General features: G+C 43.2%; 1 protein-coding gene across 1 annotated transcript; it reads right to left on the bottom strand.

The window, feature by feature from the left end:
• Positions 1-5,712: 5,712 nt before the first annotated feature.
• Atp1b3 (ATPase Na+/K+ transporting subunit beta 3) lies at positions 5,713-38,588 on the bottom strand. The gene is made up of 7 exons (XM_028758983.1): positions 38,203-38,588; positions 19,890-20,018; positions 17,169-17,276; positions 13,773-13,957; positions 12,204-12,254; positions 8,367-8,453; positions 5,713-6,728 (listed from the first exon to the last, which is right to left on the bottom strand). The coding sequence occupies exons 1-7, from the start codon at positions 38,309-38,311 to the stop codon at positions 6,558-6,560; spliced, it is 840 nt and encodes a 279-aa protein (XP_028614816.1). The 5' UTR covers positions 38,312-38,588; the 3' UTR covers positions 5,713-6,557.
• Between the last annotated feature and the right edge of the window lie 31,494 nt (positions 38,589-70,082).

The raw sequence follows: 70,082 nt of genomic DNA on the forward strand, positions 1-70,082 counted from the left end.
GGAGGAAAAAGAAATCCTTTAACATACCTGTTTACAAAATTCTAGATGATTCAATCCTAAACAGGTAAAGGCTAGATCAGTAGGTGCTCTTTGTAAAGTTGTCTTCTCCAGCACTTTCCCAGGGACTTGAGCAGGAGAGGAACAAGTGGACACAGAGACTATGTTAGGGTCTCCCAGAGGTCCAGTCTCTTGCAAGGGGAAGCTCTGTATGGATGTGATCCATACAGAGCCAAGGTGGCCACCTGAAGTTCCTCTCCTGTCACTAAAGCAGCTTGCTCTCCTTATGATAAAAGCAAGTGTGGTTTGAAAAGGATGCCCCCTATAGTCTTGGCCAAGCCAGGTGGGCTTCTGCTCTGGCAGGGTAGAGAATGTATGTGAACAGTTCTTGTGTTCAGTACCTTCTGTGCAGACATCTCAGAAGTCTCAAGTTCCAAGTCTTTGGAACTAAAGATCTGGGTCTTAGATGGCAGACATTTATGGGCTCTAGGTGCCCAAGTAAGAGGCTTTTAGCTGTGTGCTGCTGGTAGCCTCACACTCAGAAGCCTGTGAACTCCTTGGCTCCAAGTAGCAGCAAGGAACAGCAACAGAGAGTGAGACAGTAGTCCACTCCTGAGCCTCAGGGGTCTGAACTCCCAGGAACCTCTCCAGGCCTGCAGTCTCTTGCTCATCCCCTTTGGCAGTCCTGGCTGTATCCTCTCTCGTCTCCTATTCTTCACTGCTACCTTAGCTCTTCCCTGCTTCTGTCCCCAAGCCACTCGGGGACACTACGGCTGTCCCTAGGCAACTTACTGCCTTTCTGAAGTTCCTCTCCTGTCACTAAAGCAGCTTGCTCTCCTTATGATAAAAGCAAGTGTGGTTTGAAAAGGATGCCCCCTATAGTCTTGGACATTAGGACTCTTGGTGCCCAGTTGGTGGCGCTGTTTGGGAAGCTTTGAAGGTGTGACCTTGTTGGAGGAAGTAGTCATTGGAGGCGGGCTTTGAGAGCCATCCCTACTTCTGCTTCCTGCTTGAGGTTCCAGATGTGAACTCCAGCTGCCATACCTACCACTTCTCTGCTGTGAAGGACTCTTCACCCTCTGGAACCTTAAATCCAGATAAACCCTTCCTTCTGTATTCCTTGGTCATGGTGTTTTATCACAACAATAGAAATATACACAGGGCTGGAGAGATGACTCAGAAGTTAAGGGCATTTGTTCCTCTTACGGAGGACCCAGATTCAGCTCCCAGTACATGGTGGCTCACAAACATCTCCAACCCCAGCTCTAAGAGCTCTGACATTCTCTCCTGACCAAGCTCACGAATGGTACACATACATAAAAATTAAACTCCTATTACTATCATAAAATAGCCTGGGTATATATGATAGTAATCACTGGGCGCTAAACATGGAACCCGATTTCATAGACAATATTGCTTAGGAACAGGTTACTAGCCAAAGCCACATACTTCTGTCAAAGGACAGAAAGATTCCAACCTGAGTACATGATTCCAGATATGCCCAGTAATAAATTTGAGCAGCCCCAGGCTCCTCTAGGACTGCCCTTGGACCTGGAAAAAGTATAGTGTTTTACACATAGCTTGGATTACAGGCTAACCCAAGTCAGAGGGATGTCTTCCATCTGTCAGTTGGTGGTAGAGTTCAGGCGCATTATGTCTTTCTCCCAAGGGCCATTCTCTGCCTCCCAAGACTCTCAGGACAATCTGTCCAGACTGATGGTGTCCTACTTCCATTCCACACTCCTACTACAGGTAGACAGAGAATTCTGTCTCTGAACAAATCCAGAACTAGTTGGCTGTTCTCCAGGAACAAACACAATCTGAGAGGACTTTCGATGGAATGTCCTTTATGAATTCCCTCTTAAACATCAGCTCAGACCTCTCTTGACTTCAAATAAATTTTGATTGTCTTTAAAACGTAAGCCCATCTTGTCACTTCAACAGCAGCCTAAATCTAGACCATGCACGGACTGTGGCTCCTCCTGGTATCCAAACGTTTCTGTGAGGGTCTAGCTAGTAAAAACTTGTAGCCTCTGTCTTTGGCCCCACTTGCCTCTCTGGGCAACAAACAAACACTCCGTCTCAGCAGCAAAACAGCAGGGTAGTCTTCAGTTTGCAGAAGATGCTCTCAGCAAATGCGCAGCCTCAAAAGGAGGCGCAGCATTAGAGAGCATATTTGTAAGTGTGCTGTGTGTGTCACACTGTGTGCTCTACTTACTCTCAATGGTGGGATTCATTTTGTAGATAACTGTAGCTCAGCAGTTAAGCAATTTTCCCAAGATTTCTAAGCAACCAGATGTTAATAGTTCTCTATTTTTGTTCAAAATGGAAGCTGACACATGCCGTTTGTCTTGTGATCTGACTCTGAGATGGCCTCCAGGGAGATGTCACCTTCAGTGCCAGGCATCCCTGCAAGGCTTGGATCTTACAGGAGGCAAACCAAACAGCTGAAGGAAACTACTTCGAATCCTAGTAGAGCCTTCTGGATAGGACAAAGAACACAGGTGCCAGTCTGCAGAAAACTGCTCCAAGAAACAGGATAAGTCTGGAAGCCCAAGTATTCAAAGGGGGACAACTGCAGTAATTTTGTAACCAAAATAAAACTTTCCAGCTCCTAGTCCCAAAGAGAAAACAGCTTGAAACACTTTTTAACAGTACCCCCATTTTTCTTTCATTAGGAATATTACACACTGGTTCAAAATACCATGATTCGGTCAACTAACGGACACCAAACTTTCTCCATCTACTATACAGTCAGGCTAAGTGCTGGGCTATCACCAAGGTACAAGTTCACTGCTTCATCCCTTTGGTCCAGTCACTCAAACTGTGGTCTGAGTGAACAGCCTGTAGAGGAGGCTACTGGATACACAATCAGACCATGCCAGGGAGCGAAATGCACAGAAAACTTTGTGTATATCCTAAGGTGTGAGGAAAACAGAGTAGATGCCAATTGATCCATGGCTCCTTCCATTCCTGGTCCAACTCATTACCCACAGGTACACAGACCCAGCTCCTCCTTGCTCTGCCTCTCAACAAAACATTTCCACAGTAGTTCCAGGGGACATTTGGAATGACCTATTCCTGAGCACCACCTCTATGCCTCTTACACAGAACTGCCCTCTGTGTAACTGAGCTAACTCCTAGGCTCTCCCTTGTTCCCTTTGGGTTTATGGACTCGAATAGACTGTGTCCTATCACTCAGTATGCTTCAAGTTGAGCAGGCACGCCTAATTTCAGCAGATGGAAAAACAAAAAACAATTGAACCAGAAGAGTTGAGGTCAGCTGAAGTGCCATGTCAGGACTGGACCAAGTCCAAAAACTGAACCAGGAAGAAAACCAGTAAGACTTAGGGACTTAGGATCTATGTCCAAACTCCAAAAAATCCACCCCTCTATGGGTTACAAATCTACTCTGCTTTTAACTTTCTAAACATTATTAGATGTTTTGCCTGAATATATGGCTATCCATCACTTATGTGCATGGTGTCTGAGACCCGAAGAGGGTTTAGGATCCCCTGGCAGTGGAGTTGTGAACCTTGTAGATGCTGCTGAGAATTAAACCCCAGTGCTCTTGACTGCTTGACCAGTCTCTCCACTCATTCTGCTCATTAGCAGAGTGATTGTATCCCCAGGTACTAGGGACTGAATCGTGTCTCATACATAATTGGCAAGCCCTGACCTAACATTCCCAGACCTTAAGCTTTTTTTTTTTTTTTTTTTGGTTTTTCGAGACAGGGTTTCTCTGTATAGCCCGGGCTGTCCTGGAACTCACTCTGTAGACCAGGCTGGCCTCGAACTCAGAAATCCGCCTGCCTCTGCCTCCCGAGTGCTGGGATTAAAGGCGTGCGCCACCACCGCCCGGCGACCTTAAGCTTTTTATTCGTCCATATTTAATCAGATAGTTAGTGGAAATGGCACATGAGCCAAAGCTGACAGCTCAGGATCTGGTCTACAGGTATAGCACAGCTCAGTTACAGACCTGCAGTTCCTCTTGCACTACAGGAGTCTTTCTGGAGACTCAATAGACCAGGACAGCCAGGATCTCACAGAACTGTTTCCCAGATGGGTGTCTGGTATATGTGCCAAGCTACATACAAATCATCCACCCTTACATTCTTTTTCTTTTTTGGTTTTTTTGAGACAAGAGTTTTTTGTGTAGCCCTGACTGTCCTGGAACTCACTCTGTAGACCAGGCTGGCCTCAAACTCAGAAATCCTCCTGCCTCTGCCTCCCAAATTCTAGGATTAAAGGCGTGTGCCACCACTGCCCGGCCATCCTTACATTCTTAATATGAATTGGGAAGCTGAGGCAGGATGTGGTGGTTTGAATAATAGCCCCATAGGCTCATATATACAAATGCTTAGTCACCAGGGCATGGCACTGAGGATTAGGTGTGATCTTGTTAGAGGAAATTTGTCACTGAGGGTGGGCTTTGATGTTTCAACAGCCCATGCTAATCCCAGTTATTTCCTTCTGCCTGTCTGCAGGTCAGGATGTGGTTACTGTTTCAGTGCTGCCTGCATGCGTTCCACCCAAGCACCTCTGTAACTATAAGCAAACTCCCAATTAAATGTTTTCTCTGTAGTAGTTGCCTTGATCATGGTGTCTCTTCCCAGCAATAGAACAGTGACTTAGTTCAAGGTCATGTGAAACCACCTGGCAAGATCAAAAGACATAAAAAAGCAAAGGAAAAGGCCAAATCCATGAATGATTAAGTTTGGCAATTGATGAAAAGGTGGAGTGTCCACCTCCAAAGCACAGAAGTCCCACCTGGTTTGCAAGGCCACCTAATTTCTTGGCTTTCCCAAATAGCCAACCTGAGATAGTTGGGTATTTGCAAAACCAGGCCTGGTTTGTAGACCACTGAAAGCCTCAGAATGTGGCTCTACATCAACTGAGATAAAAACAGCTCTTAAAAAGATAAATGAAGCTGGGCAGTGGTGGCACACACCTTTAATCCCAGCACTTGGGAGGCAGAGGCAGGCAGATTTCTGAGTTCGAGGCCAGCCTGGTCTACAGAGTGAGTTCCAGGATAGTCAGGGCTATACAGAGAAACCCTGTCTCAAAAAAACAAAACAAAAGATAAATGAAGCGGCTCGAGAGATGACTCTGTGGTTAAGAGCACTGGCTGCTCTTACAGAGGTCCTGAGTTCAATTCCCAGCACCCACGTGGGGGCTCCTATCCATCTGTAAGATTCAATGCCCTTTTCTGGGGTGTCTGAAGACAGCGACAGTGTACTCACATACATGAAATAAATCTTTTAAAAGATAATAAATGAAATAAAAAGATAAATGAGGCTGGAAGAGACAGCACAGTGGTTAAGAGCACTACATCCAGAGGATGTAGGCTTAACTCCAAGCACTTACATGGCAGCTCACAACTGCCCTCAATCACGGGGATTCAACACTCGTCTCTGGCCTCCACATTCACCAGGTGCTCCAGAGGTTCACATACGTGCATGCTATCAAACCAAACCAACCGACCCAAAAACTTTTACATACACACACACACACACACACATACACACATACATATACACATACACACACACAGTGTGTTGTGAGTGTGTAAATGACACCCACAGGTCAAATAGGAGACACTTTTCTCAGGACAGAAAGAGTTCCCCTGAGATCACAAGGACACCAGTGCAGGGCACCTGTCAAGATGTGCAGAAGACTCCATCGTGTGTTCCAAGCTTTAAATCAGTTTGAAGGTTTTGTATTTCACAATTTGCTTTTATTAGGGTCCATAGTCTACTAAATAAAAGCACTTAAGACATTTTGAAAAACTATACAATTTATGTCTTGGGAATTTAATTTCATTCAAAAAACAAAACAAAAAATCCATGCACATTCACCTAATTTAAACGCTGTTTCATTCATGTGTCTAAGATATCTAAATGTGGAAGATTTGATTCCAACATTCAAAGTCACCCCAATAGTATTGTTAAATATGTATTACAACAGAAAGTTTGTCCTCTCAGTAAAATTAGATACAGTCTAACTCAGCATGTAAACAAACAGTCTGGAGCATACAGCCAGGCACCCACTCACACATACACAGAAGCAGAGTCAGTACTTCCAGATCCACTTTATTTTCCTTTCCCCTCCTCACATACAGAACTTCTCACACATTTCTTGCAGCTAAAGTCACCCGATGTTGGCAAGGTACCATTTTATCCCTAAACTTTGTTGGCATCAAAATATGACAGTTACCAGTGTTAAATCCATAAACTATTTACACAGCACAGCACGTGAAGCTTTAGACGTTTGGCAATTACACACAGAAGAAGACGAGACCCCCACTCTGCATGTTTGGGATCAGGAGCTCACTGGTCCCTGTCTGGCGATCATACTTGGTTGGGTTCAGGGGCAGCAGAGGCAGCAGGCAGTTACTTCAGAGGACACTGAACACTATGGTCTGAAGCATGTTATGATGTCACCCAAGTGTGTACCACACCACTTCCTCCTCCAAGGTGGCCTCATAATCCTAGAATGGCAGGTCCAGCTGATACAAAATGGAGACAACACAACATTTATTCTGTGGAGACATCCTATTCCTAGGCACGTGCTGTGACTTTGAACGAAACTCGTCCCAAGAACTTGTCACGTTCATTCTTGTTTTTTAGGTTCCTGGTTCCATCAATTTTGCACTCAACTGTTGCTTCTTTCGTGGTAATGCCAGAGTCAAATTTGACCTGGACAGCAACTAGGGGCTGTAGATATCCAACCTAGCAAATGAACAAACAAACATTAGTTACAATTCTTTGGTAACTTCACCTGCACTCAGGAAGTTGGTTTCAACTTTCCTTTTTTTTGCAACAGTCTTAATTTGTAGCCTAGACTGATTTAACATTTTTCAAACCTCTGGCCTTAGCTTCCTTCCAGGTGTCAGGGTTAATAAACACGCTCCGCCACACCTGATCTATGAGTCTTTGGGCTTAGCCTATTATTTTATGTTGCTTACCTTCCTTCTTGCTATGGCTCTTCCCTTAGCACTGCTTTGAGGGGTATCCTGTTTGATAACTCATCCTCTGGATGCCCTGATTCCTGGCAATTCTCCGTTTCTTTCCCAGTTGTTTAATGTTTCTACTGTCCTAGCAGGGTAGGACTACTTGAAAGTTACAGCACTTCTGTATTCTGATCCTAACATACTGATTAATGTATTACACTTCATGTATTAATGTTCCACATATGCTTACAGACAATGTCCATTTGCCATGGGCTTGGTTACATATTATCATATTTGACTCTATTTCACTTACACATACCTTTACATAGGATAATCAGGATATGTGCAGCAATCACTGTGGCCAGCACAGAGGAACAAGCCTACTGATAACTGATTCTGTCAACAACAAATGCTGAAGCTTTCCAGAAAAGCTGACAGTTTATATCCTCCTCACATACTTCCTGATGAACAACAAAGTGTAACTTTACAGCAGGAAGCTTGGCTGACCATCCTAAGAGACAATGGTCAACACAAGACAATAGAATCAATCAGTAAAGCCCTTCCTATAGGATTTTGAGAACACACTCACTCGCCTCCAAAAATATACAAATAAAATTTAATTATGAGAAAATATTCCAAGAACAAAAAACTGTGCCATATATACAAACTCCTGTCAAATCCTCTTCCCCCCAAAGTCCCAGACTCATTCTGAAGCTTAAAGAAGCAGAGGGAGCTGAGGAATCACTCCAGACAACAGACTGCTGAGCTGCCTCAGCCACACACACGGAAGACACTTCTTATTCTGCTGTGAAGGATAGATACTGCTGGGACAACTGGACAGATTTCAAGAATGTCTAGACCAGATAAGTGGACAGTGCAGTGTTATTAACATCTACTGATGACACAAGCACTGGGCATTAGTACCCTCGTTTCTAGGAAATACATACTGCAAGCTTTAGAATAAAGGTTATCATCAGGGGCTAGCTTACACAAAGAAAAATACATACATGGGTAAGATACAGTATCTGGAAATGTGCTTTCAGAAAATACACTATTCTAGTCATTTTGAGTTGGAAAATTTTCAAAATAAGCTTAATATGAGAAAACTTTATAAAATGAGATATGCATGTGCATCACACACTTTTCAAAAGTTTAAAATCACAAAATACTACTGTGCCTAAATTATGAGATTTTACATCTGACCTGTGAAGAGTACATACTACTTTCCAAAAAGCAAAACCAGTGTTCTGAAAGTAGCCGTTCTTTTGGTCTGGATGAGCACTCCACTATGCTGTCATTGTGGTGTCTCCATTCACTGCCCCACTTGTTATAAACCCAAGCCAACAGACAGTGAGCACCTACCGTACACGGGCTATCTCAATACAGGCAGTGTCCTAAGAGATGACTAAATACTTACGTGCCGTTTTTTCCCATAATATGGAAAATACTTTAAGTCTATTAATCCATATTCAGGATAAGTTGCTATATTTGTTATGTTTTCATCCTAGAGTTAAAAGCAAAAGAAATCCTTTTTAGGCCAGGGTAAAGATTTTTCAAAAATATGTTACAACTACTGACAGTTATCAGTTACGATGACACTGCAGAGACTGAGATGACGCTTCAGCCTCATGAACTACAACTGTTTCTAAGAACTGTCTGTTGTTGCTGTTCCAACAGGTCTCACGGTGGAGCTAAGCTAGCCTTGTCTTAAAGCTGTGGTAACCTGCCCATATCAGTCTCCCAAGTGCTAGGATTCCAGGCATGTACTATCACACCTGGCTGATCATCTTGATTACAAATATTACATAATTAAAAGTTTCTATAAACTATTCTGGTTCTTCTTTCATTTCTGGATACATCCTATGAGTCTCTTCTCAGTCACATCTGGTTTCACTGCCTATGAACTATTATTTGCTCTGTATCTGTGCAAAGCCAGCTGTTTGGCCAATGAAAGCAAAAATACACCAGTAAGTGTGGACTGAGGCTTTCCCAAGATGAATGAAACAATGTGCTTCCAGGCTGAAAAGTAATGGTGCCCACAAGCTGCACATTAAGAAAGCAGCACTCAGACTCAGAGGTAGGTAGAGGTTACTTTTCAGAATGGTAAAAACTGTAGTCAGGATAAACTATGATGCAACAAACGGAAAAACCATTCATAGTACCCAAGCATAAGTAGAAAAAAAGCACCAAAACCCTACATATGCCAATCACTAGTATCTGCATAGAAACATTCCGTACATGGGAGCTCTGGAGGTCCCTAGCACTGCAACCAACACAGATCCTAAGAAGCCAGCCCACACTGATGAGCACCACTAAACACAGGGGAGAGGTCTCGGCACGGTGGGGGAAAGGCAGGTGTTAGATCCTGATGAACTAACGGACATCTGTGTGGTGCTGGAGATTCAAGCCCAGCACACAGAAGATATGGCAAAATCAGCCTACCTAACAGCAGCCTGGCTTGCTCTGTTTTCTTTATGTCATGGCTGGGAGGCCATGTCTGTGAGACACAATTACCACACTCATAAGGGGCAGACAGGGACATCAGGCACACGGATGGTACTGTTCAGTTCTGCTGCTGTTTGTTTTTTCTGAGACAGCGTCTGGCTATGTACGTAGTTCTGGCTGGATTATAGACCTTTATCACCATGTAGCAAAACAACCAAATAATAACAATAACGAGACAAGAAAACCCAAGTTCTAATGATCCAGATGAAATGATATGGAAAAGCAGTAAAAAATAACTAAAAATCAATGACTACATTCAAGAATGGCCACCCCCATAGGCCTAAAATCAACAATAGGCCTGTCATACATGTATACTAACACCAAGTCTTGGGTCTCTGTGGAAAAACATTGAAACAGATGGCTATAAGCTAATGTAAACAGGCAGCTTTTGTGGAAAATTACCAGCCTGAGTAGTCATAGACCTTGTAAATAGGTAGCCTTGGCAAACAATACCAACTTAGATAAGGACAAGTGAATCATAGGCAGAGTCATAGTGACCTGTCCCCTGAACCTTCACCCAGCCGATACCATGTTCTGAAAGATATCTGTACTCCCCCTGAACACCCACACTCCAGTGTCATCCCCTTCCCCACATCCTGCCTTTTTGTGTTTATAACCCGTGTGAATGAGTAAAAATTACGATTTGAAAAATTAATTAATTAATTAAAAAAAAAAAAGAATGCCCCCCCCCCCCAAAAAGCGATGTTCCTAACAGGGTGTTGTTCAGGGCCGGTGCCACTCACCAGCCAACACTATGTGCTATGCTCAGCAGTATAAATGGTTCAACCTTTAGCACTTAGAACACTTAAAATTGGGCTGGAGAGACGGCTCAGTGGTTAAGAGCACTGACTGCTCTTTCAAAGGTCCTGAGTTCAATTCCCAGCAACCACATGGTGGCTCATAACCATTTGTAAAGGGGTCTGATGCCCTCTTCTGGTGTGTCTGGAAACAGCTACAGTGTACTCATATAATATAAATAATCCTTATAATAAAAAAAATCCTTAAAAAAATTAAAAAAAAAAAACACTTAAAATTTTACATTTTGCCGGGCGATGGTGGCTCACGCCTTTAATCCCAGCACTTGGGAGGCAGAGGCAGGCGGATTTTTGAGTTCGAGAGTTCGAGGCTAGCATGGTCTACAGAGTGAGTTCCAGGACAGCCAGGGCTACACAGAGAAACCCTGTCTCAAAAAACCAAGGCCCCCCCCCAAAAAAAATTTTACATTTTACATGAAGAACAAAAGCCACATTGATGAATGTTTTTCTATATTAATATATTAATTGTTCACTGAACCTACCTACTGCTCATTTTACTTTAAATATGATGCTAATGTGACTTAAAAAGTAATAGTATGCTTTCATGTTAAGGGCTGAAAAGTGTATGTGAACCAGATTTTTAGAATAATTGATCAAGAAACATCTACCTACTGGGCAAATGAGATGGCCCAGTGAGTAAAGCCACTTGTCCCCGAGACCCACACAGTAAAGAAAATCTCATGTCCGTAACCTCACACATGTGCTATTATTATACATGTATACACACACACACACACACACACACACACACACACACACACACACACACGTGCATAAATACAAACAACAAAGACCCTTCTGGTTACATGTGACATGTATTTTGTTGTATTTTAAATCAACCCCCTTGAGATAAGATCTCACTATGTAGCTCTGGATGTCCTGAACTCACTATGTAAACTATGCTAGCCCCAAACTGATTTGCCTGCCTTGATCTCCCAAGTACTGGGATTAAAGGCAAGCACCTCCATGCCCTGCTTAAAGTAGAATCTTAACTGTGTAGCTCAGTCTAGCTTCAAATACTTAATCCTCCTGCCTCATCTTCCTGAGTACAGACATTACAGGCTCAACAGCTAAGATTCTGGTTTTCTATTTAAGTCTCTTGGAAAAGTGAGTGCGGCAAGAGGAGGTAAGTGCCTCACTCACCTCTACTGTGCACACGTACACACCCACCTAGGAGGGAAGCTACATACTCTAAACACTGGAGAACACTCTAACAATTAAAAGCTGCTCCAAGGCTGCAGCTCACGGGAGCACAAATCCTAAACCCTCCCAAAGACCCATCGAGGCAGAAAGGAACAGGGAGCAAGAAACCCAAGTGTTTGTGAGGCGTGACGTTTGCAGTTTCTGCCCAAGTAAGAAACATAATTATGATATCTCCTCAACTTTAAAAATAAGTTCAACGCAACATTTTAGGCAGCTCACTCTGCATCCCAACTGGGGGTAAATTAGTATCTAGCACAACAACAAATTTAGAGACATGTCTTTTAGGAATTCTTACCCATCACTTGCACATTTCTCTTAATTGTTTTTGCAGCATGGAAAGCAAACAGAAGCTATAGGATGAAATGCACAGCACTCTGGGGGAAAGGGATGGGAAAGAGGAAGAACACCTCTATCTTAAGGAAAAACAGCATAGTTCATTAATTCTCAAGTGACACTGATAATAAGTGCAAACAACTTTTACACTCGACATAAAAAAAAAATCCTGATATACAACAGGACGCCTAGGGTTATAATACTAATTTCATTACAAAACTATAGAAAACATACATCCTAAAATTGATGAAATGCAGTGTATGTGAAGCAAATATGTACAAAACAAACAGAATGTCCTTTTTAAATGCTCTATTAGGAAAGACAAGATCACTCTAAAAAGCCTAATGATATTTTAAGTATTTAAGAAACATGAAAGGTTTAAGTGATTGAATACTAACCTTTGTCACACATGTTATTTGTGGAGTTCCATCTGGGATTAACTCGATTATCTAAGGTTAAAAAACATTGATCAGTCAGTCAGTCAGCACATAAGAATGCAATGGAACCTTCTCTTCTGTTGCTGGGAATCAGGGCTCAGCAGCTGAGAGTAACACTATTGTGTATATTTAATTCAGTCACACTTGCCACATTTAAAACAAACAACCCTTAAATTACATAATGTCATTAAGTCTGCTCCTGCTTACAGCCCAGTCTAGCCTTGGGGACAGTCCAGCCTCTGTCTATCAAATGCAGGGGTCACAGGTATGCACCACCACTCCCATCTATAATAAAATATTTGTTATGAAAATATATTCACAGCTCTCTCCCCCTAAAGTTATGTGCTGAGAAGAATCCTAACTTATGTTCCCCCACATTCGTTTTCTTATGGTGGTAGGACCAAAGCCAGGGCCTTGACCACACTAGCTCAACACTAAATCTGAGCTGTCACCTCAGCCTTTGCACCTACTGTCATGTTTGTGGTCACCTGTCTATTTAAAACTTACTCTCATTTATTTATGAGTGTGTGGAGGGGATGTATGTAGAGGACAAACTGATCAACTTGGTTCTCTTCTCCCAGCACAGGGGTCCTGGGATCAAACTCAGCTCAGGCTGATAGCCAGAGCTTTTACCACTGGCCCTATCTTCTAAGTTTTTTCTTTTTGTTGTTGTTTTGCATTCTGAATCCAAATACAGTTCTGAGTCCAAGTTTCCTGGATTACAGAGGTCAGGTCTCCAACAATGAAGTTGCTGAACTTTATAGATGCCTATAGGTATAGAGCTGAAACCTATAGATGCCTACAGGTACAGAGCTGAAGCCTACAGAGTGCTGTGGACAGCAGCCCCTGTCTCCCACTTGTATAACAGCTCTCGGTACACACGGATGAAAACCCCGCCAGCCAGGTCTGATGCTGGCCTGTCTCATCCCGTCTTATCCCACACACACAAAGCCTCTGCCTATAAAGCAAGCATAGTATCCAATTCCCATCATGTAAAGGCCCATTTCTAATAAAATCAAAAGGTGGTCCTCTGAATAGAGTACATTTTTGGCAATTATAGCAGATTCAGTGAGGACAGATCTTGCGGGCCAGTGTAACTGAAGACATCCCCCATTAAAATGAATGTATGAGCTCACCTTAAAACACAGATCAAGTTCCACATTCCTTCTGGCTTACTTTTGGCCTTAATTCTTAGTTATGTCTTGTTAAAACATCCCATTAGCTTTGGCAATAACTACAACACTGTAGTATGCTCATTAGTATGTGGGTTTATTTCTATTCCCAGTACTTAATTACATATAACATCATATGCTCTAGTATTATTTACAAAATTATATAATCTACAATTAAACTGTGAGTCTTTTGTCATATTCATTTTCCTCAAGCATTAAGTAGCACTGCTGGTCTTTAAAGTTACCTCATTGAAATGACACTTAAGGAATCAACACAAGCCAAACAATGTAACAGCAGCTGCACCATACATGCAGATTGTTAGAAACACGCAGCAGCGGAGGTAAAGTAAGTACGTACTCTGTTCATTTTCACAAGAATACAAGGCTGTCCTTTGGAATAGCCAAAATCAGCATCATTCACACCACTACATTCTTCAAGCAAGGAAACTGGAAACTGACATGCACGATAATCTGGACCCTTCTGATGAAAAAGTTCTCCATCAGGACAATCTGTGAGATTCTTCTGTTCTTCCAAAGAATATGCTAAAAAGGAAACATGTACCAGATCAGCCAAGAAAAGATACCAAACACAGCAAGAAACAAGTCAAATCATTCACAGAACAAGTATTTTTCAAAGATAAAACAGCAATGTAAATTACTGGGTAACAGCGCTTTAAGGCATCCTGCTTCCATGAGTGCCCGGCACAAGCCACAACTACAGGACTATCAGAAAACACTGTATGTGCCCAATAACAAGGATGTGCAGGGTGGACCCTGCCCGGGGGGGGCTCACAGTCTAGTAGGAACAGCGTGGGTTGAATACTGCCAGTCATGGAAAGAAACAGCACCTTAACAGTTATGACAAGGGATCTGGCTGACCTGAAAGCTGAGGAAATGTGTGAGTCATGGTGGCTGCTAGGATAACAGGGGGCAGGCTCTGAACCACGTACATCTTCTAAAAACTGTGTTAGGAACTGAGGAGAAGGGTTGCCAAAACTACCAGGATAATCCACTAAAGAATTCACACCTGTCAAAGTGGTCATGTGACTGCACTTATAGTGTCTATGCTAGAGAGAAGAGTAAAGGGACAGAGGAAGTGGGACAGACTCTTGGTGTAGCACAGATAAGAGGCCAGCTGAGAACGGTGTGTTAGCAGATAGAGGTGAAGAGATACAGGTAAACAAAAGTAACATGGTTAGAAACCAGAAAGGCTCTGTGCCAGCTATACTATGGGCACTCAGTGGCACCAAGGAAAGGTGGTGTGAAGGGCCAGTCCCTCCCTCCATGACCTGCTCTAGTGTGCCCAGCCCTTCTCCCTCCCATGCATTGACTTTAGATATTCTGTGGCTCCTTCCCACCTCCCTCAATCTTTCAAGGGTTTGGTTCACTGAGGCATCTCAGAGCACTCTAAAAACCAACAACCTAGCCAGGGCAGTGGTGGCATACACCTTTAATCCCAGCACTCAGAGCCAGGGGCAGGTGGATTTCTGAGGCTAGCCTAGTCTACAGAGTGAGTTCCAGAACAGGGAAACTTTCCCTGCTCTGTCTCCGCTGTGTTTCCCACCTCAGCAACTCTGCCCTAACATACTACTAGATTACAAGTTCTGAAAGACAGATCTGTCCACTGCTAGATGACAAATGCCTGTCCCAACTGCACTCTATGACCCTGAGGGAGAATGGCTCAGCTAAAAGGAATACGGTAAGAAATTACTGCCTTCATTGCAGGCTCTTACCATCATATTCTTAAAACACAGAAAATGTGTTCATAAAATGTTTGAAATTATTTAATAAACACATTAACTATTAAGGCAAAGAGATTTAAGAAGACAGATGAAGACATCGTGGGATAGATGAAGAGGATTTTTTTTCAAGATAGGGAGACATTACAGACTTGTCTAAGCTGACAGGAATTCAATAAAGGGAGTAGACCCAGGATGATGTTTCTGAGACAGAGAAGGGTCAGAGCCAGAGCGCAGTCATGCAAGTGGTCTCACGTGAAGAATAAGACCAGCAACATGGTGGTGTGTTTACTAGCAAGGAAGGGACTATGAATGTCTATCATCTCTTATGTATTTATTTAGTCATTCATTCATTTTTTTAAAAAGATTTATTTATTTTATGTATATGAATGAGTACACTGCAGCTGTCTTCAGACACACCAGAAAAGGGCATCAGATCCTATTACAGATGGTTGTGAGCCACCATGTGGTTGCTGGGAATTGAACGCAGGTCCTATGGAAGAACAACCAGTGCTCTTAACCACTGAGCCATCTCTCCAGCCCCCTCATTCATTCATTTTTGAAGACCGAGTCTCATATTGCCCAAGGTGGCCTTGAATTTATTGTTTAACTGAAGATGATCTTGAAGACTTTGGACTTTTGATCCTCCTACCTCCACACTTCCCAAGTGCTGAGGTTTTAAGGAGGTACCATGTCAGATTTAGTGGAGAAAGAGGTGGAACTGTGGGTACCTGCATGCTAGGCAAGCACTCTCATTAACTCAGCTACAGCTATAGCTTCCTTTCAGAGTTTGAAGAGAGATGCTGTGTTATATGAAGGTGACTTATAGGGAGAAGGAAAAAGGTCAGAGGCTTGAGCAAAGGCTAGACCATACCTTTAGGGTCATCAGAGAAAGGCAATGGGTCACCAGACAGTAGCACATGCCCACTCAGGGAGGTGGTGTTTACTGCCACCCAGTCCTGTCTTCACCCTGTGGCTGCTCTAAGCAGGATCAGAAGAGGAGGGAGCCTAATCCAGGAATTATGAGGTTTTATCCGAAGCAGGGCTCTGCCACAAGTAATTGGCAGACTTAAAGACAAGGAATTTTAAGAGTGCTGTAAAAGTAAAAATAGTCGGGCAGTGGTGGCGCACGCCTTTAATCCCAGCACTTGGGAGACAGAGGCAGGCGGATTTCTGAGTTTGAGAGTTCGAGGCCAGCCTGGTCTACAGAGTGAGTTCCAGGACAGCCAGGGCTACACAGAGAAACCCTGTCTCAAAAAAACAACAAAAACAAAACAAACAAACAAAGTAAAAATGAAGTGAAAAATCATGTTAATAAACTAGATGAGGAAGAATGCTGAGGAAAGAGGCTGAGGCGGTTAGTAAACCATCAGCAAAAAGCAAGAGGCACTAGCCCAGAATACTGGATGAAAGCTGAACAAGCAAGCTAGACAGCTAGACAGCTAGACTGACCGGCCGTGGTGCTGGGAAAGCTTGTTCAGTGGCTTTGGCATCTAGAGAACAAGTGTGGTACAATATGGCTGGGAAGGGGACAAGGTGATCAAAGTAAGTAAACCCAAGCCTTTAGCACTCATTTGACCGTTAGCATCATTCCTAGGAATGGTTAACCCAGATACAACGTGGAGGACGTGGCCATAGTTCTTGGTAAAGTACTGCATACTGGTGACTCTTAAGCAAGACGAATACATTAAAAAAATTGACATAGGCCAACTTCAGAAATGGTAACTATGCTATCCCCACTTAGGGACTATCCTGGATATAAAACTCCCAAATGCGCTGTGGCCCAGGCAGTGGCACTTGAGGCATCGTGCTCCATTCCCAGCACCCCAGCAGAGGGCTGACACCCAGAGGCACAGATTTTGGCTTTATTCTAACAACTGAGTTTACTTGCAGATCTTCCCAGCTGTCTGTGTTTGAAAGGGGAAAAACAAAAGGGTAACAAACTCTAAAACTGCTGCTTCCGAAGGCAGTCACGGCACTGGGCTCTCCTCCCTCTCCGAGGACTGCACACTTACGCTTTAGGAAACGCCTCAGGTCTTCAATGAACTTTATATACGTATCTCGCTTAGACATGCTGTATGTATATTCCAAGGCAGTCTGTGGTTTGGGAAAAACCATAAGTCCTAAAAGCAGACAGAGAGAGTTATTGACAGTAGGAAATCCTCCTCATTCCTTACTTTTATTCCTAAAGGGCTGTGTGTTCACAGATATGTTACAGTTATCAACACCTCTCTATTTGGATCCAATTAGGAAAGACATCTAAAAGAACTCTTTAAGACTTCTTAGTATCAAGTTAGAAACAACCTCTAAATTTGATAATTTTCAGTTAACTATAGCCACCACTCCTTACTCTGAACTCTGTGTATGTGTCACACAGTGAATTTGGAGCTGGTGTCTTTTCTACTGAGCTGGCTGGCCAGCAAGCCTGTGACCTTCCTGCCTAGCCCTCCTCACTGGAGTTACAGGCAGAAGCGGCACTGCGTGGCTTTTCCTCAGATACGAGGATCTGAATGCAAGTCCTGCCTTTTACAGAGTTCTCTGACCACTAAGCTATCTCTCTGCCTCTTATGTGAACTTTCTAAATTCAAGTTTCTATCAAATAATATTTTAGGGTGTGCTTTTTTTGTTTTTATTGTTGTTTTTATATGCTTGCTGCTACAGACTAAGCAACAAAACAAAATTTAAAAAAACCTGAGCATACCAAAATGTTTTAAGTCTGAGCCACCAGACAAGAGACCACCTGCTCAGTCTAAGCGCTTTTTCATTCACAATACAACTGTACAGAAACATACAAAACATACTCAACTGTTTCCAACTGAAGAGTTTCATTCCATTATGAATCCTATAATAAACACTCTTTCTTTAATAAGCACTGCTCCAACACCCACGTATGTTTCTTATATACCAATTGAAATTACAATCAGTAACAATTTCATATCAGGAGTTGATACCCATGTATACAGAGCAAAGAAAAAGCAAACATACTTGTCTACAAAGAATAATCTGGCTTCTAACTTTGTTTTTTGTTTTTTTTTTTGGTTTTTCGAGACAGGGTTTCTCTGTGTAGCCCGGGCTGTCCTGGAACTCACTCTGTAGACCAGGCTGGCCTTGAACTCAGAAATCCTCCTGCCTCTGCCTCCCAAGTGCTGGGATTAAAGGCGTGCGCCACCACCGCCCGGCTGGCTTCTAACTTTAATGTAAACATTTCTCATAGCTAAAAACTTTATAATACACATATGTGTATATGTTTACATATTTACTTATTTATACTGCAAAACTACAATTGTATAGAACTTAGTTTTGAACATGCTTTATGTTTATACATGGTTATGTATATATTATGGTTTATACAATTACAGACAGCTTAGCATTTCTGAAGTAGATCAGACTATAGTTGATAATAACAAACTCATGTATAACTTAGATGGCAAGAAAATGAACTTTGAATTACTGTACGCAGAGGGCAAAAAAGGTATATTAGGTATAAACAAAAGAAACAAGAAAAAGAAAAAAGAAACAATTAAAATGGCTCTGAGAAGAGGTGGCGGGGAAGTCGTTGTGGACTGGCTGGTAACTTAGCTCAGAAGTCCATGCAGGCATCAAGCCGAGTATCGGCTGGGGTTTCTTAGCCTCGGCGTAAAGAGTCTGAGCTGGATAATTCTGTGGGAAGGCCTGCCCTGCTCAGCGGCATCGCTGGCTTACACTGGCAGCAGTGACTCTCTAGTTCTAATAATTAACAATGACTGCAGACATTTGCCAGGCGGCCCCTGAAAGCTTATCAGAAGTGGAGGAGAGCTCAATGCTCTAGAGAGCAGCCTCCACTCTCCCCAGCTGCTGGCCACTCATTCTCCTTGCCACCCAGACTCTACTCCTCAGACAGCCTCTTCCCTGCTCTATTACTGCCTCTAGAACACTTGTCTACACGTGAGGAACTCCATGCACACTCTTACTCTCTAAATGTCTCCAAGACCAAGTGCTCACTCCCTCAGAACCTCTCTTATTTTTTGGAATTTTTCACTTTTCCTAGTAAATATCTAGTCTGCTGAAAACACTAGGACCAAGCTAAGGACTTAGCCTGGTGCTGGAGCACCTGCTTAGTATTAGCACTGCAGGGGGCCTGGGTTTGATTTCAAGTATCACCAAATAAGCACTGCCAGTACCTTGAGGCCAAGACCATGTCCAACTACTGAGGCAGAGCTGGCATTCAGATTGCCTTAAGAAAGTAAAATCACGCATAGAAAATGCACCCAACATTTCACATAAAAGTTTTTTGCTAAAAGTATATTCTCTAGAAGAGCAGATTTTTTTATGCCAACAGAACACACTGATTTTATTCTCTAATGATGTAATATTTTTTACCACTTTCATACCAACCAATTAAAACCACAAGGCATCTATTTTATAGACTAACAGTGTAACTCAAACCAGAGCCGACGCTTCCTATGTAACTCACTGACGGCAGAGTGAAAGTGCTACACAGCACTCGTGAGACCATCCCAACTCTTTATTACGGTTCCAACGTTCACTTCTGCTTATTCCTCTCAAAGGATCCAAAACTTACCAGTAAATGATTTAAAGGTCTTTAAGCTAGCATGTAAATATGAAACAAGTCATTGGCATTACCCAACTCTAAAGTTTAATTTTCTTCATCTGCTGTGATATAAAACTGCTTTGTGGTAAAGACAAACAGTAACCCCAAGTTAGTTTAAAAGCTATGATAACTTCAACACAATTACCTGGACTAGGAATCTGGTCTCGGTATTTCGGAACTTCATCATTCAGAGTCTGGAGCATGGCCCACATTGTGAATGTGAAGAGCGCAGCCAAGAATCCATAAAAAACTAGGTAGAAGAGCAAGATCAGACCTGCAGAAGAGATGACCAGAGTGAGATGTGGACATAGACACAGACTGTTGGTAAAGACCAAACCAACCGTTCACTGCAAGGCTATGAGCCCACGCTTTGCCATGCACAGCCAAGGACCCTCTGAGGGTCCGTGAAGTTGCCTAAGAGAAGGTTGTTCTGGCAGGCAGCTCCTACCCATCCCATGAGGCCTCCTCTCATCTTGTCCTTCCAGCAAAGTTTTCACTACTCATACTCCCCCTCAAAGTTTGAGCTTTAAATATCCAGCACATGGGGGAGTGTTTCATTCAAGAACAACTTCATACACTCAAAACTAAGATGATTTTAGGTGGGAAAGCCTCCCTGGACATATTTACACGTTTCTTTAAGTAGCAAGCTTTTAAAAAAAAAAAAAAAATCCTCTACTATACCTGTATTTCAGACAATTTATACACATTAAAGTTGTTGTTGTTTTAGCTTTTTTTTTCTAAGCTTTTTTGAGACAAGGTTTTGATATGTAGCTTTTAAAGGGTGCGCTGATTTAAAGAATAACTAAGAAATGTGCAGAAGGAAAAAAAATCATCAAGATGATAGTCAATAAAAATTTTAAAACACTGATTAAGTAGAAGGGCTCATGCAAACATGCAAAAAGGACCAAAGCAGAAGCAAGCACTGAGCTCCAGGGCAGAGCTCCACAGCCAAGCACAAAGCACCCGTGGCAGGCAGACTTCAACACCCAGACTTAATCCCTCCCCTAGAACTGGAAAACACTTAGGTCTATCCCAAGCCAATGATTTGTTTTGGGAACACCAAAAATAAACAGTATTTTTTCCCTCATCACCTACATTCAAAGTTCTAACATCGGAAATGACTATTCTCAAAATTACACATCAGAATATAGTTGAAGTCTTTTATTTATAGTTAAATGTTTTACTACGTGACGGGGTGACGGGGATGCTAAGGAATATTCAACCCCATTGAGTTAACATCTTTCCAGGATAAGTAGGAGTAACATCTTTATTCCTATTTAGGTCCCGTCCTAACAGAGACAGGCCGAGACTCCTAAGAGGACTCCCACAGAAACAAATTCAAAGGGCTTATAAATTTCCAGATTAAAAAATAAATTTGAACATACTTATTCATCTACACCCCAACAAGTTGATACCCAACTTTCTTCTAATTATCAAAGAATAAGATCCCAAAACAGATTATGCCCAAAGCTAGATTAATTTTCTCAACGGCAGGCCAGGAATCCTCCAAAGAAGGACAGTCTGACCAATTCCACGTTAATTTAAACTAGATCCTACCCTTTACCCAGTTACCAGGAGATACAGAGTAAGAAGACAGAAGGAAGAGAGACAGATGTCAACCTTCAGGTAGTGTCACTTCCCACCACCCTCTGCGGTCTTGCTGCAGAAAAAGAAAAAAGAAAAAGAAAGAAAAAAGAAAAACAACCAATCTCACGAGTGTGCCATGTGCTACAGTGGGAAAAGAAGAGACGGCAGATCGATATTCAGACCTAAGGTGCTCTCATGGAATGATAAAACCACTAAAACCACCTGTAGAGCTGAACAGAGTCAAATACTTAGCCTAAGGAGTGTCTGTATTCTAGTACACATACTGACAAAAACAAAAGACTTCTGCCAGAGAAGCCTGCTGGTGAATATGTATGAAAACTGAAGGCACTGGAAGAAAGGTGCTTAAAAATCATCTTGAAATGTTCTCACATTTTCAAATGTCCAGGGAAAATAGTATGCATGAAACTTACCAATATGAACAAACTATCCAAATAAGTGTTAAAACGTCACATCAAGAGATTAATGAGGGCTGGGATGCAGCTCAGGTGGCAGAGTGCTTGTCTACCATGCACAAAGCCCTGGGTTCTATCTATCCCAGCACCATGAAAACTGGCTCCTGCTTGTAACTCAAGGTAGTTAGAACCAACCTAAGATACATGAGACTGTCTTAAAACATACCCCACCGTACTCTGCACTAGTCAAGAAATGCTTATTTGCCAAAACCCAAACCTTAGAAAGCACTTAAAAATTAAAGTTAACCTCTTATAAATACTATCGAAGACTACTCAGCAAGGGTCCTGACACTCAATGTAACCACCTCCTCTTCTCTGAAGAAAATGGCAGAAGATAAAAAACGTGAAGTTGTAACTTGCTCTTCGTGCCTCAGGACAGACGTGTAGTTAAGTCAGTGGCTCAGTTAAGTCTACAGATGGGCTACATTCAATGAGTGGGCTCTACTTAGAGCATCCAAATCAGTTAATAGGCACTGTGTGGAACCTTTGCAGAGTGCTGTCTGCTTGGTCATGTAACATAGCAGGGAATGAACTATAATATCACACTACAGATAAGCATTCGCTGGTTTAAAAATCCTTCAAGAGATTTAAGTCATTATCCAACAGCAGAAACTGACACTGTTGAACATAAAGGTGACAGATCTGTAAAACTAGCACCTGGAAGACTGAGGCAGGGTTACAAGTGGATACTACCCCAGAACACAGAGCAAACCCCCACCCCCAAAAGCACAATCAAACCATCACCAACAAAAACCAACAACCAAAAGAAACATGGACTTAAAAGTTCTGAAGAAATGGGGCTGCAGATACGGCTCTGCAGTTAAAACCACTTGTTGCTCTTATAAAAAGATCCAGGTTTGAGTCACAACACCTACACTGGTGGTTCATAGCCTTCCTTAACTCCAGTTACTAGGATATAAAATGTCCTCTTCTGCCCTTGAAGGGCACCAGGAAACTTTGGTGTACTTCCATGCATGCAGGCAAAACACACATATTTAAAAGAAAAAAATCTGAAGAGCTATGACAACCAGGCATGGTAACTCACACCTGTGATCTCAGCAGGAGGAGGACTTGAGCAGGAAGTTAGTCACAGAATGGAGGCCAGCGGGACTCCATAGTGAGTCCTATCTAGGACAACCAAGGTTACAATAGCAGGACCCTGCCAGAGAGATAGGGAAGGGGTAAAACTTATTACTAAGCAGTATTCTCTGTAAAAGCCACTCTTATTATATACAGCAACTCCTCCAATGTTACCTTCTAATACCTGCTGATTCTACTCTGGGATCTCAACTAGAAACATGACCCTCTTCAATGGGTACTGACTCTCTCCTGCTCTTTCTTTCTGTTTTTCTATCACACTGGGGATTGAGCCCAGGGTCTCAGAGATACTTGGCCAGTACTTAACTATCAGGCTAGATTTTTATTTTTCTTCTTGAGAAGTCCAGTTTTCAAATTGCCCCTCCCTTGTTTCTGATGAAGAGACAGAGCTAGGACAGAGATCTAGCTGGAGGGACCCAGCGAGGCAGCATGGCTGTAAACATGGGTCTTGCTTTGCCTACTTTTTTGCTCTGATCTTGCACTAGTGTTCTTCCACTCCCACCCCACATCCCACAAAAAAAAAAGCTAATTATCAGTATTTATTTTATAGAAAGGAAAAAAAAATCAGAAAGCCAAGGGATTTGTCTTTACATTCTTATTTACTTTTGTGTGCATGTGCCAAGGCATGTCTGTGACTGGCAGAGCAACTTTCAGAAGTCTGTCCTCTTGTCCAGCATGTGGGTCTCAGGTTCAAACTCAGGGGATGCCTTTAGCTGCTGAGAGTTGATAAGATAACAACAAAACTCCTGAGGGAAGAAAAGGCCAATGACAAACTAGAAACGTGTTTGGAATGGAACTGCAATGAGGCCTCATAGCAAACAAGGTTTCAAGTTTAACCTAATCAATTGCATCTACTCTTAAAAAAAAAAAAAAAAAAGGCTTACGTGAGGTCTAGTTCATGCGTTATCTACAACTAAGAAGCAAGAAATCTCTATCTCCAACGAAACAGAAAAAACAGTCCTGTCCTGCAACTCAGGCTCAGCTCTAACTGTAAAATTTAGTCCTGCCACTAGCTGAATACAGGCGTCAGGTGCTCCATCAGAATGCATCCACATGAGGACACCCCCACCACCACCAATGTGTCTTGGAAGTACTTGTCTTCTCAGGCCTTGGCTTCCATCCCTCACTAGAAAACCCCAATAGAATTAAGGAGATCCGTACTTGGGATTTTGAGTCATAAAAGAAACACACAGGCTAGGGGCCAGGAGAGATACAGTGTCTCTATCAGGACCTAGGATGAGGGCAAGCCTCCAGGACTTCTGCTCATTCCCTGGAGACCACTAAGACAGCTTAGTTTATTCTGGGTTTCATCTTTTAGTGAGGCCTGGCTGAATCCTAAGCTGCTCAAGGGACTCAGTTTACACACCCTTCCTTACCTAGAAGTCTCTATACTATCAGGACTTGAGCGGTCTTGCAGGGAACTAGTTCTCTCATTCTGAAGCCAGGGATCTGACTTAATTTCTTCATCAGCTTAACAAAGACTATCTCCTAGAAAATCCCAGGGTTTTTAAGTTTATGTCAGAAATCTGGGATAAAGACCAAATTCTTCAACATGCACCACCAGAGTCCTCAAAACCTGGATACACACTGCCTGTGGTGCCAGCATCTAGGGGGCTGGGCAATGGAGGCCTCAAAAAGACAAAACCAAAACAAAAGCAGCCTTGGGCACATGCCCTCAGCACATTTTGAGCCTTGTGATTTGATTCATCACTTTGAAAATGTTCTAGTTACCCACAGGAACCTGACATGAAAGCTCTCCTCAAATGATTCTGGGACCAGAAACTTTTACTTAGTAAATAATCATCCAGTTTATAGTTTTAAATTTTTTAAGGCAGAGGCAAGTATACTTTTAAAAAATATATATAAGGATCACACTAAGTTTGAAATGTTTAGTATACCTGAATTTAATCTTTTAGTCTGAGTTTCCTACATGTGCACATCAAATCCTATCCTATGCCCCCACCCTCTCCTTTCATGTGTTTATTTTATTGTAGTGCAACTACTAGAATGCTGACCCACTGATTTGTGAGGTTTTGTGCAAGCTATTAGACTTCAAACAACAACAAAGAAAAAATGAAAAAAAAATCTAAAACTAAAACAAACATGTTATCAAGATACGGTTTACCACTTATATTCAATGTACTATGTATTTTAACTGTTTCTAGTATGTCCAGATTTACGCACCCTAAGACATTTTAGAATATTTTCAACAAGATCTATAATCCCACCCCCTCCATACTCATTTTTCTTTATCCTCTACCAGCCCACGTCCCTGCAATCACTAATCTACTGCATAAATTTTTATATAAACTTATCTTCAGAACTACTTTGGGTTCATCTACATCTAAACATATATGAGCACTTCAGGTTTTTTGTGGCTAATATTCCATCGCACTGATGTACAACACTTCACTGACCTTTAAACTACCACTACAAACTATGCTAGAATATCCTGCATGCTGTGATGGGTATCACTGTTTCATTTCTCCAGGTTTCTAAGTCGAACTGCTGGGTCATATGTACTTCTATACTTAGTACGGTATCTTTCCCCACCTCCCCACCTCCTGCCTCCATTCGGGATCCAACTAAGGGCCCTGTGGTGTGGGTAAGCACTCTATAGCTGAGTGTACCTTCAGTCCTGTTTAGCATTTTTGTCTTACTGATTTGCAGTGCTGGGGACAGACCTCAGGGCCTCACAGATGCACATGAAGTGTTACATGAAACCCTGACTCAAAAGAGATAAAAGCATTACAGCTAGGAACCTTCATGACCTTGGGTTCTCCTTGCCTTATGTATATATATATGAATATAAACATACCCCTACAATGATGAGCAAAGATTTTAATGTACCTTTGCTAGAAAACTTAAGTGATAGCAAGGACAGTAAGTATTGTTCAAACACAATCAAGTTGCCTAAGACACACAGAACTTTGTAGTCTGTTATCAGAAAACCACTCACTCATCAAACCTGAACATTTACCCTTAAATTAACCATGAAGCAAATGAGGGTGGGGGTGGGGGTGAATGGGCTACAGAGTGGAGCAATAAAACTCCAGCTCAGCAAGTGTGAGGCCCTGGGTTCAAACTCTGGCTTCTCTTGTACTCCAAAAAAAAACTATTTTTAAAGATTCTAATTAAAATACAAAGTTAAGTACCAGGCAGGTATGGTGGCACAGGGCAGGTGGTTCTATGAGCCTGGTCTACAGAGTGAGTTCCAGGACAGCCAGGGGTGTTATATAGAGAATTCTGTCTGGAAAAACCCAAAACCCCAAAACAAAACAAAAAGCAAAGGCATGGTAGCACAAAAGAGTCTGTAATGCCAGTACTTAAGTGGCAGAAGTTCAAGGTTATCCTTGGCTACAAAGTTTAAGGCCACCCAAGGCTACATATGATCCTGTTTCAAAGAAAAAAATAAAATAAAAAACAAAACAAGCAAAAAACAAAACAAGAAAACCTTTCATCTAAATTGAATTAGATATTATCAATAAAAGTTTAGAAAATGGTCTCTTGAAATAACTATTAGGCTAAATTACATTTTTTGAAAAATTGGGCTCTATGGCAAATCATATGCTTAGTGTGCCCGGTATCATTAAACCAAACACAAAAGGGCTGGTAGGGTAGGCCAGCAGGCAAAAGGTACCTCCCATGAAGCCTGACCATCTCAGATCAATCCCTAAAACCTATACGGTGGGAGAAGGAAATCAACTTCTCTCACTTAAGTATATTATGGTACATGTGCACTTTCCCATAAAGTAAATAAATATAAAAAAACCAAAACTGTAAAATACTGAAATAATAGAAAATCCAAACTAGGTAGCCAAATCACAGGCCAAAGTAAAATCTCTAGTCTAAGTGTGTTCACTGGAGCTGGAGAGATTGCTCCGCATGTACTACTCTTCCAGACAGCCCAGGTTCAAATCCCAGCACCCACAACAGCCAGTCCAGAGCACTAGCAACTCCAGTTCCAGGGCATCTGATGCCTGTGATCTGTCCTGGCACCTGTACTCATGCATATTCCCAACCCTCACACATGAAAAATGATGAAAATAAAATAAACTTAAAAATGTATTGACTAAAAAAAGATAAACAAAAGTCAGATTTTTAGTAGTGGCAGAGTGAATTCGACTGGGGATATAATATAGCTTAATTTGTAGAGTGACTGCCTACCATGCAGGAAGCCCAGGTCTCAATTCCTAGCACAGCATGAAACCAGTAGCAAAAGTCTGTAATCCACCACTCTGGAGGTAAAGGCAGGAGGATGATAAATTCAAAGTCATCCTAGGCTATTTTCAGTTCCAGATAGCCTGGGCTACAAGACTGTGCTTAGGTTAAAAAGTAAAATAAACATTAGTTAAGACTTAAGGTAGGGAAGCTGGAGAGATGGTTCAGTGGTTAAGAGCACTCAATTCCCAGCAACCACATGGTGGCTCACAACCATCTGTAATGGGATTGGATGCCTTCTTCTGGTGGGTCTGAAGAAAGCAATGGTGTACTCATATACATAAAATAAATAAATCTTAAAAAAAAAAAAAGAAGATATAAGGTAAAAACACAGGAGTAAAGCTTGGGCTACACATGAAACCCTGTCTCCAAAACAATAGAAAGAGAAACTGAAGAGAACGCAGTAGTTCTGAGCACTGACACCCACAGTGGTAGTACCTACCCATGGTGGTAGGCAGAGACAGACAAACTGAGTTTGGGGCCAGCCTGGTCTGGATAGCCAGTTCCAGACTAGCCAGGGCTACATAGTGAGACCCTGTCTCAAAACAACAGTGGGGATAGAGTTCAGTAGTACAGCACTTACCTAAAATGCACAAAACTCTGAATTTAATTTCCAATAATGAACGAATGAAAACACACACACATTAAACTAAGAAATAGAATTTAAATATTAAAAAAAAGAAAAGCACAAATAACTAAAAAAAACAAAACACCCCACAAATGTACAAAAATAACTAAACAGTTGTGAAGAGGCAGCTCAATCAGTTAAGTTGTTCAAACTTCCAGCTTGCTGGCTGTTGATGTTCCTGCCTATGATCCCAGCATTAGAGGCAGAGATAAGCAGACACCCAGAGCTCACTGGCCGGCCAGCCAGCCAGCCAGCCCAGCCAAAAACATGAGCTTCTCACAGACACCATCTCAAGGCAGTAAGGGGCTTAGTAACAAAGGAAGACATCCAGCACTCTGCTCTAGCTTCCAAATGCACTCAGTCACAGGAGTGGACACTATGCTCACATGCATACAGAACACATATAAAAGCTGTTACAAGAGCCCCAGGGGTCTAAAGTCCCAGCTCTGCAGAGGGAGAGCCAGGCAGAACCCTAAAGCTCACTAGCTGGTCGTCATATCTACTAGTTGAGCTCCAAGTCAGTGAAAGACTAGGTCACAAAAGACAAGATGGGGGCTGGCAAGATGGTTTAGTGGGTAAAACATCTGCTAAGTAAGTCTTACTGAGTTCTATCCTCAGAACCAACTCAACAAAGGAATCCTCTAACCTTCACATGCAGAACACAAACATTAAATAAAACTAAGAAAAAGCAATCTATAAATCTCTACACTATAGAATTTTATACATTTATTCAAAGAATTTAACCAAATTTATATATACTGGTATTGAAACACAGGCAAGACATAGTAAAGAGGGAAAAACCAAACAAAACCCCAACTCTATCTCTTCATATAAAAGTAGAAAATAAAGACCGATGGGAAAACTGAAATTTTTTTTCCCCCCGAGACAGGGTTTCTCTGTATAGTCCTGGCTGTCCTGGAACTCACTTTGTAGACCAGGCTGGCCTTGAACTCAGAAATCCGCCAGCCTCTGCCTTCCAAGTGCTGGTATTAAAGGCGTGCGCCACCACCGCCCGGCTCTGAAATTTCTTTAAACGACTGGTGATGACATTTCAATCAGCATTATTTACAAATGCATAGGTAAGTTGAATGAAATTTAACAGAGAACACCCAGAAACCCAGAGTCTATGTTACCACTGTACCTTCCTGTGTCTGGTTCCTGAATGCAGTTCAAATAGCAGGTGTCAATGTTCTTCGTCCCTCAAACAATTCAGCATCCTACTAGCTAAAGTTGAGGACAAAGTTTACATTCAAGAAAATACATGGGCTGGAGAGATGGCTCAGTGGTTAAGAGCACTGACTGTTCTTCTAGAAGTCCTGAGTTCAATTTCCAGCAACCACATGGTGGCTCATCTGTAACGGGGTCTGATGCCCTCTTCTGGTGTGTCTAAAGAAAGCAATGGTGTACTCATATACATAAAATAAATACATCATTAATAAAAAAAGAAATTAAAAAGATACATAAGAAGCCGGGCTGTGGTGGCGCACGCCTTTAATCCCAGCACTTGGGAGGCAGAGGCAGGCGGATTTCTGAGTTCGAGGCCAGCCTGGTCTACAAAGTGAGTTCCAGGACAGCCAGGACTACACAGAGAGACCCTGTCTCGAAAAACCAAAAAAAATAAAAAAAAAAAAAAGATACATAAGCCTCCAGAAGAGTATCACATTTGACAAAAGTCATTCATCTATACTATCCCAAGTCCTACTGAAGACAGCCTTCCCAGTAAATCTCTATGCCTACTGTTCTAGATGCATTCTGGACATGTTTACAACATACAAATGAAATCATCTAGTATGTACTTTCTTCAGTGAAGCTTTCTTTCCCAATCAAATTATGAGCTTTATTTTGGTTGTAGTTTTTCAAGACAGAGTTTCTCTGTGTAGTCTTGGCTGTCCTAGAATTCCATCTGTAAATTGGGTTGGTCTTGAACGCATCCAGATCTACCTGCCTGTGCCTCCTGCCTGTTGGGATTAAAGACATTCATGTTTTTGTTCGTTTAATTACAAGTTCTCACGGTGTAGCTGTGGTTGGCCTGGAAGTCCCTATGTATACCAGAGTAGCCTCAAACTGCCAACTGCTGGGATCAAAGGCATGTGCTACCACACTCAGCAACATCCATGTATTCTATGCCCTTTATACATTTCTTCTTACAGTGGAGTCATATTCCACTGTGCAGACACTTGTTTGTCTATTCTCCTACTGATGGACACCCGGGCTGCTTCCAGTTTAGAGCTATTATGAACAGCATCCACTATGCACATTCTTCTACAAGTGTTTTTGTGGACATGTTTTCATTTCTCTTGGGTAAACACATAGGAGAACTGCTGTTATAAGAAGCTGCCTGACTTCTACCCAAAATAGATACACCAAGTATCACATGTTTAAAAGCACTAACACAGTTAATAGTGACTGCCCAGAGAAGCTAATGGGAGCAACAGACCTACTGATTGATAACTGTGATTGCAAAACTGCAAACAATTTTGCTATTTGTTACATGAGAATAGGAAACAGAGTCTGAATGCCACTGAGACCAGTTCAAGATTTTTTTTCCTTTCCTTCCTTGCCTTTCTTTGGTGATAGAGGTTTTACTCTCATGCAGCCCAGGTTGAATTCAAACTCTGTTGTGTAGCAAAAGATGGCCATAAACTTCTGATTCCTGCTTCCACCTCCCAATTGCTACATTTACAGGTGTACACTACTGAGCCTGGCCAGCTCAATATTTCCTGAGTCAATCTACATAATGACTACTGACTTAATGTGTAGTGTCAACAGTTGAACTCATTTTTTTAAATAAAAAACTGAGAAGCTCACACAACTGCCATCCACTTGGAGTAGCAACTACAGAGCCTACAGTACTCATCTGGTCCTTCAAGGGTTGCTGCTTTCTAGCTGAAAGCATTTGCACAAGTTTCATACAGTGACATCTGAAATTACATACCCTTTTCCTTTATAGGGGAAACTAAGACCAAGAGGCTTTTCAAAGACAAATCTAAGCTTAGACACAGATGTGGAACTGAAATTCAAGTCTGTATTCTGTCCCAGTCTGATCATCTCAGGGAACTTCTCAGAGACATCAAATAGCATACGTGTGAGAAGGTTCACCTTTATTATGATGCTAGAAATCTCAAAATCAGTGCTGAATTTAGTGGCACACACAGTAATCTAGCAGACTGAAATATGCCTTCTAGTACAATGAATGCCACAAAACTTTCAGTATAGAGCTAAAACAACTCAATATTCTCAGTTTTACTTCAAGGACTAAATAAATCACAAGCTGAAACTTTGTTCATGCAAAAAATTAAGTGCTGACTACACACTAGATGCTATAGGGATATAAATGCAGGTGTAAAACCAGGTTTAGCTATTATTAGAAATAAGTGGTATTATTTTCACTCATCAGAGTATATCAGGCTTGTTTGTGGCAGATCTAACACACAAAAGAAATGTTACAAATAAAGGAGAATGAATATGCAGAGAATGAACAGCATGGGGAACGGAGTAAGCTGGCCATTCCAGACCAAGAGCACCAGATAACATCAAGAAGGCTATTACATGGGGTGTTGTGATGGGAAGGGAATAAGGTAGATATATATTACAAGATATAAGGCTGGAAACAGCTCTAATAGAGAAGTCTGGAATGCCATGCTACTTAGAGCTTCCTGGTGGTGGTGGCCAGTCAATGGCAGTAGGACAGTCAAGACTGCAGCTAAGAAATAATCTGGTAGCAGTAAGGCCATAGTGATTTAGATAACAGTGCCTGCAGGTAACTGCTTGGCTCTTTCTAGACATGCATCACAGTGGTTTTATTGTTTCCTCACTCCCTAGACAATGAACATTAACCCACATATACTAATAAAAATACCAGGCAAGCATTCTACCACTGGGCAGATAAAAGTTGGGAAGCTGCTATCTACTTAAACTAGAATTATTTGAAAAATTATAAATTGGGGGTACATAGAGTTTGCATAACTCCTCAAAACTGAGGACAGAGTGATACATTAAGAGCTAGTGATAAATCTGTTTCACTGATAACTAACTTTAAAGTTTAAATAAGCACATGGAAGCTAGAGAAGGCTCCTACCTATTAAACAAAGCTTTATTAAATAAACTCTCAGGTAGATAACCTGGGGTGGAAGGAGACTTCTGACAGTTAGCAGAGGCTGAGAAAGAAGCAGGAGCCCTGGATAATAACCCTATTTCTATTCCTTTTATCAGACACACAACTCAACACAAGCCACAAACTTAACTAGGCTTCCCTTCAAGAGTGAAGTGGTGATTTATGCCTATAGTCCTGGCATTTGGGAAGTAGAGACAGATCAAGGTTTGAGACTAGCTTGAGCTATATGAGTCCTTGCCTCAAAAACAAAAAAGAGTTAAGTAAAATAATCTTTTAAGAGTCCCCTCTTGCCAGGCAGTGGTGGCACACGCCTTTAATCCCAGCACTTGGGAGGCAGAGGCAGGCAGATTTCTGAGTTCGAGGCCAGCCTGGTCTACAGAGTGAGTTCCAGGACAGCCAGGGCTACACAGAGAAACCCTGTCTCAAAAAACCAAAAAAAAAAAAAAAGAGTCCCCTCTTAATCCAGTGAGAGAGATGAACCCCTAGCTGGGTCTTGGGCTCAGCCACTGGGCTATACCCTTAGCTCTAAGATTGTTTTGTTGCTGTTTATTGTTTAAAACAAACAAACAAAAAACACACTGAAGTTCTATGAAAACCCATCAGTACAGTAATAAGAGAGAAATAAGAGAAATAAGAAATAAGAGAGAAAAATGTGCAAACACTGGTAGTACAATTATACCATGGGACATCAAAACATTCAACATTCAGAACATCATTAGGTTCACAACCATCTGTAACTTCAGCTCCAGGGGATCTAACTTTTAGCCTCTGTATGTATGTGTGCACAATCTCCACCCCCCCCCCCCAAATAAACCTTTACAAGGAGCCAACAGGCATCTCAGAAGTAAAGATGCCTGCCACCAAGTTTGACAAACTGAGTTCAATCCCCAGAACCCACACAGTGGAAGAAGCAGCTCACCAGTTGTCCTGACTTTCACATGTGCATGGTGGTGTGCACACTTAGGCCTGTGCATGAGCATACACCCACCACCCAACTCAGGTAACAAATGTTAAAACAGTAGTAGCAGTAGTAAATCCAATAGTCTATAGCAGGGCTAGGGGTACAGTTTCATAGGAGTGTTCCACACTCTGGACTGGATCCCCAGCAGTGGAATCGGGGAAGGGGGTGGGAGTGGGGAGCAAGCACATGGTCTAGTTAACTAGCAGCAATGACATATAAAGGGCCAAAGGCCAGTGAAGAAGTTACGGGGTGCTGGTAGAGTGCTTGCTTAGCAAGTACAAGAAGACAGCTCTGGGAGGTGGGTGATGGAACTACAGTGTTAGGAGAGACACAGGATCTTAACATGGTCTGGAAGGTTAACATCTAGCAAAGAGCTTATTTTTGCCTCAGGAGACCAGTCTATCAAAACTGACATCTAAGTAGGCAGCCCAGGATGGAATGGAGGGGTTGGAGAGAACGACGAGGAACATTCAAGAGGTGACAGGAGAAAGATGAGCCAGAGGATGACTATTACAAAGTCAACTACATAGGTGATAATTTAAAAAGAAAAGAAAAAAAAAAAAAAGCTGGACATGGCCATTCATGCCTATAATCCTAGTACTTTGGAAGCTAAGCCAGCAAGACTACCACAAGTTCAAGTCTTCATAATAAGCCGGGCAGTGGTGGTGCACGCCTTTAATCCCAGCACTTGGGAGGCAGAGACAGGCGGATTTCTGAGTTTGAAGCCAGCCTAGTCTACACAGTGTGTGTGTAGGCAAAATACACATAATCTAAATTTTTTTAAAATAGCAGTTATTTTTAAAAAAGTAATGCTTTTCTTTAATACAATCAGTGTTTAACTAGTCCTTCACCAAATATAATGATAAACCACGGCAAAATTGTTATTGTAGGTAGGCCTTTAGGCCTCTGTTTTGTTTTACTGATAGGGTCTCATTATGTAGCTCTGACTGTCCATGAACTCAATATGTAAACTAAGCTGGCCTGGAACTTAAAGTAATCCTCCTGCCTCTGCAATTGCATCCCCAAGTAATGGAATTGCAGGTGTGGGCCGACACGTTGACCTATAAACAGCTTTTAAAAATATGATAAAATGAAAAAAAAGACAAATAAAAGCCATCCTTTAGTACAACTTTAATTCTGGTAAAAATTTCAGAAATCAACCCTGGGGGAAGGGGAAAAGAAAAATCTAATAAACCATTTTGGAAGTGAGGTTCTTTAACAACATTCATACAATCGGCTATTACAATGGTTCCTAGGATGTCCTTCCTTCCCATCAACTACGGGTCTACTTCCTGGACATGTCTTGCCGGGCGGTGGTGGCACACGCCTTTAATCCCAGCACTTGGGAGGCAGAGGCAGTCGATTTCTGAGTTCGAGGCCAGCCTGGTCTACAGAGTGAGTTCCAGGACAGCCAGGGCTATACAGAGAAACCCTATCTCGAAAAACCAAAAAAGAAAAAAACCAAACCCAAAAAAAAAAAAAAAAATTATGTCTTAGTCCTGCTGGTGATATCATGCGCTGCTCTGGGGCCACCCCTCCCTTACTGTCCTACATTTATAACCTACACATAAGGTAAGGCAAACCTTAGACTTTTTCAAAAGCACTAATATTTGTAAAGTTTCACAAATGTCCTACTTATTAGACAAAACCCACCATGTTATAAAGCTACGTGACACTGGAATGGTAAACACATTTGCCTTCTCCTCCTCTACAGCTACACAGCTACCATGAGACAGAAACAATTCTCCTGGACAGAGCATTTGCTAAGGCATGACCCAGAATGGAAGCAAGTGACTGTCAAACTGACACTCCATGAACCTACAGGGAAAGAAAAGGTACATGAACAAGATGCAGTCAGCTACCAGTTATGGAGAATCTATGCTTAGAAATCAGAACCCTGACTATTAATCTATGATGTCTATCAATAGACAGCCTAGATAAGATAGTGGTCTCCAGGGATCCCCACATGTTTACAGTCAATGGTACCATACTGTAACATAAATTACAAAAACAAAACTTCTCATCAGGACTCTGTCATCTCACTAACTCACCCAGTGACTTTTCTCACCTACATTTTGTGTGCAGTCCCTGCTGGAAATGTATCTTACATGGGTAAGTATTTGACACCTGATATATATAAATCTATTTTTTAAATAGTGTATCTATACACACAAAATACAGAATAAGAAACAATCCTCTTCCTTACACCTTTTTGCTATTATACTCCATCATTTAAATGTTAGCTGTCAGCTAAATGTAATAGAGAATGCCTATAATCTCAGCACTCAGGATGCAGAGATGGGAGAGTTTGAGTTTGAAACCAGCTGGACTCAAAACAACCAATAAAACTTAACTGCAACACATGACACACTGCCTACCTTAATACTAGATGACAGCTAAACCTCACTATGTTCGCTCTAATTGTATTTAATGCACAGGCTTAATGTTTGCAAAAACAGCCATCAGGCGCTAAAATTTTTGTTGATTTGTCAGAAATGGCAACTACTTATTTCTGGTGGTGGTGTGTTTACTGTTCGTCTTGAGAAGCTAACTCTAGGTCTACTTCAATCCCCAACTGCCTCTGCTTTACAGGACTGTAAGAGAAAACAAATGAGATGCATGTAGGCATTCTGAGACTACGGTAACCCACTGTGCTATAGATCAAACCAACTACACGGCAGCAGCCACTCCAGAGCTTCAGACAGCTGTTTTCAATACAGCAATGTGATGTGACATGCAGAATTTCCATTTTCTAAAATGTATACAGCAAAACTATTTTTTAAATATAAGATTTAAAGTTTCTAGTGCACTTAAAGGGAAACACCTCAGATCAAGATGGAACAGACCTAAGTATAATAAAACCAGAAAATATGGACATCTTTATAGAATCTTGAGAGGCCTTTATATAAAACAGACTGAACAACTTTACAAAGTTAAAAGAAAATTATAACCGGACGGTGGTGGCGTATGCCTTTAATCCCAGCACTTGGGAGAGAGAGACAGGCGGATTTCTGAGTTCGAGGCCAGCCTGGTCTACAGAGTGAGTTCCCAGACAGCCAGGGCTATACAGAGAAACACTGTCTCGAAAAACAAAAAACAAAAAACAAACAAACAAAAAAAAAGTAACTCTTTACTACAATCTACATTAAATTTATGATGGAGGAGTGGGGAACAACTAGAAATAAATATTTGCCCATATAAAAGAGTTTTTTTCAAGGGAGAAAAAAAATTACTACCAGAAAATATAAAAGCAATCACAAAGTACAGCTTCAGTGTTGAAGGTAAAACCCCATCAGTGCCTTGCTGGTGGGAACACACTTGAGAAATCTCCAGGAAGGCACCATGACAACACACTTTCAGCTCTAAAAGGTCTATATGCAGCCTAGATAGCCTATCAATGCAAACAGATCCCAAGGAAATAAATTTGGGAAAATGTACATACACAGGAAGAGGGGGTGAAGGAAGAACCAGTACATACAACAATGAAGGGAAAAAGGGTATTTATGCAGTGGGACACTAGTCAAGTAAATTATTAATAATAATGGGGATACAGACCTTTATTAACAGGGGATGGTGTTTATAACATACTTATATGGCTATGATTTAGCTTAAAAAAAAAAAAGAAACATTACAGAAATTGCAGAAAGACACACTGGAATGTTAAGGGTAGGTCAGGCAGCTGGCTCATCCAGGGCCTTGAAGGTTCTAAGTAAAAAGCACCTCTCTCAGCAGAACGCCCCACAGGCATAGATGTCCACACAGGCACATTGAGTCTGTGTGTAGGTGGCTCTCTCCATGGCTAACCCCAATTTTATTTTATGTTCCACTCCTACCCTTACTCTCACTTTGTACAGGTTATCTACTTAAACGCATATTACCAAGGAAATCTATATCCTAACACAAAGATTGAAGCTGCACTATCTGAGCTGCCATGATGGTCCACTCACAGAAGTGACTAAGAGGGCCACCGACAGTTAGAGGATAGTCTAGGCTACAGTGAGATCTTGTAGGAGAAACCCTACCAAAGAAAAGATATGAAGCTCTAGTAATGAGAAGGCAGCTTACAAAAATGAATCTCTCTCCACCACCCAAAAATCTCTTCAGTTCAAAGTGAGTGCACCCCGGAACAAGCAACTATCATCATCATTCTCCCGTTAACCCTGGTGGAAGATTTATTTCTTCAGCACATATCGAGCTCCCCCCCCCCAAAAAAAAGACAGCAATTTAAATAAAAATTGTACATGATTACTGGGCAGTTAGGCAAGGCATCTGTAAGATAATACAACCACTGGACTGGGATTAAAGGAGACTGGGCTCTTTTCTTGGCCCCATGGAATATGTAATTTTACACAAAATCACAACCTCTGGGTTTCATTTTCCTCATTTCTGAACTAGAAGCTGGAATTAAAACAAAACAAAACAAAAAAAACCCCAAACCTTCCATGGCCCCTTTCAGCTTGTGACAGAGTGTCAAGGAGTCTTGCACCCTGGAGGAGCTCACTGAAGTAAGCAAGTTATTTTCTGAGCCATACCTCACTTACGGCTTTCATACTTCTCTTAAAAATGCCATGCCCCAAAGGCTCTCAGCTCTAAAAATCTATTCTTGCTCAGAGTGGAAAAGAAATCTCTCCTTATCCACTAACAAAATACTGAAAAAAAGGATTTCAAAAAAGGTAAACTTGCTTACATAAAAAGGCAATAAATGAAATACACTTGTCCATATCCACTAACATTTTTGAACCCTCACCTTAAAACAGCACAAAACCCAGAAGACGGATTAACTTGGGTTCACTATTTCTTTTTAAAACAATGAGTTCGCGCAGAGAAAAGCTGCTAACATTCAACCATCACTCAGATGTTTTGAAGGCACGGGGGGAGGGGGTGTTTAGTAGGACTGTCTTTCCCCAAAGCAAAATCGGCAAGGCAGAAAAGCGCTATGATCTCCGAAGAGGAGGAAGCCCTCTCCCAGCTGGCCTTTCTCAGTCGGAATTTAAGTGCATTTTCGCGGACAATGTGCTCCAGTGATTAACTCCCCGTCACACGTCCCTGCAACCCACACACGCCCGGCGCTCGCCCGCACTGTCCCGGGCGTCCGGGTGGCAGCGCCGCCGAGTCACAAGATAGCGGGCAGTGGAAATTTCCTCTCCCCAGGCAGGCGAGGGGCAGGTCCCGCTTCCCTAGTCGGCGCGGCGCGCGCCCCACAAAGGAGGCCCGGCCCGCGGGTCTCGCTTCCGGCGCCGCTCGCGGCGGGAACCGGCAGCACGTGTGCCCCGCTAGGGCCGGCAAAGCGGACGCCCAGCCTCGGAGCGGGGCCGCCGGGGCCGCCGGCAATGAATGGGGCCGTCCGCCGCGCCGCCCGCCCTGCCGCGCGCTCACCCCAGCTCTTGGAGGTGCGCCCCAGAAACTCTCCGCTGGTCGGGTTGTAGATGAACAGCTTCCACTCGGCCAGGCTCTGGTGGAAGGATTTCTTCTCAGTCTTCGTCATGATGGGCGTGTGGAAGTTGAGGTGAACGGAGGCCGCGGGGCTGGAGGCGACGAGGGGCTCGGAGGCGCGTCCTGGCGACGGCGGCGGCGCAGCCCAGCGACGGCGGCGGAGGACGGCACAGCCGGGAACAACTCTCCGTTACGAGACCACTAGAGCCGAATGCGCCGCGCCGCGCCGGGCGGCCGCTGGGGCCCCGGGAGCCTGACGTCTCCGCCCGCCGCAGCCAATCCCCGCGCCGCTGGCGCGCACCGCGGCCGCTGCCTCCCGCCCGGCTGGGCGCGGCCCGAAGGCCCAGAGCCTCCCGGATGACCCCGCCCCCGACAACACGCCACGCCCACATCTCCAAGGTCCGCCCGTGACGCGGGCCCCGCCCCCAAGCCGGCCCCGCCCCAGCCGGGCCCGCCCAGGTGCGAGGAAGCCAGCGCGGCGGGGCTGCGGGCGGAAGTCTGCAGGGCACAGTGACCGGCTGGGTAGTGGCCCGAGGAAGGTGGGCGTGGGAGGTTACAGCGCTCTCCACTGGAAGCCCAGGCCGTGGCCGGCAGCCTACGACGTAGTGGTCAAAGCCTGGAGGGCGTCTTCGGTCCTGGAGCCTCCTGCAAACCTCCGTGTCGTGTGCTCCTAGGGGTTCTGTGACGTCTTTAAACGGCACCTGCTGCAGGGCCTTGGCAGCGTTTGTAGTGTCCAGTATGGACTAGCAGCTTTGGGTTGCCTGATCTGGGACCTAGGTCATGGCAGTTTTATTCTAAATATGCTATCGTTAACCAAATGGAGTACAGTATACTTTTTCTCCAGATTCAGTCGAGCATATCAATAAAATCAATAGAAATGTTTTCCTAAGATTTCTGTTCACTAAAAGAAGCCTTGCTTTTTTTTTTTTTCCCCTGCTTTTATTTTTTTTGGCCTGGTCACTCCAATTGTTAACTACAATACTTGCTGGAGTATAGGGTTAGGGTTGTTAGGGTTAGGGTTAGATGCCTGAACCACTCGGCTGGTGTTTTCTTTGCCACTGCTGCATTCTGAAATTTTGAAACACCATAGACGGGATTTTTTTCTTTCTTTCTTTCTTTCTTTTTTTTGTTTGTTTGTTTGTTTTTTCGAGACAGGGTTTCTCTGTGTAGCCCTGGCTGTCCTGGAACTCACTCTGTAGACCAGGCTAGCCTCGAATTCTCGAACTCAGAAATCCGCCTGCCTCTGCCTCCCAAGTCCTGAGATTAAAGGCGTGCGCCACCACCGCCCGGCGATAGACGGGATTTTAAAAGACTCAAAATGGGAGTTTGAACAGAAGGTGAGGTTTTTTGTTTGTTTGTTTGTTTGTTTGTTTGTTTTATTTCCGGAAAAGAAATGTTAAATAGCCTCTGTTAAATAGCAATGATGAATGAATAAATGCAACCCATTTTGTTTGCAATAATTTCATTAACCAAGCCTCCCATAAGTTTATGACTATCCAAAATACAGTTTGGTTTTGTTTGTGACAGAATCTTGCTGTGTAGCTTCAGCTGACTTCACATTGTGTATCTCAAGCTCTTCTCCTGCCTCAGCCTCCTGGGTGCTGAGATTACAGGCATGTGCTATGTGCTACCATGCCTGATTTACAGGTGATTTTTGTTTGTTTTCAACTGCTGTTTTTCCGGGGTTAGGGTTTTTGGGAGAAGGAACCAAGGGCCATGCACACACGACAAGCATGTCATGAGCCATGTCCTCTGGCCTCCAGTTATTTGTTTGTTTTCAGAGACAAGGTTTCTCTGTGTCGCCCTGGCTGTCTTGGAACTCACTCTGTAGACCAGGCTAGCTTCCAAATCACAGAGAGCTGCCTCTGCCTCCTGAGTGCTGTGATTTAAAGGCCTGCACTCACCTATGCCTCCAGTTATTTTTTTTTAAGCTAATAACACCAGAAAGTTTTCAGAAGCAATTTGTAGAGTTTGACATGAAACTGGTAGTAGAAATACCAAAATATTATACAAGAAGCCTAGAATGTGTTCTCTAGATTATAGGCAATGTTAAAGGCTAAGGAATGGAAATAAGCTTACCTCAAAAACTGAACTGCTCACTTTGGTAGCTAGAATACTGACAGAATTAACCATGTGCTTTTTAGTTAGGGAAAGAGGAAAAATACATCGTCTATCTGGAATGAAATATAAAAATATATCTGCTTTTTTTGTGTGTGCATGTATAGCAAGCATGCTTTAAGAAATAATTACCTGGTACAAAGAAAACATAGAAAACAACATTATGAAATGTTGTTTCAAAGATGTTAGTGGCCGGTTGAGAGTTTTGGTTTCTGTGTTTTCAGTAGCCATAATATGGCTTTTATACTTAGTGTTTTGTGGTTCTTCTAAATAAGGGTTTAGATACAAATATAATTCAGTAAACACTTTCAAAACTCATGGCTAGTCTAGTCAGTATGGCAGACAGTTTCAAGGGACTTCAATTTGGCAAAAATATTATACACTATTCCAACAATATGGGACCTCTTTGTTTCCCTGTTCTGTGATAATTGAGCATGACCTGGAAGAGTAAACACTGACTGTCTTGGGATATTAGTCTGCCAAATATGAGCAGATGGAATATCACATTTGGTCAGTTATATTCCTTGTTGGTAACTGTCTCTTTTACAAGAGAAGTTGCTGTACCAAGGTAAAAAGCAGGATACCCGTGTAAATTTGAATTTGAGAGATGAATAACTGTCTTATACTTTAATTTTTCCCCTTTTCTATATGTATAGGTATTTTCCCTGCACTGTGTAACATATGTGTACAATGCCCATGGGGGCCAGAAGAGGGCATCTCCTGGAACTGGAGTTACAGTAGTGAGCTGCCATTTAAGTGGTGGGAAATGAACCTGGGTCCTCTGGAAGAGCAGCAAGTGCTCTTAATTGCTGAGCCAGCTCTCTAGTTCCTCATTTTCATTTTTTAAAAAGATTAATTGTGTATGAATGGTAACATTTAACTTTAACTGAGTATCCAATTTTTTTTTTTTATTTGCTGAGTCTGACAGCCCTCCCTACCTGTAGAAGACACAGGTATGAATCTCACAGTAATAAGGATCATGTTTAGATACCTGAGATCCTTGCCCTGAACTAAGTGGCACGTGTGATTTATTTCATAATCTTCACCAAAAAACCCTAAATCTGGAAGTATTTACCTAATTTTATAAATGAGAAAACCAATGTTTAGAGAAACTAATTCACCTGTGATCCCAAAGACTCTCTTGTGCTGCCCAAGGAAGAAACCTTGGGGTAGAGTCACCAAGTTGAGGGAATTAGAAGAAAGACCCAGTTGCAGACCACAAAATCCATTGTCCACTTTCTATGGATGCCAATAGGACTGTTTGGCCCTTGATTTACTGAAACTCTTAAGTTCATTCCTGAGTTTTAGAAGCATGAATAGAAAAAAGGGCTGGGCTGACCAGGTGGTGGCACACACCTTTAATCCTACCACTTGGGAGGCAGAGACAGGTGGATTTATGAGTTCGAGGCCAGCCTGGTCTACAGAATGAGTTACAGGACAGCCAGGACTATACAGAGAAACCCTGTCTCAAAAAACCAAAAAAAAAAAAAAAAAAAAAAGAAAAGAAAAGAAAAGAAAAGAAAAAAGGGCTTGCCATCTTCTAACCACACCGACTTCATAACTGACGTGATGTTGGAACTGAGCTGCTGGAAACCCTGAGAGAATGGATATTAAAATGTCCTAAGCCATGTTTGGGGGCATTTGCCTCTAGTCTCCTCACAGTGGGGGCAGGAGCATCAGGAGGAATTCAAAGTCAGCCATGGCTACAAAGGCTTGACAACAAAACAAGATTTCCTTACAAACACAGTGCTGGCATCACACTGTTTCTGGCAGTCATGTTCATATAGCAAAGCCATTTTCTAGTTAACTGATTTTAATACTGGGTGCTTTTAAATAAACCTTTTGCAGATGACATTTCTGCACTCTTACAGATTGCAGGCAGATTACAGGACAGGCACTTGAATTTGTTCATGATCTTAAGTAGAGCCTGTAATCCTAGCGTTTAGGAGGTAAAGATAAGAAGATTGTAAATTCAAGACCAACCTGGGTTTCATGGTAAGTTCAAAGCCAGCCCTGTCTCAAAATCTCAAAAAATCCAAAATGTCATGTGCAGCAAGGGAATGGTGGTTCAGACACCTAATCCCAACAGTTGGGAAGAGTCTTGGTTACTTTTCTATTGTGGTGACAAAATACCAGGATTCAAGGCAATTTATAGATGAAAGAATCAAGGAGTGGAGGACTTACAGTTTCAGAGTGTGAGAAATAATCATCATGGAAGGGAACATAGCAGCAGGCAGCCAGGCACAGAGCAGTAAGAGAGCTGATAGTAACACACCTCCTCCAATAAGACCACACCTCCTGTTTCTTCCCAAACAGTTCCACCAATTGGGGACGTAATATTCAAACACATAGCCTGTGAGACATTTCTCATTCAGACTATCACACAGGACAATTGCTGCATATTTAAGAGCAGTATGGGATACATACTGTGTTTCAGGACAGCCTAGGCTATAAAGCAAGTTCCAGGATAGCCAGGGATAACATAATAAGACCCCATCTCAAAGAATAAAAAAAATAAAATTTAAAAAATTTACATGGCAGCTGGGCAGTGGTGGCGCATGCCTTTAATCCCAGCACTTGGGAGGCAGAGGCAGGCGGATTTCTGAGTTCGAGGCCAGCCTGGTCTACAGAGTGAGTTCCAGGACAGCCAGAGCTACATGGAGAAACCTTGTCTCGGAAAAAACAAAAACAAAAACAAAAAGCCTTCATAAGATTTCTGACCTTTGCAAGTGTGTAATGGTGCAAATCCCCCAGCCACTCAATAATAATTAAAAAAAAAAATTAAGGCATGAGTACAGTATCTGGTTTGTAAAGTGCCCTAAAAATGGGAGTTATTATTTGCAGTTCTAGAGTTGTGCTTCTTGTGGTTTTCGTATAACATTAATTTGTCTCTTAGGCATCTATGCATGCACACATGCCTTGTTACCTTTACTCACTGCCCCACATTGTGGAGAATGGAGCCCAGGGCTTCACACATGACAGGCTGGACCTTCACTGGACCACATTCCAGCATCATTGTTATGGTTGTCCTCCTCTGGTATGGTGAGGATGTGATCTGAGTGTGTCTCTCATAGGACCATGTTCCTAGTACAACAGGGTTGAGGTAGTAGAACATTTAAGAAACAGAGCCTAGCTCTGGAAATAGACTATTACCTATTCTATGAGAGCAGTGGTTCTCAACCTTCCTAATGCTGTGACCCTATAAAATAGTTCTTCATGTTGTGGTGACCCCCATGCATAAAATTATCTTTGTTTCTACTTCATAACTGTAATTTTGCTACTGTTATGAATTATAACATAAATATCCATTATGCAGGAACCCTGTGAAAGGGTTGCTTGACCTCCAAAGAGGTCATGACCCACAGGTTGAGAACCGCTGTGCTAGATAGCCCTAGTAAGTAAGTAAGTTGGTTTCTCTATTTGTGGATTAGCACAACTTTGAGACCTCATCAGAGATTCTTTGTGTGTGACTGGCAGTACAGAAACTCACACCTGGTCAAAACACAGAGAATACATGTATGTAGAACACACAGCCACATATAGAACCTCTATAGCACAGTCCCTTCTCCCAGAACATAGGGATCTTTGAGGAAGAAGAGGAAGAAAGAATGTAAGAGGCAGAGGTCAGGGAGGGCCAGAATGGAAGTGTCTTCTGAGCACTCGTGGACTCTGTGGTTGAATCCAGTCAACATTCCAACATTGAGAGGGGCTCACAAGAAACCACCCTAGCTGAGAATGATGAGCTGTTGACAGTTGGTGGCTTCTGGAAGAGGAAGAGTCCAATTCCTTTAAGGGTGTGGCCCCCAGTAGGGTGAATACACTCCAGGGAATGGTCTGAGACCCAGGAGTATATGGACAGCAGAAATTGAACTTGGTCAATTAGTTTAAAACCAGAAAACAACAGGCAAGGTCGGGTAGTAGTGGCGCACGCCTTTAATCCCAGCACTTGGGAGGCAGAGGCAGATGGATTTCTGAATTTACGAGGCCAGCCTGGTCTACAGAGTGAGTTCCAGGACAGCCAGGGCTACACAGAGAAACCCTGTCTTGAAAAACAAACAAACAAAAACAAACAAAAAAAAAAAAGAGGCAAGAAAACATGAAGCTGTGAGAAGATTGAGGATTTGGGAGGAGTTAGGGGAAAGAGTAAGGGGTGGCTATGACCATTATTGTATGTGTGTATGAAATCCTCAAGGAATTAATAAAAAAAAATTTAAAGAAAGAGAAGAAACAGAGCCCAAGTATGGAGATGTAACTCAATGGTAGAACATTTAGCACACAGATGTCTGTGTTCACACTCCAACACAGCCAAAAAAGGAGTTGAAAGAGGAGAGGAGAGGCAGAGAGGGAAAAAGAGGAGAGGTAGGCAGAGAGGATGGGGAAGGTATTAGATCATACGCACTTACTTTGAAAGCCTGGATGCTGTTTCCACGTGGGCAAGTTACTTCTTTCAGGAGCAGGCTGCTTTAAGGTGAAGCGACCCCCTTTCAGGTGAACAAAATCTTCTTTGCCATACAATGTAGCCAGAATACCACAAGAACTAAGTCAATGCCAGTGCTCTGCCCCTCAGGTGAACAAAATCTTCTTTGCCATACAATGTAGCCAGAATACCACAAGAACTAAGTCAATGCCAGTGCTCTGCCCCTGAGCGCCAGAGCTGTGAGCTGAATAAACCTAATTTCTTTATAAAGTAGCCAGCTTCGGGGTTTTGTTTACAGCAACATAAAACAGATTATGTAACCACTGAGTTTGGCGTCTCACAAGGGAAAAAAAATCACGATCTAGGCCAGGTATGGTGGCACACACTGGAAATCCCAGCACTTGAGAAGAGGAAGCAGAAGAATCTGTGTGGGTTTGAAGCTAGCCTGATTGACATAGCAAGGCCCAGGCCAGCCAGGGCTATAGAGGAAAATACTGTCTCAAACAAACAGCAACAAAACCAACAGGTTTATGATATAATCAAATGTAACTTAACAAACAAGAAATAAGCCCAAATGACTGAACCACCACACGTGTGAGGTTATTTATTCAATTCAGTTATAAAATTTACAGCACTGAGGGGTGGTAAACCACGGATGTTGGTTTACTGAAGGGGTGGGTGGCTATAATGAGCCTGTGAACTTGGTTGTAATATATTACACAGGCAAACATACCCCCTGAACGCTACAGTAGCGCCCTATAAACCAAGCTACATCCCCAGCCCTGATTTTCTTTTTAATTTTTAAAAAATTTAACCTCTAGTTGGGCCTGGTAATAAAGGCCTAGAATGCCATCTGCTTAGAAGGTTGAGGCAGGAGGATTTCAAGTTTAAAGCAAGGCTGAATAAATGTGTGAGAGTCTCAGGGTAAATAAAGGATAACACTTGCTTCATGTATTATTAAAATGTTTCTTCGTAGGCCCTTTTAAAAGCGTTGCAGTACTCAGAGATTACTAGTGCTGAGTAGCATGCATGATATCGTGAGTTTAAACCTAGGACCATATATGGGCTGAGACAGGCAGCCTCCCGGATATGCATTTTTCTGTTCACTTAGTTGAAAATAGCCAGAAGGAGCTATAAAGTCAAAGGCTTTTTCTTTTCTTTTCTGATGGTTGTTGTTGTTTTCTAGGCAGCACATGAGGTCCAACCACTAGTCAAGAAGCTATGGGTAGTTCACAGCTGCCAATAGTGTGTGCATGTGTATATGGTGCTAAAAAGCAAAAAGGGTCTCAGGGACTGCCAGGCACCCTACCACTAAGCTAAACATAGCCCTCTAGTATGTGACTCTCACACAATTATTCAGCCTTGTTTTAAACTTGAAATTCTCCTGCCTCAGTCTCCTAAGTAGATCAGGTTCCAAGCCTCTATTACCAGGCCCAACTAAAACTTAAAATTTTCTAAAATTAAGAGGAAAATCAGGGCTGGGAATGTAGCTCAGTGTTGAGGGTGCTACTTGGGAGGTGGATGAAGGAGGATCAGGAATGCAAGGCCATCCTCAACTACATACTGTCCCAGGCCAACACAGGCAGGAGACTGATTCCAAAAACATCAGATCAGGTACAGGGGTACACATCTTTGGTCTCAGTACTCAGGAGACAGAAGCAAAAAGATATCCACAAATTCAAGGCCAGCTAGGGCTACCAAGAAACCCTTATCTAAAAAATGAAAGACAGGCAAACTTAAAGACTGAAAGAAAAACTCATAGGACTCTTGAAGATGAGTTGAAAAGACAAAAGAAATCTCAGAAGTCCAGAGACATGCTTAATTCGGCAAGACACTAGTTGACTAACACGACCAGAGGACAATAGGAATGGGGTAAGAACAGTGATTCGATCTGCTGAAGATACCCACCAGGGGATAGTAGCAGGGAAGGGTTTTATTAAGAAATAAAATCCAAGCCATACAATGGTGGTGGACACCTTTGATTCCATCGATCAGAAGGCAGAGGCAAGTGGATCTCTGTGAGTTCGAGGCCAGCCTGGTCTACAGAAGTTCCAGGATAGCCAGGATTACACAGAAAACCTCTGTCTTAAAAAAAAAAATCAAAAACTTAAAAGTATGAAAAAATACTTTTAGTAAATTTGATTTTTATAAGATTGATGGCAATTATAATGGGAAAGAAAAGAAAATACAAGAGAAAAATAACAAGAAAATCTCCTGAAGCAAAGGAACAGACAGGAATTTTCAGGCTAAATTCAGAAGAAATTCTTCAGCAAAAGAAATGAAAATGCACCTATATATAACTCTAAATTTGTAACTTTTAAAGATTACATTTTATTTGTTTCTTTTATATGCTTTTATGGATGGTGCCATGACATACACATGGACGTCAAAGAAAACTTTCAAGATTGGTTCTTTTCTGCCACCATATGGGTCCCAGGGATTGAACTCAGGCTGTCGGGCTGAGTTACAATGCCTTTACCTACTGAGCTACTCACTGGCTCAATTTTGTAAGTTTACAGTACACAAACTACAAAGAGACACACGGCTCAGTGATTAAGAGGACTTGCTGCTCTTCCAGAAGCCTAAGCTCAGTTCCAAGCACCATATTAGGTAGTTTTACAACTGCTATCACTCCAGATCCACAGTATTCAGTGCCCTCCAGCCTCTGCATGCGCACAACGGTGCCCATAAAGTCATGCATGATGCAGGCGTGTGTGTGTGTGTGTGTGTGTGTGTGTGTGTGTATACACACGCGGGCTCGAGCATACATGCATACACACACAACTAATCAATTGTGCAAGAAAGGAAGGAAGGAGGGAGGGATGGAGGGAAGGAAGAAGGAAGGAAGGAAGGAAGGAAGGAAGGAAGGAAGGAAGAAAGAAAGAGAGAGAGAGAGAGAGAAAGCTGGATCAGCAGTAAGAGTACTTGCTATTTTTCCTGAGGACCCAGGTTCAATTGCCTGCAGTTCACAAACATCTTCAACTCTAGTTACAGGGGGTCTGATATCTTTTTCTAGCACTGCAAAACAACCTTACACATAAAACTAAATTTTTAAAAAAAGATATGAACTTACAGGGAATTTTACTATTGTTTGGCAGAGTAATAGTACTAGATTCTCCCCTAGGGTCTATGACCTAGTCAGCCACAGGCATTTGGTCCAGTCAATGGTGCAATGGATGAGTTCCATCATGTGGGACAGGCTTTAAATCCACTCGGGAAGTGGTTGCTTACTCCAAAAACATCTATGCCACCAGTGTACCATGACTGGACACCTTGCCAGTCATTAGTGTGGCTTGCAGGGTTCACAACTGGGTAAGACTGCTGATAGCTTTTCTCCCCTGGTAGTGTGCATAGAAACTTCTAGCACTATGAAAGCTAGCTAGTAGAGACGATAGTTTCAGGTGGTCAGGATCCTTTCCTTCTTATTCAAATAAGCCACAGGCTTCTGGTTTGTTAGACTGGAAGAAAGCTGGGGCAAGCCTGAGTTTGAATCCAAGTTTTTAGTTGCCAGGATGTTGCCACAAGATTTTGTTAGTCAATGACTGACATGTCATTGTATAATCAGTATCACTTCCTATCAGTTTGATGTTTTGTTTTCAGTGAAAAATAATTATGACATAGATGTGACTATGTCATTTTACACAGGAAGTCTGTCACAATCTCACTGAGGAACATGCGGGCAGATTTAAACTTTAGGCAATATCAGCATATTCTTTTCTTTTCTTGATTTGTTGTTTGAGATGAGGTTTCTCTGTATACCCCTGGCTGTCCTGGAATTCACTCTGTAAATCAGGCTGGCCTCAAATGCAGAGCCCTCTGCCTCCCTGTGCTGGGATTAAAGGCATGTGCCACTACTGCCCAGCCAGCATATTATTTTCTAAGAGACTTGATTGGGGAATTCCAGTTCCTTGATTCTTGATTTTGTAGTCACATGTTGAAGTCACATGCTTTATTACTTTTATACATACCCACTGTTTTTTAACAGTGTTTTTTAACACTGTTTTTTAACCCCACCTATAAATACGTAACTTTACCTTGCAAGCCAAATTAAGGGTGAAAAAAATGTCTTTTGGTTAAGTGTTGATTTGGAAACTAAAAAACCTCCATAAAAACAAACTGTGTTTCACGCTCTTAAAAATCATATAAAGTTGTATTTTGTGATGGTTTGTACATACTTGGCCCAGGGAATGGCACTATTAGAAGGTGTGGCCCTGTTGGAGTAGATTTATCACAGTGTACATGGGCTTAAAATCCTTACCCTAGCTGCTTGGAAGTCAGTCTTCTACTAGCAGGCTTCAGATGAAGATATAGAACTCTCAGCTCCTCCTGCACCAAGCCTGCCTGGATACTGCTGTGTTCCTGCCTTGTTGATAACAGACTGAACCTCTGAACCTGTAAGCTAGCCCCAATTAAATGTCCTTTATTAGACATTAGACTTGCATTGGTCATGGTGTCTGTTAACAACAGTAAAACCCTAACTAATATATATTTGTTATTTATCTTTCCCTATCAAGACACAGAGAGTACATAAACCACAGACTCTTGAACATCCCAATGCCAGGGGTGGGGTACCAACCTATGAGTTGTTCCCTGTATCCTCTACCCTCATCCAAGTAAGACCATTGGGATTTGTGATGGTTTGAATAAGAATGTCCCCCATAGGCTCGTAGATTTGAATGTTTAGTCATCAGGAAATAGAACTACTTGAAAAGGATTATGAGGTGTGTGGTCTCATTGGAGAAGGTGTGGCTTTGCTGAAGAAAGTGTATCACTGGGTGTGGGCTTTGAGGTCTCAAAAGCCCAAGCCAGATCCACTGGCTCTCTCTTCCTGCTGCCTGTGGATCCCAGTGTAGAACTCTCAGCTTTTTCTCCAGCACCACATCTACCTGTGTATCGCCATACACCCTGCTATGATGACGATGGACTAAACCTCTGAAATTGTAAGCCAGCCCCTTAAATGCTTTCTTTTATAAGAGTTGCCATCGTCACCGTGTCCCTTCACAGCAACAGAACAGACACCAAGACAGCATCGATCTTGATTGCCAGCCAGAATCAGGTGATAAAACTCTATTGCTGAAGACAGCACATAGGTTGGTTACAGAACGTAGGGAAATCAGGCTGGAGGTTTCCTTCTTGTTGTCTGGCTTTGATAGTACTGGGAGGCATGATGCATGCTGCTCAGGGGAACGCGAGGGGAGTCATCAACAGTCTTACTCAACTGTGAACTCTGCAGGCTGCACTAGCCACTTTCCAGGAAAGGTGTATACTCTAGCACAATGGTGGCATCACTGTTATGGAGGTAAACAACTGCTTTCTCACTGGACTTGTGATCTGCTTCCCAGGAAGCAATCTGTGCCTGCTGATGCAAACAAGGTGATAATTCCCCTTAACTGTTTTAAGTAAAAATTTTAAAATTATTTATTTATTTATTTATTTATTTATTTATTTATTATATGTGCATGAGTAATCTGTCTTCCCACATACCCAGAAGAGGAAGTCAAATCCTATTACAGATGGTTGAGAGCCACCATGTGAACTCAGGACCTCCTCTGGAAGACAGCCAGTGCTCTTAGCTGGTGAGCCATCTCTCCAGCCCCCATTTAAGTAAATTTAAGATGTTCATGGCTCAGGAGACTATAATGTTGGTTTGATAAAAAGATCTGTTGTGCCTGTCGAATTGCTCTCTAAATGTTTCTATTCGTATTGTTTTGATAAGACATGATGAGCAAGAAGAAAGATTGATTTGGTCCCAGAGAGTTATGGTCCATAAAGGTGGGGAAGTCTGGCAGCAGGTAGAAGACATGGCGGCTGGAGTTAGAAACAGATCTGAGAGCTCACACCTTGGACCACAAGCGTAAAACAGAGAGTAAAGTGGGAATGGCGTGAACCTCTGAACTCTCAGAGCCCATCCCTGAGGGGCCGAATCTTTTAAGTTCAGACTCCATCCTAGAGAACCTGACCTGAGTTTACACTCAGGTAAACTAACAGGCTGGTACCTAGCATTAGTTTCCAAGTTGCCCCCCAACAAAACCCGAGCCTAGCTCCAGTCTCTAGGCTAATCCCCAACAAGACCAGTGTCTCCAAGTTATTCCCCTAAAAAGCTTGCACCCCCAGGTTACAAGCCCACTCCCCGCCTAATGACCACCAATGCAGAGGGGAGGAGAAATGAAGTTTATGATATGACTCCCAATATCAGCCAATTATGTTAAAGGCCACAGTAGCTTTCCAATTAGATGCTTGCACATGTACTTCTTGCTTGCTGCTTACTATAAAGCCTTGCCCAGATAAAAATTCGGGACTCTCCATCAAAACCATCCTGTGTGACAGAGGTGCATTGGGGGAGGGGGCAAACTAGCTTAAATAGTATAAAGACCCTGCTGAGAGTTGCATTAGATTGGCTCCTGTCTGGTTTTTGGGGACCACTAACATTTCCCTGGTACTACATCCCTGATGACATACTATACTCCCTCAAATTAGGCCACTCTTCCTGTGTCCCCAAACAGCACCACTAACTGGGACCAAGTGTTCAAATGCCCAAGATGATGGGACACTTTATTCAACCACCACCACGTTCATATTCACAGGTTAGTTCTGCTCTTAGTTTTGGCCACAGATGTTTGTTTTGTAGTGGGCCATAGTTACTGCAAAGACTCATAACTGAGAACCAGGGACTGTGGAGTGCTCTGCCATAAGTGGGAAATCTACATCACCTGTTCCAGGGTTCAGAGAACATCAAAGACACAGCAGAGAGAGGAGTGCTGTGGAATGCTGTCTTTCCAACACGACATGGCTGCTACATTCTTAACTCCCAGCAGCCGCAACTATCTGCACATGCTCCGTGTAAGATTGGTCCTGTCAATACTGTGTGAAGGATAGAGGTGGGACTCGCAAGGCTCCACCCTCCCTAAGGAACTAACTGTAGGCAGTTAATGTTTGGTGGGAGTGGGGACATTTTTTCCCAGCCCTGAAAAGGAGAATAACTCCTCAAATGTGCTTAAGAAAACAACCCTAGGGAGCTGGAGAGATGGCCCAGTGGTTAAGAGTACTGATTGCTCTTCCAGAGGTCGTGAGTTCAATTCCCAGCAACCACATGGTGGCTCACAACCATATGTAATAAGATCCAATTCCCTCTTCTGGTGTGTCTGAAGAGAGTGACATTGTACTCCCATACATAATATAAATAAATAAATTTTAAAAAAGATAAAAAAAAAAAAGAAAACAACTCTAGGGTCTGGAGAGATGTCTCAGAGGTTAAGAACACACACACAAACACACACGTTGTTGGTGCAAGAGAAGATAGTTGGGAATGAACACAATCAAAATATATTATGCCATGATAAACAGGTATGAAATCATAAAGTTTAAAAAAGAGAAAAAGAAAAACTAGAAAAGAAACCGGAAAGAAAATCAAATTGACTTAAATGGTAAAGGGAATTTACAGGTGAACACAGCTGGAAAGTCCAGAGGTCACGGGCTTCAAGAAAAGTTTGGTTCAGGGTCCAAGCAATCTAAACAAATCCTGGAATCGTGCTTTCCTTTGATTCTTCCATTACCTCATCGTTTATTTCCAGAAGTCTGTAGGCCTGCAGGATTTCACACAGAAAAGACAAACTCTCAAAACTCTCACATGTTCTGTCATTGACCTTGGTCGCCCTGACTGAGGTCCTGTGTTCAAATAAAGCACTTGTGGACACCAGCGTGGGGGAAGGGTGCTGATGGGTAAAGCCTGAGAGAGTTTACTCTTGACCTGTGTAGGATGCTTCAGAGGTTTGAAATAGTGTTAAGAAGAGAGAGAGAGAAGAATCGTATAATCTATTTAAACGCCTCAGGGACCAGGGATGTTGCTCAATAGTAGAGCATTTACCCATAGCTTAATCTCCAACACACACACACACACACACACACACACACACACACACACACACACAGAGAGAGAGAGAGAGAGAGAGAGAGAGAGAGAGAGAGAGAGAGAGAGAGAACAGCACACTTGCAGCACTTGAACCCAGAATCACTCATGTATTTGCAGATCCATTAAGACAAACGTTTCTTCAAGTCTCACAACATACAATGTCTTGAAGCTATCCCTCGACCCCAGTGCTCAGGCTCAAACCCAGCACCTCAAACATGTTAGGCAAGCACTGAATTACTGAGTCTCTATCTCCACCCTTGGGGTTAGGAGGAGGGTCTCATTGCATAGTTCACACTGTCTTTGAACTCACTGATCTGAAACATGTAATCCTGTCTCTGCCTTGAGATCGCTCATTTCCATTCCAGAGTAAGCAGCAAAAAGTGCACCTTAGAGCAGGGGCAGGGTATTGTGAAAGCGACCGGGGAAACTAGGTTCCCAAGATTGGCCTTATTTTTAGGCTGATTCCCCACATCTTCAGCTTTTTGGGAAAGGAAAAGGAACAACCCATCAGCACGCATAGCACAGTGGGCACATCCAACTTATCATCCATTCACTGTTGGACCTGGAGGCTGAATGGATTCCTTGTCGACAGCAGTGGTTCTCAGACTTCCTAACGCTTCTTTAATACAGTTCCTCATGTTGTGGTGATACCAACCATAAAATATTTTCATTGCTACCTCATAACTGTAATTTTGCTATGGTTTTGAATCGTAATGTAAATCTCTGTGTTTTCCATTGACCTTAGGTGACTCTTATGAAAGGATTGTTTAATCTCCCAAAAGGGTGGCTACCCTCAGGCTTAGAACCACTGCGAGTGCCTTTCACAACTCAAACCCTCTTAGATTCTTCCTGAGATTGTAGATGTAGCTTGAGGGTAGAGTGCCTGCCTAACCTATGCAAGGCTTGGAGTCGGTTCCTAGCACTTGAAATGTAGGTGAAGGGAGAAATCCTTTCTGGATGCCAGGTAATAATGATATTGTAATTTGACATTGATACTTGAAACAGTACTGTGTTTTGACCCACCAAAGAGAGCCTCCACATTCTACTTCTTGGGAGAAATCACTTTGGGATTGAGTGATAAAGTAGTTACATTACTTTTAACAGGTAGATTTAGGGGGTCTCCATCCCCCATTCCCACCCGGGTCCACTGAGCCCTGCTTGGAGTGAGATCAGAAAACTAAATTTCAGCCTAGTGTTGCACACACTTTTAATAGCAACACTTGGGAGGCAGAATTCAAGGCCTGGTCCACATTGTGAGGTCCACGGAAGGCAGAACTACATAGTTAGACCCCGTCTGGAGAAAAAAAAAAGCAAGTTAACTCTATGGCGTGCATTAAATAAAACAAGGCACTGAACTTACTCAAACATTTTGGACAGTGCCGCCGCCTGAGCAGGAAGCTGCTCGGTGATCAGGGATGACTAAAGCCTCTCCTCAGGCTCCCTGTGGGAAAACACGTGAAGGCATGAGCAGCTCAAGAGAAACCACGCCTTGACTGTGCCTGGCCTGTTTAACAGCATTCTGAAAGGCCCAAGAAGTTGCCTCACAGCTGTGAAGAGAGGAGAGCCTGTGCCTGTACCGTTTCTGGCGTCTGTCCTTGCTCGCAGTATCTGCGGATCCGTGTATGTTTCCTTTCCTTGGTGTCCGCTGGGAAGCCCTGGGCCTCCCACTGCAGGCTTTAGCCTCTGTCTAACGTCCTTTAGGGAACACACACCTGAAGCAAAGTTGGGAAGTGTAAGAGGACGAAAGACAAGCTGGAAAACAGTGACAGGCTGGCAAAATGCTGGGAAGTAAACTCTTGTGATTCCTACCAAGGTTAGACCGTCTGATCTGTGGTAAACACTGTCTCAGAAATCCTTTAGATGAGATGATTGAAAGGAGAAAACACGATCACCTAGTAGAAAAATCTATTTTGTGTGTGTGTGTGTGTGTGTGCTTGTGGGGTGTGGGGGTGTGTGTGTGGGGGGGTAAGCCCGAGGACAACCTAAGGTCCCATTGCTCATGAGTTGTTCACCTTGTTTTTAAGACAGGGTCTCTCACTGACCTGGTACTTATCAATGAGGCTAGACTGGAAGCCGTGAGCCCCAGGGACCTGCCTGTCTCTGTCTACCCAGAGCTGGGATTGCAAGCACCTAGTACCAACCTAGCTGTTAATTTGGGCTTCAGGGAATCAAACTCAGATCCTCGTGCTTGAAAAACAACCATCTTGTGGCTTGAGCTGTCACCCTGGGTCTTTTATTATTTTATGTGTATGAGGGTTTTGCCTGAATATATATCTGTGTACCATGTCCATGCATTGCCCTCAATGTTAGGAGAGAGCTTTGGACCCCTTGGAACTGGAGTTGCAGATGGTTGTGAGATGCCATGTGGAATGCTGGGAACTGAACCTCTGTCCCTTGAAAGAACAGCCAGTGCTCTTAACCTCTGAGCCATCTCTCTAGTCCCCTGACTATTTCTAAGGGAAATGTAAATCTGCCTAGAGGAAGCCCGACTCCAAGCTTGGCCTTGGGCACTGTGCGCACTGCAGGGCTTTCCCCAGGAGCTGACCACTTCTGGTAGTTCTGGCCTTTAGGGATGAACTACAGAGTGCCAGTAGGGATGAGTACAGAGTGCCAGCCAAGATTAACTTCCTTCTCTGGTCCTCGGTTTACAAACAGGGCTGATCTCCAAGAAGAGGCTTTCAGTCTGTCTTTTGGAAGGTCTTTCTGCACCGCTGCTCCTGTACCCTCTGTGCTCACCAACACTTGCCTTTGGGGCTCACAGAAGCTCATCTACTTGCCTAAGTCTTTGGGAGAAGGGCCTGTCTAGGCCTCAGATACCCTCAGACACTCTGGACTTCCCTGGTGAACCAGCTTTCTAGAGCAAGTGTGTTTTGATTTCTGGATTTAAACTAGATGCTGGCGAGTGAGTATGCCCATCAAACCCAAGACTTAGCTTCTTCCTAAGTTCTTCCAAGGATCAGTTTCTCCTACTTTAGGAAGTCGAGGGGTCCCTCTCTCCCTTCTTTTTGCTTTCTCTCTCCCTTTTTTTACATCTCATGGAACCCAGGCTGGCCTCAAACTCACTATGTAGCCAAGGATGACTTTGAGCTCCAGATCTTCTGGCCTCCAACTCTTTTTTTTTTTTTTTTTTTTCAGAGCTGAGGACCGAACCCAGGGCCTTGCGCTTGCTAGGCAAGCGCTCTACCACTGAGCTAAATCCCCAACCCCCTGGCCTCCAACTCTTAATCCTGGGAGAACAGATGTGTTCTGCAGAGCTGACTTCTCTTGGCATATCTTGTGAGTCTTTTCTGACAGCAATTCAGATTCGAAAGAAACAGTATCTAGGATAATGAACTTGTCTTGGGACATTTTCTGGCTCTTAACTAACCCTACTGCTTACCCCCAGGCTCAGTCCTACTGTCTCTGACCCCAGACAACTCTAGGGCCAGCTACTTTTGCTTTATCTTTTCACTGTTTTGACCTTGACTTCAAGATTCCGAGCAAGTAAGCGCTTGTTTCATTTCCCAATCTTTGGCTCACCCTGGCTTTGTTTCTAAGTCCCTAGGGATTATAATGTCCTCCCAGTTCCCCAGGAAGGTGGCTGTCTTCTCTGGTTTATTAATTAGATTTGTCATCACCTCACACGCCATACTTCCTGGGCCTGGAGCCACTTGGCGGCTCCCCCTGCCAAGGCATCTCAACACTAATCTCTTCACTTGGGGCATGTAGCAAGTAATCACTTAACCGTCATTTTGAAATGTTTAGTAAGCAGAAAACTTCACATCTGCATGATTAACTTATTGTACAACCTTGTGATGTTTAATATTGACGGTCAACTCGATAAGATCTAAAGCCACTGAAAACAAAAGCTGGCATGTCTGCAAGCAACTAAATAGCTGAAGTGCATTGACGTCGTCGGAAGACCTGCTTTAACCGTGGGAGGCATCGTGTCGGGCAGGAGCCCTATTCAGACCAAAAAGGAGAAAGTGAACTAGTCACTGGTGTTCACTGCTGGCCGCTCCCACTGGATGTGGAGACACTGTGTGACTAGCTGCCTCAGACTCCTGCTACCACGGCTCCCACTATGAACTGCCTGCTCAAACTGTGAGCCAGGCTAACCCTCTGTCCTGTAGGCTGCTTTTGTCATGAAATTTTCTCCCGGCAACAAGACAACTAATACAAATTTTGTTGCTGAGAAGTTGGGCCGTTGCCACAGTAAACCTGATCACGTGGTTCTTAGGCTGGTGTTGGGGTCTGTCTGGGGTAAAAGAGTTTCCAGCCACGCACAACAAAAGCCCCAAAGTGCAACAACAACAACAACAAAATCAAGCTTAACTGATAGGAACTTGGAAGGCAAGAAGGCTGCGAGAAATGTTTAACAGCTGAGGTTGGGCTCCTGAGGTTTCATGTGCGGAACAATAACTCTGCTGGGAGCTGGGCCAGAGGCCATTCATGTTGTGTTCTAGTTTTAAAAAGAAACTAGAAATCTGTTTGCAAGCTTGACATGGTGGTACATGACTTTACACTTGGCACTTCGGAGGTAGAGAGGCAGGCAGATCTCTGTGAGTTCAAGGCCAGCCAAGAGCTACATAGTAAGACTCTAAAAAGGGGGCAAAGGGGATGTGTCACTGTTCTGCCCATGGCCCGAGAACTTGAATGAGGCTGAATACAGAAATGATGGGCTAGTCTCTTTGGTAGAAAAATTTTTTAGGTAGCATATTGTAGCTCAGTCTTTGGCATAGCTGTTTCTCAGTGCTCTTCTTCAGGTCTACATGGAAAGTAAAGAAAGAATAAATGTCTGATGTCCAGCAAGGGAAGCTGTGTGAGCAAATTTTAAAGTACAGACAGAGAGAATGTGTCAGCAAAAGGTCTGTAACTATTATCAAGAAACCTCGCTCCCTTCGTGGGTACAAAAGGTACCCGAGGTCAAGACTCTGCCTATGAGGGTCACGAGCATGTAAAAATTTATGAGAGGGGACAAAAAGACAATCACCAAGAAAGCCAGGAGAAGCCCTTTCAAAGACAACTGCTTAGAAGATGATTCTGCTGATTATTCTTTTTTTTTGTGGGGGGGGGGTTGTTTTTCGAGACAAGGTTTCTCTGTGTAGCCCTGGCTGTCCTGGAACTCACTCTGTAGACCAGGCTGTCCTGGAACTCAGAAATCTGCCTGCCTCTGCCTCCCAAGTTCTGGGATTAAAGGTGTGCGCCACCACTGCCCGGCTTCTGCTGACCAGCTACTGGTCCTGCAGCAGCTTTAGGTAAGAGCTATCCTCTACCCTTAGGGAGCACTTCATCTCTTACTAAGGAGACATTAGGTAATGAGACAACCTCTCACCAAGAGACATTTCCTATCGATGGAGTCCATGCCCTCCCTAAACAGACCTTACCTTATGGTTCATATGGACATGTTCTCTCTTCTACCCTGTTTACTGTGGAGTGGTGAAACCAAGTATCGAAGCCCAGGTTGGTGTTGAACTCTTAAACAAAGATAATCTTGGACTTCTGACCCTGTCCCCTTCACCTCTCAGGCACTTGGATTACAGGCATGCACTACCTCTTCCAGCCACAGAGGATGAATTCCTTTCTTTGAAGATAAATTTTGGAATATTTGTTTATTGCTGGTAAATTCTGGCTCTCTGCTTCCTGCATCCTTTTGGGTAATTTGCATTTTTCTTGGTGATTTGAATCTTTAAATTCACTGGGATAAATGGGAACCCAGTACCTAAAGGGATTTGACATCTTGGCATCCTGTTTTTGTTTGGCATGCCAGTGTGCCTTTTTTTCTTTCTGGCTTATACTTGCCAAAGGCTTTCTCTGTTCTGATCTTATCAGAACATACAACCCAGGTCTTCTGCTTTGGGTTTTCTCTTTGATATTATCTATCTCGTTCTATTAATTCCTTCCTTCTCCCTCCTCTTGTTTGCTATTCTTTTTCCAGTTTCTAGGGGTAAAAGCTAAGTTCATTTACTTTTTCATCTTTGCTGCTTTCCAACATCTGGATTTAACATTGCAGTTTTCTCCCTAATAAGCAATGTTGTTATGTCTGAGTTTGGGATTCTTTGTTCTGCTGGTCGTTGATTTCCAGATAATTCTACTGCCCCTCCCTGTGGAAGACTTACACTTCCTTACTTCACTGATGCTAGACTTCACCATGTGACTGGCTTTAACCAATAAAACACTAAAAACATAAAGTCCACAGTGGAGCTCCATTACCTTTCATTGCCATTTGAGGGATAAAATGAAGGGGTTTGCCCATGCACGTGTGGATGCCAGAAGCTGATGTTAGGAGTCTTTTGGGACAGCTCTCCACCTTAAAAATTTTTTAAAGCTGGGTGTAGTAGCAGGCGCCTTTAATCCCAGCACTTAGAGGTAGGCAGATCTCTGAGTTCAATACCAGCCTGGTCTACACAGAAAGTTCCAGGACAGCCAGGACTACAGAGAGAAACCCTGTCTCAAAATTAATTAATTAATTAATTAATTAATCAATAAAAATAAAAAAATTGGAGACAGGGTCTCAGCACAGGCTTAGTGTGGCCCTGAGTTCATGGTACTGACTTTTTGAAAATACACTCTCTCAGAGAGTCTCCTGCTGAGTGCTGGGGTTACCAACACATTGACACACTCGGTCACACTTGCAAGTGGGTCCCAGGGATCTGAATGCAGATCTTCGTGCTTACATGGCAGGAACTTTATTGATGGAGCCATCTCCCCAGGTCTAATTTATCTTCCATTCCCTTCTGCTCTACACCAGCGTATTCCAGACATGCCTGTTCCTTCAGCTTGCATTCCACATGATATACATGGCAGTGAGGGTGGCAGCTGGCCTCTGATCTATTGAATAAGAACCCACATGGGGCCAGGCAGTGGTGGCACACACCTTTAATCCCAGCACTTGGGAGGCAGAGACAGGCAGATTCTGAGGCCAGCCTGGTCTACAGAGTGAGTTCCAGGACAGCCAGGGCTACACAGAGAAACCCTGTCTCAAAAAACTCAAAAAAAAGAAAGAAAGAAAAAAAGAAAAATGAACAAAAGAATAGGAGAAGGAAAAGGAGAAAAAGGAGGAGGAGGAAGAGGAGGAGGAGGAAGAAGAGGAGGAGGAGGAGGAGGAGGAGGAGGAGGAGGAGGAAGAAGAAGAAGAAGAAGAAGAAGAAGTTGTTTGAATGTTTGAATAGTGGTTCAAGGCTGGATGAGGTGGGCTCTTGAACTCCAGGCTAAACAGTAACATGGGACTTTGTTAATAGGAACTACTGTTTTCTCACAAAAGGAGAAAGAAGAAGCAATCAATGCCAGCTTCTTTTTCCTCTTTTTTTTTCTTTTGAGGCATGCACAGCCCAGGATGGCCTCAAAAATCAAATAAGCAAACACAAACAAAAAACCCAATCAACCTGGCTGGAGAGATGGCTCAGCGGTTAAGAGCACTGCTTGTTCTTCCAGAGGTCCTGAGTTCAATTCCCAGCAACCACATGGTGACTCACAACCATCTGTAATGGGATCTGATGCCCTCTTCTGGTGTGTCTGAAGACAGCTACAGTGTACTTGTCATATATATAAAATAAATAAAATTTAAGCCAGGCGGTGGTGGTCCACGCCTTTAATCCCAGCACTTGGGAGGCAGAGGCAGGCGGATTTCTGAGTTCGAGAGTTCGAGGCTAGCCTGGTCTACAGAGTGAGTTCCAGGACAGCCAGGGCTACACAGAAAAACCCTGTCTCAAAAAAACAAACCAACCAAACCCCCCCCCCAAAAAAAACCACAATCAACCATAAAGCAAAAAACAAATCAAACAAACAAAAATCCCACTATGTAGCTGAGGATAAGAAACTACTGCCTCCTCCTCCACAGCCAAACCTACAATTATGGGCATGTAGTAAGTGTTTGACTTGCCTTGTTTTTTGAGACAGGCTTGCTCTGTATGCCAGGCTGACCAGGACTTCACTATGTAGACAAGGCTAGCACTGAGTTTCAGTTAATCCTCCTGCCTCTACCTCCCAACTGTTGTACCAAGTTCTTGTTTTTTGTTTTTTTGTTTGTTTGGTTGGTTAGTTGGTTGGGTTTTTGTTTGTTTGTTTGTTGTTTTTTTTTGTTTTTTTGTTGTTTTTTTTTGGTTTTTTTTTTTTGGTTTTTCAAGACAGGATTTCTCTGTGTAGTTCTGGCTGTCCTGGAACTCACTCTGTAGACCAGGCTGGCCTCGAACTCAGAAATCCTCCTGTCTCTGCCTCCCACGTGCTGAGATTAAAGCTGTGCGCCACCACCGCCTGGCCATGTTGTGCCAAGTTCTTACATTTAAGTTCAAATTAAGTAAGTCCCAGACTCAGAAACCTGTCTTCCTATGTTCTAAGTCAGTGATGATTAATACACAAAGATTACTGGAAGAATATTGAACCATAAAAGACACAGAAAAGCAGTTTGCTTCTATCTGTGTTAGACTTACAAGCCCAATGATACCCGGAGCCATTGGAGGCTGTGGCTACTTCCTAGTTGAGCAACTGGGTACTGTTTGGGATAAATCACTGGTCACACAAGTTCCAGCATAAGATGAGATAGAAGAGGAAGCGGTGTTTAATACCATTTTGGTTTGGTTTCTAATAACAGGACAGGGTAAGCATTGTGCAAGAGCACAGGATATGACATCAGGAGACCTCTCTGAGCCAGGCCCTGCCAACCTCTCAGAACTATGTGACCTAAGGAGGACCTACCCACTCAAACCAAACCACAACAACACATTTCTATCATCTATAAATAAGAACACCTTCCTGACACGATTTGAAGGAAATTTACATGGAGGTGCTATAAAGTACCACAGAATGTTAAAACACTTCATGATCAGAAGATGCCCTGACGGGCAGTGGTGGAGCACGCCTTTAAGACCAGCACTTGGGAGGCAGAGGCAGGCGGATTTCTGAGTTCTAGGACAGCCTGGTCTACAGAGTGAGTTCTAGGACAGCCAGGGCTACACAGAGAAACCCTGTCTCGAAAGAAAAAAAAAAAAAGATTTCAGCCTCAGAAGATGCCCTGAATTCTTTAGACTTCATTCTCATTTATTTGTTTGTTTGTTTGTTTGTTTGTTTGTTTGAGACAGGGTTTCTCTGTGTAGCCCTGGCTGTCCTGGAACTCACTCTGTAGACCAGGCTAGCCTCGAACTCAGAAATCTGCCTGCCTCTGCCTCCCAAGTGCTGGGATTAAAGACGTGTGCCACCACTGCCTGGCTGTCATTTCATTTTCAAGTGGAGGATGCTGAGAAACCCTACCCTGCCCTTCTGCTTGTCAGATCTCTGAGCATATTAGACTCAATAGATAACTGAAATGCATAAAATTATCAGGAAGGATCAAATTCCCTTATTGGCAACCTAGTATCTCACTTATAAGAGATTTGAATTTTTAAAAATATCTTTGTATTAATTCTTTGAAAATATCATGCAATATGTTTTTTAAAGATTTATTTATTTATTTATTTATTTATTTATTTATTTATGTATATATAGTGTATATGAATGCTCTATCTCCATGTACAACTACATTTGAGAAGAGGGCATTGGATCACATGACAGATGGTTGTGAGCCACCATGTGGTTGATGAGAATTGATCTCGGGACCTCTGGAAGAGCAGTCAGTGCTCTTATCTGCTGAGCCGTCTCTCCAGCCCCCCAATGTAATATATTTTAATCGTATTCATTCGCCTCCATTCCTCACCCTAACCCTTCCTGGTCTACCTCACCTCCACTCCCAACCTTGGAACCCTGTTTTTGTTTGTTTTGTTTTTCTAAATAACCCATGGAGTTCTATTTGTGCTGCCCATATACTCCTGGATGTGTGGCTATCCACCATCCACCAGAGCATAATCAACCTACCAGGGGTCACACTCTTAAAGAGAACAGACTTTCCCTCTCTCAAAAGCCATCAACTGGCCATGGCTCCTCAGTTCGGGTGATACAGTTTGTGAACCATTTCCCACTCCATACTAGAATCTCTCGACTGGCTTGCTCTAGTGTAGGCAACATGGCTACGGTAAGCTCACGAGTGCAGCAGTCTTGCATGTTCAGAAGATACTGTTTCGCTCTGGTCCTCCCTGACCTATAACTCTTACAATCTCCTTTCTCAGTGGTGGGGTGTGTGTGATATAGATGTCGAATTTGAGACTGAGCACCCTCCGCTGACACATTCTTTCCACTCTGACCACGTATGAGTTTCTTTGTTAATCATCCTGTATTGTACAAAGCAACGCCTCTGAGGAGGTCTGAGTGCTGCACTAATCCACGAGCAGAGAAAGATGAAATTAGAGGGCAATTTGACACAATGTCCATATAGTAGAAAATAGCATGTGCTTTTTCCTGTAGTCAGGACTTATGTCCAACCAGAAAGTAGTTGGTTACCCCCGTAATATTTGTGCCACTATTGTACCTATGGGTGCATCTTGCCACACGGGTCATAATTGTAATTCATAGACTTCACAGCTGGGTAAGGCTTAATGTCTTTCCCTCACAATAGCTTACATAGACCTTTCCAGTACAATGAAAGCTAGCCAGCAGGGAGGGAGCTTCCTGGTCCAGACCGACGTGATTTCTCCATATCCTGTGAGCAATGTGTCTGATGCCTCCAGCAGTAAGATCAATAAAACTTGATATTACTATCAAGTTTTATTGGGCAACCGAAGGCAATGGTAAGAGCCTGTATTGTTTTGGGAGTCTCCAAGATGCCTCTGACCAACAGCTCGAAGACACCCCAAACCCAGTGCTGAGCTTTTTATTTAACAGCTTAAGGCTGCTGGGAAGAGTGTAGCCCACCCGTGTGGTTTAACTCTAATCCAACTCTACTGTGTGATATAAAATAGTAGGCTTCCATATGGCCTTTTCAAATATCCTTAGTGTTAGGTATCCCTCCCCTCCCACTTCCTCTGATCCATCCTCTCATTCCTCTGCCGCTTTAACCTCCCTCTCCCAACTACCTCCTCCCTGACTCCTTCTTATCACCTGTGCTGTCGTTTCATTTTTATTTATTTTATGAATGCACACATTGGGTGGTGGGTATTTTGGGGGCACAGTGAGTTTGTGGAGGTCAGAGGACAACTGGCAGGAGTCAGTTTTCTCCTACCACATGGATCCTGGGACTGAGACTCGGTAGTCAGGCTGGGTAGCAAGCACCTCTACCCACTGAGCTATCTGGCCCTCATAAGAGTTGGAATTTTTTGTTTGGTTTGGTTTTAACAATGTGATAATGAAGATTTCTACCAGGCTATTTTGTTGTTTTGTTTCTTTTTTTAATTAATTAATTAATTAAAACCTTTTTAATTAATTATTTTTATGTGCATTGGTGTTTTGCCTGCATGTATCTCTGTGTGAGGGTGATGGGAATTGAATCCAGGTCCTCTGGAAGAGCAGCAAGTGCCCTTAACTGCTAAGCCACCTCTCCAGCCCCTTGTTTGGGTTTAACTATGTAGCTCAGGCTGGCTTTGAGCTTGCATGGTCCTCCTGCTTCTGCCTCCCACATTCTGGAATTGCAGGCATGAACCACCACACCCAGCCCTGCTGTTTTGCTTTTAATGCAGTACTGGGGGTGAAATCCAGGGCCTTTTGCATACTTACCATGTATTGCTTTTTCTCCTGTCACCTCCCTTCCCCTTATTTTTCGTTTTTTGTTTTTTTTTTTTAGCCTGGGGCGGAAAAATCATCTGTCTCCTCTCCCAGGCTGGACTTGAACTAGTGGCTGTCTGCACAACACAGCCCCATGGCACAAGGAATTCTGATGAGCTCCCAAGCCTCTGGATGGAGAGCTGAAGAGTGGTGGGCACACTGTCCCCTCTGGATAACAACGGTCACACAGAGTGCTAATTGAACTTCTACTGGAAGAAGCTCCTAGGTAGTGTAAGCTTGCTGTCACTTAGTGCTACGGTCTCTGTTAGCACAGACCACATGCAAGGAAGCCTTTGATAGCCTGGATACTGCTCAAGAGATGGCTTTAAACATACAGCACATTGAAGAAAACACACAAGCTCAGTCTTCCTTTGGTCATTCACACACACACACACACACACACACACACACACACACACACATCCATGTTAGGCAGTGGCACTAACTGAAATCTGGAAAGTAACCACACCCCTCCAGAACTTCCCTGTTCCAACACAAGGGTTTTTTTCCCTCCCACCCTTTTGCAATGAGATTCCTGTTCTATTTATAGAAGATATACGCTTCTTTTTTAAAAACTGAAGTCTAAAATTCAGTGAACTTCTCTACAGGGTGTCAAAACTGAACCTTTGCTCTGAGTAGCAGCCCAAGTGTAGTGGAAATGACGTTTGTGAATCACCGTCCTAGAACAAGGCAGGGCTAATCCAGCTTTCAGTTTTCTAAGTGGAAGGCCCAGTGAAGGCTCACATAAAGGAAAGTGTGTCGATAGAATAAGAAGATGGAGAAGAGCCAGTCATGGTTACAATACCTGCAATCCCAGCACTGGGGATAGACACAAGAGGATCAGGAGTTCAAGGTCATCCTTGGCTGATAGCAAGTTTGAGGCCAGCCTTCGACACACAAGACCCTGTTTCAACAAAAACAGGAAAGGAGAATCTGCTCCCTCCCAATCTCTCTCTCTCTCTCTCTCTCTCTCTCTCTCTCTCTCTCTCTCTCTCTCTCTGTCTCTCTCTGTCTCTGTCTCTCTGTCTCTCTGTGTGTGTGTGTGTGTGTGTGTGTGTGTGGGTGTGTGTGTATGACTGTGACATCTAGTCATTTCTTCTACCATTGGATCCTACTTGTCAGGCTTGGTGGCAGTCACCTTTACCCACTGTGCCATCTCACCTGCCCCAGCATGCTTTAATACAACACTAAGAAGTTATGTCACGCATTGTTGCCAAACAGTTTTCAGGTATTTCCATGTTTCATGCAACTGTCTGCAGACAGTGTTATTGTTATTCCTATCTTAACACAGTGAACCCCAAGTAGAATGACTGAGCAACCTGCCTAATGTTGCCCAGTGCACCCCATCCTTTGGTGAGAACACACTGCCCAAGAAGTCCCCGAACAGCCTGAACTCTCATCTCTCTTGAAAGTGGAGTGCTATCCACATTTCCTGATCCAAAGGTCTCATTTGGAGCTTGGGGTGTAGTTCAGTGGTAGAATACTTGCCCAGCACTACACACAACATAGAAAGAGAGAGGTGGGGGAGGGATGGAGGGAGGAAGGGGGAGAGACAGAGCACGACTCTTGATAGAGCGACTCTTGATTGTGACTCTTTATGAAATACTTCTCTTTGTTAACTCTAAGGTAGCTTCTCTGGATTTCTTAGAGTTTCACTTTTTGCAAGTTCATGGTAATTCCACACAAACAGGCTTGGCAGCACCCATCTGCCACTGCTTTGGCTGTGACTGCACGCTGCCCCTTCCCCCCAATCTTGACCTCTCACCTGTGTCAGAGGCCAGCTCATTACTCACTAGATCTGTTTGTTCCTTTCTCGTCTTCCTTCGTGGTTAGATGTGGCCTCGTGGCTGAGTTCTGGACAAGGGAATACGATGTCCCCTGCCTGCACACATGTTTTCTGCTAGCCAAGTGGAGAGCGCCAGAGGTGGATGCTGAGGGCCCAGAGCAGCATCCGTGGAAAACTCACACCACACCAATTGGAAAGCCAGAGATAAACCTGTGTGTGCCGTGTGCCTAGGCTGGAGGGGTTCTCTGTACGTCAGTCAGCTTCTACGGACGAGTACCTAGTAACCCATCCCAGTGTCAGATACTAAGAAAACCAATAAACTTTCCCACTCTATTATTTCTGCCTCACCCCTCAACATACTCCCCACCCTCCGTGCTTTGCCTTCCATGCATTTTTAACTCCCCTTTTTCTAACACAGAACCCTTAGCTCCGTGGTGACAACACCCCCTTCTTTGTCTCAACCTTTTCTACCTTTATGCTCGTTTCTGTTATTTAAACTTCCATGCTGTCAGCTCCTTGTCCCTGCCTTCTTTCCAAATCTAGCAAAGCCGGGGGTGGGGATGGAGTGGGGATGGGGTGGAAGGTGAGAGGGTGAGGGCTGAAGTCCCTTCTGCCTGTACTCAGCCAAACATGGACCAGATAAGCATCCAAACCTACCCCTCTTGAATGAATGACCAAATGATACCTCAGGCCAGGCTTTGCTGAGTCCTGGCGAAAGACCTCCCATAAGCTGCTCCAGCCACCTCTGACCCCTTTAGTCTTCCAGTTCTCCCTCGTGGCTTTTGTCCTAGTTGCAGGTTCCCAGGGAGAAAACAGCTGCATAGGAAACAGCTCCCCTTTTGGTACACAACCACCCTCATCAGAGAGCCTGTGCCTCTGGGGCGTGCCTCCCAGCAGCAGTCTTCCCTCTTCTCTGTGGCTTATTCATTTTGCTTTAGATCTTCTAAAAGGTATAGATGTTAGGTGTGGGATGAATGCTTGTATTCATGAGACAGGAGCATTTGAAGTTTGAGGCCAGCCTGGTTACACAATAATTTTCTGTTGTTGTTTTGCCTGTGTATTTTTGTGTTGTATGGATACACAGTTTACCTTTTACTAATTATGGTGTATTTAAGATGGCTGCAAACTATTTGACATTCCTCATATTGAACATAGAAGTCTGTGTACCTGTGAACAGGCCCGGCCAAGAGAATGTGGAAGGTAATTTTTGTTTTGTTTAATTTTTAAATCTCTGTGTGTGTGTGTGTGTGTGTGTGTGTGCGTGTGTGTGTGTAGGGATGAAACAAAGGCCTTATGAGTGCTGGGCAAGCCACTATGGTTGTGTGGAGGTCAAAAGATGTTCAAATTAGCTTCCTATGGCTCTGATAAAACACCATCCATGCTGGGCAGTGGTGGTACAGGTCCTTAATCCCAGCACTTGGGAGGCAGAGGCAGGTGGATTTCTGAGTTCAAGGGCAGCCTGGTCTACAGAGTGAGTTCCAGGACAGCCAGGACTACACAGAGAGATCCTGTCTCGAAAAAACTTAAAAAACAAACAAACAAAAACAAAAACAAACAAACAAACCACCATCCAAAAGCATTTTGGAGAAGAAAGGGTTTATTTCATCTTACACATGCAGACAACTGACCATCACTGGGTGGAGTCAGGATATTAACTTGACAGGAAAGGAACCTGGAAGTAGGAACTGAAATAGACAGACCATGGAGGAACGCAGACTAGGCTTCCCCTAGCTTGCTAAGCTTGCTATCTTACAACCGAAGATCACCCACCCAGGAGTGCCACTGCAAACACAAAACAAGCTCTAGTGGTTGGGTGGTTCCTTTCTTGGGTGACCCCACCCCCACCCCCGGAAGCCTGTGGCTACGGAGAGAGTCTCAGGGGCTGGCTCAATCCCTGCAGGGAGGTCTGACTCTACTCAATTTTAATCATTAGCTCAGCGTCAGTCAGCAGGTCAGAGAGCCCACGGAACACATTGTGGCTCAGTTAGCTTGGCACCCCGCCTGTAGTTCCTTCAGGCCCACCTTTTATAAGCCCAGCCAAGCAGCCAGCTAGCTACCGGCCCACCCAGCTCCCTGCCGGTCTTGCATGGGCTACAGCTGTTAGCTCCACAATCTTGTCCAAAATTACCTAAAGATCAGGTCCTGGATTATGTCAGAAGCCCTGCCTGTTCTGGTGCTGCCTGCCACCTCGCCTGGCCCCTCCCATCTGCAAAGCTGGACCTCTCTCTCCCAGCTCCAGGTTTCTAAAGCCCAGGCCCAATTATCATCGATACCACAAAACTCAGCACTTTCTCCTCCATTTCCCACAGACCTGAAGGAAGTGAATAAGAACTCTTATGCTTTTAAGTAGTGTGTGTGTGTGTGTTGCTATTGTTATCGTAAGTCCAATCAGAAGCAGAAAGGAAGGGAGGCCTCCTGGAAAACTTTGACCTCCTACTTCTTTACTAAGTCGAGGTCCCTGGCTTGTGCAGCAGGGTTTTAATATTTCCAGTGGAACCGCAGTCAAGGTGGTAAGGAATGGGGAAGGGTGTGTTTGTAGGGAAAACATTGTTTCTGGAAAGTAGAGAGCTAGAAAACACCTGCGGGTTTGTAACAATGACCTCTGATTCAGCATGGGAGGAATTGCCAAAGCACCATTTCCCATCACAGTCTCAACTGGAAGCACTGTGTTGTCCCAGAACAAAGAAGTCTGCTGTAGCTCGTTCACACAATTGATTACCATACAGCAATGAAAACCCAAGTTACCCTTGTTCCAAACGTGGAAGTTGTTGAAAATACATCATTAGCTGAAAAAGTCCTGACTCAGAAGGTGGCCTATTGAATGACACCGTTTATGCAAGATTCAGGAACTGGCAAGAAGCAACTACAGTGTGCAGATATAATTGTGAAATATAAAAAGGGAGGTGTTCCATAGAGGAGCGGACGGGTCATGAGAAGGCTTCCGAGTGCTATCGGGAAGCCCCTCCTCTGTCTCTCTCACTGTATCTCCAGCTGGCCTGGAACTCTTCCTACAACTACTGGGTGTGAGAATAAGAGAAAGAGGAGGAAGGAAAAGGACAAAGAGGAGAAGAGGAAGTGAGAAGAGGAAGTGAGAACTGGAAGTGAGAAGAGGAAGTGAGAACTGGGCCCCAGACTTGCAGCAATCTTTCTGCCTCAATCTCTGGTGTTGGGTTGCTGACAAGTGACACCACAATCAGCTTGCTTGCTTTCCTCTTCCTTCTCTCTTCTAGTTCTCACTTCCAGTTCTCACTTCCTTTTCTCCTCCTTGTCCTTTTCCTTCCTCCTCTTCCTCTTTCTCTTATTCTCACCCAGTAGTCGTAGGAAGAGTATTGCCTTAGCTACTTTTCTTGTTGCTGTGACCAAATACTTGACGGGACATAACTTAAAGGAGGAAGGACTTCCTGTGACTCCCTCTCTGAGGAAGTACAGTTCACTGTGGAGGGAAGGCATGGTGGCTCGGTGGTGGCAGAGACGTGCAGCTGTGACTCCTTCTCGATTCTTTCTTTGTCAGCCCTTCCCTTTTTCATACAGAAAAATAATTTGTTTTGGAGAAAACAACGAGTCACTTCTTGATCTGGGAGTAAATTACATGCAATTTCTTTTGCTTTCTTTTGTCTTGGTTTGGTTTTTTGCTGTTGTTGTTTTTTTGGGTTTTTTTGGTTTTTCCTTTTTCTTTCTTTCTTTTTTTTTTTTTTTTGTTTGTTTGTTTTTCGAGACAGGGTTTCTCTGTGTAGCCCTGGCTGTCCTGGAACTCACTCTGTAGACCAGGCTAGCCTCGAACTCTTGAAGTCAGAAATCCGCCTGCCTCTGCCTCCCAAGTGCTGGTGTGTGTGTGTGTGTGTGTGTGAATGATATTGTCATATATAATATATATACCACAGTTTAAATTTTGTGTATTTTTCTTTTATTTTTACAGTGATATGTATTTGATATATATGATTGTCTTAGAGTTTTCCTGATATGAACAGACACCATGACTAAGACAAGTC

The sequence above is a fragment of the Grammomys surdaster genome, unplaced genomic scaffold (assembly GCF_004785775.1).
Source record: "Grammomys surdaster isolate TR1022 unplaced genomic scaffold, NIH_TR_1.0 126248, whole genome shotgun sequence".
In the NCBI taxonomy this organism is placed as follows: domain Eukaryota; kingdom Metazoa; phylum Chordata; class Mammalia; order Rodentia; family Muridae; genus Grammomys; species Grammomys surdaster.

Excerpts from the sequence above, each read along its gene's own strand:
- Atp1b3 (XM_028758983.1), bottom strand. The coding sequence starts at position 38,311 with ATGACGAAGACTGAGAAGAAATCCTTCCACCAGAGCCTGGCCGAGTGG. Across the intron at positions 20,019-38,202 it reads GCGCACCTCCAAGAGCTGGG|GTCTGATCTTGCTCTTCTAC; the intron begins GTGAGCGCGCGG and ends TCTCTTCTGCAG. Across the intron at positions 17,277-19,889 it reads AGACCAGATTCCTAGTCCAG|GACTTATGGTTTTTCCCAAA; the intron begins GTAATTGTGTTG and ends GTCTGCTTTTAG.